Here is a 72,089-nt window from a genome sequence, read left to right as displayed (position 1 = left end):
GAGAATCCAATAAATGAATCACCAAAATGATAATTTTGGGAATAATTATTGGGGTTTTCTTGCTAAAATAGGGCAATAAATTTATTTAAAAATCCTTAAAAATTAAGAGAAAAATATTAAAACCTTGGGACATACTTACATATGCATATACATGCTATTTTGAAAGTATTTTGCATATAAAAAATATACAGGGAAAACTTGGGTATCAACAGCTGCCCATCTTTACCCAGGAAGGATGAAAGAGTTGTCGGGTAAAGATATGATGACCAATTTTTACCGAACGAAATAGTTCGAGGAGACTTAGGCCGTACTCTAGCTTCTGAACTGCCTACATATTCCTGGTTCCACAGGAATCAGGCCGTATGTAGTTCGGGATCCGTCGGCGAAATATGCCGATGGAGATTTCTCAAGAACGGACGCAATTTTCAGGTTGGGATGGATGGTTGAAATCTGATAGGGCTGCAGGAACTGGAGCGGGATCGCTCCTGTTGAGATGACCGTTGCTCGCCAGTCTACCTGCAAATAAGCAATACAAGCATATATTGTGTGTAAAAATTAAACATGATGCAAGTTTCCGTCGAACCATGAATGTTGTCTTCGGACGGTTAGGATAACGTCATGGGCCATGAAGCGCATAATAAAGGATTCGCAGGCCATGAAATGATGCTCTCGGGCTATGAGAATGATGCCTCCGGACTATGATGCCTTTGAATAATGATATGCAAAAGATAAAAGGGGTTTTCAGGCCATGGCATGGCGTTCTCGGGCTATGAAAATGGTGCCTCCGAACAATGACGCCTTTAGGATAATTTGGAAATCTTTCATCCCATGAAATGCAGTGTTTGGCGATCTTTCAGCTTATGCAAATGCAGGAGGTGGCGATCTTTCAGCCGTTCTAATGTAAATAAGGTGGCGATCTTTCAGCGGTGCAAATGTAAATAAAGCGGTGGTCTTTCAGCCATGTAAGTGGACATAAAGTGGCGATCTTTCAGCCATGCAAGTGTCAATAAAGCGGAAATCTTTTAGCCATGCAAGTGGAATTAAAGCGACGATCTTTCATCCATGCAAGTGTTAATAAAGCGGCGATCTTCCAGCCATGCAAGTGGAAACAAAGCGGCGATCTTTCAGCCATGTAAGTGGAAATAAAGAGGCGATCTTTTAGCCATGCAAGTGAAATAAAGCGACAATCTTTTAGCCATGAAAGTGTAAATGAGGTGGTGACCTTTCAGCCATGCAAGTGGAGGTAGAGCTTAACCTCGGAAGGCAGAATAGTAGCCTTATACAATGTAGAAAAATGCAGATGGAGGTAGAGTTTAACCTCGGAAGGTAGAATAGTAGCCTTATACAATGCAGAAAAATGCAGATAGAGGTAGAGCTTAACCTAGGAAGGCAGAATAGTAGCCTTATGCAATGCAAAAAAATGCAGATGGAGGTAGAGTTTAACCTCGGAAGGCAGAATAGTAGCCTTATGCAATGCAGAAAAATGCAGATAGAGGTAGAGCTTAACCTTGGAAGGTAGAAAGGTAGCCTTATGCAATGCAAGAATGCAGATGGAGACAGAGCTTAGTCTCGGAAGGCAGAAAGGTAGCCTTATGCAATGCAAGAATGCAAATGGAGATAGAGATTAGTCTCGGAAGGCAGAAAGGTAGCCTCGGAAGGCATAAAGGTAGCCTTATGCAATGCAAGAATGCAGATGGAGACAAAGCTTAGTCTTAGAAGGCAAAATGGTAGCTTTATGCAATGCAAGAATGCAAAAGGAGATAGAGCTTAGTCTCGGAAGGCAGAATGGTAGCCTTATGCAATGCAAGAATGCAGATGGATGCAGATGGAGATAGAACTTAGTCTCGGAAGGCAGAATGGTAGCCTTATGCAATGCAAGAATGCAGATGGAGACAAATCTTAGTCTCGGAAGGCAGAATAGTAGCCTTATGCAATGCAAGAATGCAAAAGGAGACAGAGCTTAATCTCGGAAGGCAGAATAGTAGCCTTATGCAAGAAGTAAAAGGGCAAAATGATAATAGAATTTTCTAAGCTGATAGCGGATTGCGATATTGCGACTGCTGGGGATACTGTATCCACTGGGGACACTGCGTGCGGATAGCAGTTGTGAGTAAGTGTAACGGTTCTGAGAGTTGTATTTCTGAGCAATGTGAGTCTCGTGAGTGTATACTACATTTGATGATTTTGCAACTCAAGTGCCTGCATCCAAAGAAAAATCATGAGTTTTGTAAAAAGGGGGGAGGTTAGTTCGTATCCCCGCTGGCTCTGCTTGACGTGCTCGGCTTTGATCTGGTGACGCTGTACGTATCATTGGGGGTAGTGTTGCTAAGCAGAGCGATTTCAAAAATAAACATGCATGATTTAGTAAAGAAAATGGAACAATAAATACATAATTAAGAATAGTTTTCTTTAGATGAACCGACGACCGCGACGTGGTCCAAGATATTGCAACCTTCCTTGTTACGGAATTTTGAGGGTCCTTCTCAAAATTTTGCCCCAGTTTTCTGGGCTGCTGCTTCTGACTGCTGCTAGTGATAATTGGCTGAAATGGACTTTGGAATTTTGAGGGTCCTCCTTAAAATTCTACCCTAGTTTCCAATCGCATGAGGAAATGAAAATTTTATTGAATTGTCACCGAACCCATATGGCTGCCTACGTATCCCCTCTTAAACGAGAATCAGTTCAGGTGTAGTTCAATTTACATCATATTAGGGAAGCATAAAGATTACATATAGTAACGTTTGACTACATCTGAATTGATCGGTTTCGGGCAGGCTTCTCCGTCCATTTCTGCAAGTATGAGGGCTCCTCCCGTTAGAACGCGGTGAACCATGTACGAACCCTGCCAGTTGGGAGAGAATTTCCCCTTGGCTTCATCTTAATGCGAAAATTTTTTCTTTAACATCAGCTGCCCCGGTGTGAACTGTCTCAGCTTGACTCTTTTGTTGAAGGCTCTAGACATTCTGCTCTGATAAAGTTGACCATGGCAAATTGCATTCATCCTCTTTTCGTCTATGAGGGCTAGATGCTCATAACAATTTTTCACCCACTTTGCATCGTCGAGCTCAACTTCCTGTATGATCCTTAGGGAGGGAATTTCTACCTCGGCGGGAATGACTGCTTCTGTACAATAAACCAACACATAGGGGTTGCCCCAGTTGATGTGCGGACTATGGTGCGGTACCCAAAAGAGAAAATGATAACTTCTCGTGCCACTATTTATGCTTCTCTATCATTTTCCTCAATATCTTCTTGATATTTTTATTGGTGGCTTCTACTGCTCCATTCATCTGGGGTCTGTAGGCTGAAGAATTCTTGTGTCTGATTCTGAAAGTGCCACACATGGCTTTCATCAAGTCACTGTTGAGTTTGGAGCTGTTGTCGGTAATGATTGACTCTGAAATCCTGAATCGACAAACAATACGGTCACGGACAAAGTCTGCGACAACCTTCTTGGTTACTGCTCTGTAAGATGTTGCTTTAACCCATTTGGTAAAATAGTCAATTGCTACCAAGATAAACATGTGCCCGTTTGATGCGGCAGGTTCGATTGGTCCAATAACAACCATTCCCCAGGCGGCAAACGACCATGGTGCGTGTATCTGATAGCGGTAGCATTTTTGGACATACTAGATGCAGTCTGTTTCCATAGCCATCCAAAAGTAACCATCGCAGAGTATCTTCTTTTCTAAGACGAAACCATTTATATGTGGACCGCAGGTCCCTGCATGAATCTCCTCTAATAGCCTGGATGTTTCTTTCGTGTCGACACACCATAGCAGTCCCAAATCAAGAGTCCTCCTATATAGGATTCCTCCGCTGTGAAAGAAATTGTTGGACAACCTTCGAAGTATACGTTTCTAAGTAGGATTTGCAAGTTCTGGGTATTCTCCTTTCGCCAAGTATTCCTTGATATCATGAAACCAAGGTTTTCCGTCTGCCTCTTCTTCAACATGAGCACAATAAGTAGGCTGATCATGGATCTTTACTGGAATGGGATCAATGAAGTTTTTGTCTAGATGTTGTATCATGGATGATAGGGTAGCCAATGCATCGACAAACTCATTCTGGACCCTGGGAACATGTTGGAATTCTGTCTTTACGAACCTCTTTCTCAATTCCTGTACATAATGCAGATACGAAAGTATCTTAGAGTTCTTGGTTGCCCATTCTTCTTGGACCTGATGTATAAGCAAGTCTGAATCTCCAATCACTAGCAACTCTTGAATGTTCATGTCAATAGCCATCTTGATCCCTAAGATGCAGGCTTCGTACTCGGCCATGTTGTTGGTACACGGGAACTTGAGTTTGGCAGACACCGAATAATGCTGACCGGTTTTTGATACCAGGACTGCTCCTATTCCAACTCATTTGAAATTTGCTGGTCCATCGAAAAACATTGTCCAACCGTCATAGGATTCTGCAATATCTTCTCCTATGAATGATACCTCCTCGTCGGGAAAATACGTTTTTAGGGGTTCGTATTCTCCGTCCACGGGGTTTTCAGCAAGGTGATCTGCTAATGCTTGTCCCTTGATTACCCTATGAGTGACGTAAACAATGTCAAATTCGCTCAATAGGATTTGCCACTTGGCTAGCTTGCCAGTGGGCATAGGCTTCTAGAAGATGTACTTTAAAGGATACATTCTTGATAAGAGATATGTAGTATAGGCACAGAAGTAGTGCCTCAACTTTTGAGCTACCCAAGTCAAAGCACAACAAGTGCGCTCTAATAGAGAATACCGGGCCTCATATGGGGTGAACTTCTTACCGAGGTAATAGATGGCCTGCTCCTTCCTCCCTGTTTCGTCATGCTGCCACAGAACGCAACCGAAAGCTCTATCCAATACTGCAAGGTAGAGTAATAGAGGTCTACCTGGCTCGGGCGGGACCAAAACTGGTGGTGTCGACAGGTATTCCTTGATTTTGTCGAAAGCTTTTTGGCATTCATCAATCCATTTGGTAGCGGCATCCTTCTTCAACATCTTAAAGATTGGCTCACAGATAACCGTAGATTATGCTATGAACCGGCTGATGTAGTTAAGTCTCCCCAAGAAACTCATCACGTCCTTCTTGTTCTTTGGCGGTGGCAATTCTTGAATAGCTTTGACCTTTGATAGATCCAGTTCTATTCCTCGGCGACTCACAATGAACCCAAGTAGTTTCCCTACAAGAACCCCGAATGCACACTTTGTGGGATTCAGTTTCAGGTTGTACCTTCTCAATCTATTGAAGAACTTCCTCAAATCTTCCATGTGATCAGTGACTTTTTTGGACTTGATGATAACATCGTCTATGTATACCTCTATCTCCTTGTGTATCATATCATGGAAAATGGTAGTCATGGCTCTTATGTAGGTGGCCCCAACATTCTTTAATCCAAACGACATCATCTTGTAACAGTACATCCCCCATGGTGTAATGAAAGCCGTTTTCTCAACATCTTTTTCACTCATCCAATTCTGATGATACCCAGCAAAACAATCTACAAATGACTACAGCTCATGCTTCGCGCAATTGTTGATCAGGATGTGTATATTCGGCAAAAGGAAGTCATCTTTCGGACTAGCCCGGTTGAGATCCCGGTAGTTGACACAGACTCTGACCTTCCCGTCCTTCTTTGGTAATGGCACGATGTTGGCTAACCATGTTGGATATTATACTACCCTAAGAACTTTAGCTTTGACCTGCTTAGTGACTTCTTCCTTGATTTTCAGACTCATATCAGGCTTGAACTTTCTGAGCTTTTGCTTTACTGGTGGACATGTTGGATCAGTTGGCAGTTTGTGAGCCATAATAGATGTACTCAGACCAGTAATGTCGTCACATGACCAGGCGAATATGTCCTCATATTCCTTTAGAAATTCTATGTACTCTTCCTTTTCTGACGGTGACAAATGGATGTTGATTCGTGTTTCTTTGACATTCTCTGCATCTCCTAGGTTAACGATCTCAGTCTCGTCCAAGTTGGACTTAGGTCTGTTCTCAAAATTTTCGATTTCTTTAATAATCTCTTCGGGTATATCCTCTTCCTCTAAATCTATATTCGTTTGTGTGTTGTCTCGTTGCATGTCACACTCATCGGTTCATCAAGATAAGTAATAGTAATGTTGTATAAGTAAAGTAATGAGAGAAAACAATAGTAATAAGTGTTGATTCATAAGAAAAATCAAAACGCTTTGATAGATTGCATAATTGTTTTAAACATTGGAGATCTTATTGCAGGAATTGAAAACATGGGAAAAATAAAAATTTTTAGTAAATTAAAATAGTGCTTGTTTTAGCCTTGCTACCCCGAGGCTCATCGGGCTCTGGTTGTCCTGATGGTCCAGTTATTGAGGCGGACCCCTCTGCTTACAGCCTGTATGGAAGGGCCTTTCTCCCTCTCCTCCTCGAGAACAACACAACAATCCATGTCATTGCCCTCTAAGAACAAGTTCCTTACAGCTACCAGTGCTTCCTCTTCTTCGGATACGTAGATAACATCGATAGGTTAGAAAGTTTGCTCCAAATGCGGTATCAGCTGCTCCAGCGGATAATAAGGATCGTGCAATGGTGGCGACCAGCTGTTGAATTCCTCCCAGGTATACTCATATCCCAGACCGAAGGTGGTGCCATGTTTCTTGAGTTTGATGGGCTTAGAGATTCCTTGGAGGTTTTTACCGATCCGTTTGCCAGGTTCGTACCCACACCAATTCAGTATACTCTCGATCTTGTTATCCCACCATTTGTATTTGTCAACAACATTCACTCTTTCGATGTGATGGTAAGTTTCTCCTCCTAGCTTCCTTCTTCCTTTGATTGACGGAATGGTCTGGCGACTGTTTATAAGATTGCTTCTATCGCCATGAATGATTACCCCTTGATGGTTCCATTCGAATTTCATCACCTGATACAGTGTTGATGTCACAGCCCCAACAACATGAATCCATGGTTGTCCCAATAGCAGATTGTAAGATGCTGGTACGTCTATCACTTGGAAGTCAACATCGAACCAAGTTGTCCCCATTTACAAACACAGGCTAATCTCCCCAATAGTGGATCTTTGGGAGCCGTCGAAGGCTTTCACGTTGATAGCTATGTCATTTATCTCGTACAATCCTTTGCCCAATTTATTGAGTGTTACTAGTGGACAAATGTTGAGGCTGGAACCCCCATCAATCAGGATCCTAGTGATAAAGTAGTCTTCGCATTGCACAGTGATATGCAGCGCTTTGTTGTAACCTAATGCTTTTGGCGGTAGCTCATCCTCATGAAAAGAAATTTTGTGACTTTCCAATACTTTTCCGACGATGTTGGCCATTTGCCCGCCAGTAATCTTACTTGTCACGTATGCTTCGCTCAGCACCTTCAATAGAGCATTCTTGTGTGCCTCAGAATTTTGTAGCAAAGCAAGTATGGAGATCTGCGTTGGTGTTTTGTTCAACTGGTCAATGACCGAGTATTCCTTAGCCTGTATCTTTCTCCAGAGATCATCTAGACCTATCTCAATGATGGGTGACCGATTGGAGGCCTGCTTGCTTGACTCAGCTAGATGTTCCGGGGTATAGACTCTACCAGTTCTTGTCATACCTTGTGCGACAACAGTTTCCTCAGTCCTACCCTTGCCTTTTCTTCTTGACTCGGCTGTATAGTCCCATGGTATAGCCTTGGTATGGAAAGGCGTCATGATGGACATCGCCACTGAGATCGGCGTGGACATCTTCACTCCGAACGAAACATGTGCTTTGGGAGGTAAAACTGCAACTTCAAATGGTGAACGTGCATTTGCTGGAGTCACGAATTCGACCTCAATTGGTTTTGGTGTCTTTACAGTTACTTCGAACTCAAGTGGCAAAGACATGTTTACCTCAGCGTCCCTAGATGGCTGAATCTGGACTATGATTGGATTAAGAGTAATTATTGGTTTCTTTGGATCATCACCTTCTGTGATCAACCCAATCGACCCCTTAGGATCCCAATCATCCTCTATTTCGATCATGTGAATGCCTCCACCCTTATTGTCTAGTAGAGGGTTATTGCAGACATTTGGAGCAGGTTCCTTTGCCATAATAATTTTGTTGTCAATCAGAGCCTGGATCTTGTCTTTCAGAGAACGACATTCATCGATGGTGTGTCCCTTCATACCGGAATGGTATGCACAGGATTTGTTTGGATTGACCCATTGAGAAGGGTTCTCAGGAGTTATGGCAGGGATATGGGTGACATAACTAGCGGTTTTGAGTGTCTCGTATAACTGGTCAATGGGTTCGGCAATGGTTGTATACTGTTTAAGAGGTCTGCAGTCAAACTTTGGTCGAGGTCTAGGGATGTTTTGGTGTATAGGGGGTGATTGATAGTGGGATGGTTGAGCATTGTAGGCTTGGTAAACAGGTGCGGGTTGGGAATATCTGGGTGAAGTAGGTTGATATGTGGGAGGCGGAGGTGATTGATAAGTGCATGATGGAGTTTGGTAAGAGGGTGAGGGTGCTTGGTAATTTGGTATAGGTTGATATGTGAGTGGAGGCATCGGATAGGTTTGGTATTTGATGGGAGATTTGGTTCTCTGTGCAACTATTACGGCCCCTACGTCCCTTTTCTTGGACGCACCACCAGACTGTAAGGCCTTGTTTGTAGCTTGCAAGGACTCAATGTTCGTAACCATACCGTTTTTGATGCCCTATTCAATCCTCTCACCTAGCTTGATGATGTCAGAAAATTTATGGCTTTCAATCAACATTAGTTGCTCGTAATACTGTGGGTCCTGAGCCTGGACGAAGAATTTGTTCATCTGTTCTTCCTCTAAGGCAGGTCTAACCTTAGCAGCTTCGGACCTCCAACGAGTATCATACTCGCGGAATGTCTCTATGGGCTTCTTCTTTAGATTCTGAATGTAGAACACATCCGGCGCATTTTCTGTGTTGAACCTAAACTTGTCCATAAAATCGGACGCCATACCTACCCAGTTTGACCATTTCTTTGGATCTTGGCTAATGTACCAGGATAGAGCATCTCCTTTCAGACTCCTCATGAACAGCTTCATGCGGATTCTCTTGTCTTTACCTACTCCAACCAGTTTATCGCAGTATGTTCTTAAATGGACCCTCGGATCACCTGTACCATCAAATATTTCGAACTTTGGAGGTTTGTACCCCTCGGGTAGTTCGATATCGAGTTGTATGCAAAGATCTTCATAGTTCAGCCCTTCAATTCCCTTACTTCCTTCAACGCCTTGAATTCGGCTAGTTAATTTTTTGAGTTCTTCAGCCAGGTTCCTGATGAGCAAATCCTTGTCATCAGACTCGGGTGTGCTTGAGATGGGTTGGGTGGAGTGTGGCGTAGTTTCCACGTAGATAGGGGTGTTATGGTGGGCATGAAAGTGGTCATTTGTGGAGTTTTGGGGTTCCGAGATGAGCAGTGGGGTATTGTTGAAAGTATGGCAGGTGTTGAAATGGTGGTGAGGAGCGGGATGGTTCTGTGGCTTCGGGATATTTTATGGAGGTGTGGGGTTCTGAGCATTTGGGAAATTGACATCGGGAGTGGTGAGGGAAAATGACAGGTTTTCCAGGTTCCGAACCTGATCAAGTTCTTCTTGGAATTTCAGCAATTTTTGTTCGAGCTGTGATGCATTTTCTTTAGGAACCAAAGTACCATGACCATGAGTGACCTCTACCCGTTCAGTTGAGTTCTCCTTTCTAGCATTTTTCAAATCTTCCATCTTCCCTTTGTTCTTGTTTTTGACAGGACTAAAATGAGGAGTGGGTGGAGGGCCCTTGGATCTCGTGGAATAAGATGATGTTGCCAGAATGCACGAACTAACCTATGGGGAGGGGAATAAATAAACAAAAAGTAAAAACAAAAAAGGTAACAAGTTAGTGAGGATTATAAGAAAATGTTGCGATATTTAAACACATAGTGCAAGAATGTAAATCGTGTCCTATTTAGGAACCTCTTTGTGCCCGAAGTAGGCCTAGCGACAAGTTGATTTGGAGAACTTGGAATACTAAATGCCTCATTTCATGGATTAAAAATAGACGAATCCCAAATCGACACTAAATAACAGGAAATAAAGTCAGTAATGGCCATTGGCCTTATTACATTCATAAAATGAAAAAGTAAATTCCTATCTACTTGATCCCAGAAGGACCTTCCCCAGACTCGGCATCTTTGGCTCCGTCGAACAACTTTCCCAACTTGCAAAGTCCCACAAATAGGTAGGCTCTAGCTAGATGTCCGTGATAATAGGCTAGATTTATATAATTTGGTGATTGTTTATGCACCAGCTTAATTATGTTTCAATGTTATAATATAGTTAAATGATGAAAAGTGGGCTCTAATTGTGAATGTCACACGTTGCAGGAGTGAGGAGCTTGTATGAGGCTTTAAAGCTGTGATTGGAGCTACATTGAAGCAAGAAAAAAACCTAGGAGCTAAGTACGCGAGAAGACGAGAAAAGGAATAGTTAAAATGAAGGCCTGGACTAGCGCGACCATTAGCGCGTCCACTTGCGCGACCGCGCTAGCCCAGATGGTCGAGGTAGAATGGTAGGGCATTAGCGTGGCTGCGCTAGACCAACTCCGGAATATTAATTTACAGGGGTAAACTTGGGAGTCTGGGGGGAAAATTCACTTAACCTATAGAAGTTCAAGCTCTCCAAAGAGGAGATTATGCAGCTTTTGATAGCTTAGTGCAAAAAAGGAGAGGCAAGGAGGAGGATTCAACATCAAGTTCTTCCTTTCTTCCTTTTGTTTTTATGATTTGTGATGAATTTGATTATTGTTGTGATGAACACTAGTATGAGTAGCTAAATATTTAGTCTAAGGTTTGATGGAACCTATTGAAGGATGAACTTCTTGATTATGTTAATATAGTTTGCCATTTTAATCTCTATTTGTTCAACTACGTGCTTGTTGTAGTTAATTGACAGGATCATCAATTAGTTGTGTTTATTTAGTGTGTATAACTCGGGAGAGAGTGTATATTTAGGTAATTGTTGAACAACACCAGTCCCTAAATATATGAGGGATCAATAATTGCGGGTTTAAAGTCGGGATTAGGGATAACAAAGCCTTGGGTGTAATCTAAAGTGAGCTGTAGCAAATAAGCCAGCTAGCGTAACTCGGGAGAGTGCATCTAGTAGATTATCGTGATTACTCGAGAGAGATTTACGATAGTAAGAGTGCTCAGGATTGATAGAGATGATTTGGTGATTCTATGTGAAGCATAACTGGAAGGGAGTCCATCAATAGGGGAAATCTTAGCCTTAGAACCTTCTCTTAATAGTTTACAACTCAATTATAGTTATTTTTTAGTTGCTTATTTACATTCATTCGTAGTTAGTAGAAATACCCTCAATTGTTATTTACGATGTTTGAGAAGTTGATTCCGTGGAATTTAGTAAGTCTAACGAGGAGTAATTGATAGGTTAATTCCTTGTGGGTTCGACTCTGGGCTAAATACTCAGATTATATTTGCAACGTCTGTATGTCCTTTATATAAGACATAGTTGGGTGTGATCAAATTTTGGCGTCATTGCTGGGGAATTTAACGGTGTTCTCAATTATAATTGAAAAAAGTACAAAAAAAATTCTTAGTGTACTCAATTTTCTGTATACCCAATCTTTACATTGAAATTTTAATGTTTGTTGACTTGGTTGCACAGGTGCATGCCTAGAAACTCATCGAGAACTGGTGAAGTATTTGAAGCATTATCAGATTCCAAGAAAGTTTTCAAGGCCTTGAACTGTGCCAACCGAAAAAACAAACAACTGAACACTTCGAGACAGAAATGGGAGATCACAAAGAGAACTCAGTTGTACCAATAGCACCAGTGGAAGCTCTCTATGACTGGGCACAACCCATAGCTGAAAATTTGGCCACCTCGATTTTAGTCCCGCAGATACATGCTGAATCATTCCAAATCACGAATAATATGCTGCACTTGTTGCAAAACAAGGGACTACTTTCGAGGTCACAAGTCGAAGATCCTCAACAACACTTGAAGAATTTCCTGTCAATCTGCAAAACCCAAAGGCAGCCCAACGTAACTCCGGAAGCAATCAAGCTGATATTGTTTCCATTCTCAGTGATAGGAGCTGCCCAGACCTGGATAAACTCACTCCCTATAAATTCCATAACAACTTGGGAGGAGTTAGTTAAGCAATTCATGAACAAGTTCCACCCACCCAACAAAACCGCTCAACAAATTGATGAAATTTTGAGTTTTAAACAGAGACCAATGGAGACACTGCATGAAACATGGGAATGATTCACGGGGATGCTGGTTATATCCGCACCATGGTATTCCAGATCTGATGTTGGGGCAGCAGTTTTACATGGGATTGTCAGATAGCGTGAAGAACATTGTTGATGCTTCAGCTGGCGGAGCATTTTTGAGCAAAACATGGAGAGAATGCCAGGGTCTGCTTGACAAGATGGCACAGAATTCAGGATGGATAACCAGGAATACACCTATCACTCCAGTGGTGCACTCAGTGCCCTTAGATCCATCCAATTTTGTGGATGAAAATATGGCCACCTTATTGACATAGATGAGCATACTCACCAAAAAGGTGGAAGAGTTAGGGCAGAAGCAATAGGTACACATTGTAGATACTACCAATGGGGGCTTGTGCACATCGTGCATTAGTCAGCCAATTGGTAACCAGTGGAATGTAGAACATGATCATCATCACTACCCTGAAGACATGAACTATGTGTCGAATTATGGAGGCCAGGGACTGGTGGTCAGAATTAGGGCCAGCAAAATCAGCAGTACAGGCCAGCCCAGCCATAGTTCAACAATGAGAACATGGGAGGTATGAGATCCCCTAACAATATGGCACCTTACCCAAGGCCACAGGGATATAATAATCAGAATCAGCAGTAGGGATATCACCTTCCTCATCAGTAGCAGCATGGTGGAAGGTAGGAAGATGGGTTTGCTAGACTTGAAGCAATAATGCAGTAGGTTATTGAGTCTAATGCAAAGATTAGTGAGAGAGTAGATGCACATGATTCAGTGATCAAGAATATTGAAATGCAGATGGGCCAAATTTCGATGTCTCTGAACAATCGTCCTCATGGGACACTACCTGCAGACGCCCAGATAAATCCAAAAGATCAAGGTCCGAAGTAGCTGATGGCAGTGAGTCTATGTAATGGCAGAGATTTGTATGTAGAGCAAGAGAGGGCTCGAGAAACTAGACAAGCGGAGACACTCATACCAGTGCCCATTGAGCTGGATGAGTCAACGAAACTGACAGAGGTAACAGTCTAGCCTGCCCAAGAAGAAAATAAAATTCAGATTGAGATCGAGAAAGAAGCTGAGACAGCCCAGGAACCAGTAGTTGAGGTGGCAGCTGATAAAGATCAATCACAAATGATTGGGAAAAAGACACCTCCTACATCCTTCCCTCAGAGGCTAGCTAAGTACCAAAAAGAGGAGCAATACAAGAAGTTCTTGGAGATGCTGAAACAAATCCAGGTAAATATTTCATTGATTGATGCTTTGAAAGAGATTCCTAGGTATGCAAAAATGATGAAGGACTTAATGTCCTGAAAATTTGATTTCCAAAACTTGGCCACAGTTACTCTTACTCAGACCTGTAGTGTAGTGGTGACTAGACCAATTGCGGAAAAGTTGTCTGACTGATGGAGCTTTACAATTACATGCACTATTGGTAATTTTGCTTTTGCTAAGGCACTGTGTGATCTAGGGGCCAACATTAATCTTATGCCCCTTGCGATTTATAAGAGACTGGGTATTGGAAGTGCTAGACCCACTTCTATGTTGTTGTAGCTGGCTAATAGGACTGTAAAGCAACCCTCAGGTATCCCGGATGATGTGTTGATTCAGGTAAGGAAATTTGTGTTCCCTGCAGATTTTGTGATCTTAGACTGCAAAGTAGATGAAGATATTCCCATAAATTTGGGAAGGCCGTTCTTGGCCACTAGGAGAGCTCTCATTGATTGTGAGACTAGGGAGCTCAAGATGAGATTGAACAACTAAGAGATAACATTCAATGTGCAGAAATCAATGAGGCGACCAAGTGAATTCGCCAATTGCTCTCTTATTGATATCGTGGATGTAATCGTAGAGACTGATGATGAGATGTTGACTATTGAGGACCCTCTTACTGCATGTCTGATGAATTTAGACGAGGTAAATAGAGAAGAACTAGCAGAATGGGTGATGGTATTAGAGGGTAGAGGGTTCTGGGATAGAACTCTTGAATCCCTTGCACTTGGAAAATAGAGAAACTCCTCTAGTCAAGCCATCCATCGAATAACCACCAAAGCTGGAGTTGAAGCCACTGCCCGCCCATCTTAGGTATGAGTTCCTTGGACCTAACTCCATATTACCTATTATTATCACATCTAGTTTGTTAGATGTGCAGGCACAACAACTCTTGCAGGTACTCAAGGAGTGTAAGACTACTATAGGGTGGACCATGGCAGACATAAAGGGGATTGGCCCAGCCTACTGTATGCATAAAATTCTGCTGGAAGAGGGACAAAAACCTTCCAGGGAACACCAAAGAAGGTTGAACTCCAACATGAAGCGAGTGGTGAAGAAAGAAGTGATAAAGTGGTTAGATGCGGGAATTATTTTCCCAATATCTGACAGCAGCTGGATTAGCCCGGTTCAATGTGTACCTAAAAAGAGGGGCATAATGGTAGTTAAAAATAATAACAATAAATTGATCTCTACGAGAACCGTCACGGGCTGGAGAATTTGCATGGATTACAGAAAGTTAAATCTAGCCACCCGGAAAGACCACTTCCCACTTCCCTTCATTGATCAGATGTTAGACAGATTGGTAGGGAGGTCACATTTCTGTTTTCTAGATGGGTACTCAGGGTACAGTCAGATCTCTATTGCACCATAGGACAGAGAGAAGACCTCCTTCACTTGCCCGTATGGCATTTATGCCTTTTGGAGGATGCCTTTTGGCCTAAGCAATGCACCAGCCATATTCCAAAGGTACATGATAGCCATATTCACTGACGATGGAGGATATAATGGAGGTATTCATGGATTATTTCTCAGTGGTGGGGAACTCATTTGATGAGTGTCTTATAAATCTGACTCGTGTGCTGAGACGGTGTATTGAGACTAACCTGGTTCTTAATTGGGAGAAGTGCCATTTCATGGTACAAGAGGGCATAGTCTTGGAGCACCGGGTGTCAAGCAAAGAAATTAAGGTAGATCGTGCTAAAGTGGATGTGATAGCAAAGCTACCCCCTCCAACTTTAGTCAAGGCAATCAGGAGCTTTCTCGGGCATGCTGGTTTCTACCGGAGATTCATAAGAGACTTCTCAAAAATTATCAACCCTCTCTATAAGTTGTTAGAAAAAGATCACCCTTTCTTGTTTACTGATGACTGCAGGGTAGCATTTGAGGAGGTGAAGAAGAGACTAGTCACAACACCTATCATTGTTGCCCCCGACTGGGAGCAACCATTCGAACTCATGTGTGATGCCAGTGACTACGCATTGGGGGCAGTGCTGGGACAGTGGAAAGATAGTTGATGCATCCAATCTACTATGCTAGTAGAACGCTGAGTGGAGCCTAGCTGAATTACATTGTGACTGAGAAGGAGATGTTGGTTGTTGTGTTTGCTTTCGACAAGTTCAGATCATACCTGATTGGCTTTAAGGTAATTATATACACTGATCATGCAGCTCTCAGGTACTTGATTGAGAAGAAGGAGTCTAAGCCGTGCCTGATTCGTTGGGTGCTGCTATTGCAAGAATTTGACCTCGAAATTCATGACTGTATAGGGCAAAGAAAATCAAGTCGCTAATCATCTATCGCGACTTGAAGGAGCTAAAAACTCAGTCAAGGTTGAAGATATTCTGGAAACCTTTCCAGACGAGCAGCTGCTCGCTACTAGTCTTGAGGAAGTTCCATGGTATGCAGATTATGCAAATTACCTGTCCAGCGGTATAGTTCCCTATGACCTTTCATCTGTACAAAAGAAAAAATTTTATCGTGATTGTCGCATGTATTATTGGGATGAGCCCTATCTGTTTAGAATATGTGTTGACAATACGATCCGGAGGTGTGTCCCCGAGATAGAACAATCTTTTATTTTGCAGGCTTGTCACACATAGGCATATGGAGGACATTTTGGAGGGGTCAGGACAGCTGCAAAAGTGCTAGAGACCGGATTCTTTTGGCCAACAATGTTTAAAGATGCGCACCAATGGGTGAAGGGCTGCAATGAATGTCAACGGACCAGGAACATTTCCCGTCGCCATGAGATGGCTATGAACTCGATTCAAGAGGTGGAAGTGTTTGATGTCTAGGGGATTGACTTCATGGGTCCTTTCGTCAAATAGGTAGAAGCTGTAGCGTTGCCCACTAATGATGCAAGAGTGGTGGTGGGATTTTTGAAGAAGAACATATTCACCCGTTTTGGGACACCAAGAGCGATCATCAGTGACGGAGGCACACACTTCTGTAATAGAGCTTTCGAGAAGTTGCTCGCAAAGTATGATGTACGCCACAAGGTGGCTACCCCATATCATCCCCAGACTAGTGGGCAGGTTGAAGTATCCAACAGAGAGATCAAGAGTGTGCTAACCAAGACTGTGAACGCCACAAGAACTGATTGGGCAAAAAAGCTAGATGATGTGCTCTGGGCGTATAGAACCGCTTTTAAAACACTAATTGGTATGTCGCCATATAAGTTGGTGTTTGGGAAGGCCTGCCACTTGCCAGTGGAACTTGAACATAAAGCTTGGTGGGCACTGAAACAGCTGAACCTTGACATTGAAGCTGCGGGCACAACGAGGATCACTGAATTGCATGAGCTCGACGAGTTCCGACATCTTGCTTTTGAGAGCACAAGGTTGTACAAGGAAAGAATAAAGTGGTTGCACGACCAGAACATTGTTGAACGATATTTCAAACCCAGGGACATGGTACTGCTCTATAATTCAAGATTACGGCTATTCCCGAGTAAGCTTAAGTCACGATGGTCTGGTCCATTTCGAGTGGTTGAAGTATTCCCTTTAGGAGCTATAGAGATCGCCTCAGAGAAAGAATCTCACACATTTAGAGTCAATGGGCAGAGATTGAAGTTATACGTAGGCATGAAGGAACCAAAGGAAGTGTCAGAGGTCCACCTAACGGAACCTCTGAGGTCGAGCGAGCCTTAAATGCGCTTGTCTGCGTCGTGCCACGACATTAACTAAGGCGCTGGTTGGGAGGCAACCCAACGATAGTAGTAGGTGATAATTGTGAGTTTTAGGAAGTGCTAACTAATGCAGGTGACAATGGGCGGGTGATAAAGCCATCGGAAGTGGTAAGAACAGGTGAAAAATGTGAAAAATTTCTGCCCAAGAGCGCGCCTACGCTACAGGATGCGCTACAGACCGAGCTATTTGGGCAAACATTCTGCCTGTCCCACACTCGCGAACACGCTAGTGGCCGCGCTAATGGGAAAACATTCTGCCTGGCCCTCGCTCGTGATCGCGCTCCTGGCCGCGCTAGTTTCGACGATTTTTTTGTGTTATATTTTTTGAGTTGTTCTAATTTTATTTTTTTGTTAGTTGTAATAGCCCCCCTCCCCCTCCTTTAATCCCCCAACCCCACGTCCCACTCCCAATCCCCACGCCCCAATTCCAAACACAAGAGAAAGAGAAACAAAACCCTCCCCAAATCCTCTTCTTCATCAAATCCCCTTCACCTTCAACTCCCCTCTTCCACAAATTTTCATCTTTTTTTTCAATTGGCCCCAAGTCTCCAACCACATTCTCCTCCACCTGTCTTCTCTGTTCCCCACCTTTTATCACTATAGGTACTATGACTCCATCTCGGAAACGTCGCGCCATAGGTGCATCTTCTAGCAACCAAGACGGCTCGTCCAGGACACGAGGAGCAGCCCTTGCACGCCTCTTTGATAGCACGAGATTTGTCTCAGCCAAGTCTCAGGACCGTTTTGTGGCGAAGGCCTCTAAAAACCCGATTCCGGAGAGGGGTATTAACATGGATCGGTCCAGTGGCACTGCCCTCACATGTACACTAAGCTTCTGAGGCGGGGGTTGCAAACCTTCATTAATGAGCCAGGTGAGGGCAATGTCATGGTTGTTAGAGAGTTTTATGCCAATGTGTCAGAGCATGACAATGGTGTAGTCACGGTGCACCGAAAGGCAGTGAATGCTTCTATTGAGGCGATACAGACGGCATACCAGTTGCCTCGTCCTGTGGTTGATTATGATGACTTTTATGAGTATGGTCATAACCCAACACACAAAAAGTGGGAGCGATTCTTTGAAACAATCTGTGTACCAGGGAAGGAGGTGGTTTGGATGAAATATGGTGAGAAGTTTCACTCCTCGGCACTAACCTTTGAAGGAAAGTGCTGGTTGTGTCTTATCAACAACCGTTTACTTCCGTCCTCCAACACTACAAAGGTAAATGGGCCCCGAGCAGCTTTGATTTGGTGCTTCGTCAATGGTCACAACTTCGATATGGCCAAAGTGATACATGAAGAGATGTTCATCCGCTGCCCAGTGAAAAGGTATAGGTTCTTTTTCCCTTCTTTAGTTACTCAGCTTTGCAGGGAAGCTCGGGTGCCCAAAAATCTAGCTGTGGATGGGCTAGTACCAAAAGACCGCAAGTTCTGGGTTGACAAAGTAACAACGGGTAAGGAGCCCGCGGCAGCTGAGGGGGACGATAGTAGTGGCTCTGATGGCTCGGACGAAGAGGAGGACGAGCAGGAGGATGTGGAGGTCGAACCATAGGCCCATGAGCATAGTGCAGCACCACCTAGGACTTCAACATCTTCACAGCCACATCGTAGTACCCACATGACTGCTTTGGAGCAGGATATGGCTGGGTTGCGTACCTCTGTCATTGATTTAGGTGCCCACGTTGACGCGGTGGCTGAGCGGAAGGTGAAGTCGGAAAAGAAATTCTTAGGCTGGCTGAGAGCTCTAGGTCGCGCATGCAATGTGAACCCAGACACCGTCTCTGATCAGGAGTGATCCTTCAGGGAAGTTCCTTTACCTCACTATTCTTTAAATTTTGATGCCATGAGGACATGTCTACATTTTAAGTGTGGGGTGGGGGATACTTTAATGTATATATGTAATTGTACAATTTGACTGTTTGATGTTCTTTGTTTTGCGTTGATTGTTTTTGGTGTTTGAGTAATAGTTTCATTAGGTTAGTTTAAAGTAGGTAAGTGGATTGTCCCGGCGACGGATCTTTTTTGGAGGGATTCTTGAGGGACTAAGTCGATCGGAAAAAAAAAGAAGGAAATATGGAGACTCTTCCTGATGACGGAGCCTTTAGACAATTTTCTTGAGGGAAGTAAGTCTAGAGCAAAGACCAAAAAGATTTTTTTAGGTAGTGTAGTAACCCCCTCCCCCCTTGGTTTTTCTTTGGGCCACGGTTCTTTTCCAAGGGTTTAGCTTGAACCGGTTATAGGTAGTTTTTGTTCATTTTGTTTTCTTTTTAGTAGATTAGAATTAATGGGCTACGAGCTAAAATCGAAAGTTAAGCCTCTAGCATTGATACACCTGAACATAATAGACATTAGAGTGTAACGCATAGTCTCGATAGTTGATTCTTGCTAAAGTGCCTTAAAAATTGTATGTTTGTTACTGATTTGAATACTCAGAAGAGAGTGTCTTGATAAGCCAATCTGGAATGAGTCATACGCCATGTGTATGTGAGCTTTACTGTATTCCATGATTCACATTTGATGCCTAGAACTTGCCCTGTGTGTTTGCAAAGCGAAATAGTAGTTTCATTCAGTTCTAGAAGTGATATAGCCATTTCTTTGTTGAGCCAAACATATAAAGTAAACCCACCTAACTGTATTACATCTTAGTTAACCCCGTTGAGCCTATAAGCCTGTTTCTTTGGAAACCACATTGTGAACCTTACCTAATTGTTTAAATAGCCTGTTGTTTGAACCCTTTTACCTCCCATAAGTACTTGAATGGTATGGAAATTATGCAAAGGCAAAAGTGTGGGGTGGTGGTTTGGTTTTTTAGTAGAACTGTTGAAATAGAGAAAAGGTTGGTTATAATTTCATCTAATGGATGGGGTTGAAATAAAGAATAAGCACCACTGAAAAAATGAGTAAATGCAGTAATCGATAAGTGGTGGTTGGTTATAAATTCATCTAATGGATGGGGTTGTTGTAAATAAAAGAAAAAGTGGTGAGATGTATGGTTGACATAAGTATGGCTTTAAATGTTAATGTAATTGTACTAAAAAGTGCCTAAGGAGGCTAGTCACTATATCTAAATATATCCTACCCGTCCCTTAGCCTACATTACAACCAAGTGAAGTCCTATTGCTCTTAGACTGAGTGGGCTCGATTAGTAGGGTAGTATACTACGGGCAAGCCTATGGTGCATCTTTGTGGCATGTGAATGTTCTTTTTGAGAGAGCTAGTTTTGTCTATCTAAGTTCCTAATTGTTCTAAACATCATTATATGTGGAACTACTCTTTTGTGTAAATGTGAAGGCATGTGATTCATGAAGAAAGGGCAAGTATTGACTCTTTTGAAGCTAAGATTGTTCACTACTAGGCGTAACTCATGTGATTTGTTCTTGGTGTGATGCGTTAGGGACGAATGCTTAGTGAAGGAACCTCTATGGAGTGTAGTGGATTGCTCGAGAACTAGCAATGATTTAAGTGGGGTGTTGATAATAGGCTAGATTTATGTAATTTGGCGATTGTTTATGCCCAGCTTAATTATGTTTCAATGTTATAATATAGTTAAATGATGAAAAATGGTCTCTAATTGTGAATGTCACACGTTGCAGGAGTGAGGAGCTTGTATGAGGCCTTAAAGTTGTGATTGGAGCTACACTGAAACAAGAAAAAAAAAACCAAGGAGCTGAGTACGCGAGAAGACGAGAAAAAGAATAGTTAAAATGAAGGCCTGGACTAGCGCGCATCGAGGCAGAATGGTAGGGCATTAGCGCGCCCACTAGCACGGCCGTGCTAGCCCAGATGGTCGAGGCAGAATGGTAGGGCATTAGCGCGCCCACTAGCGCGGCTGCGCTAGCCTAGTTCCGGAATATTAATTTTCAGAGGTAAACTTGGGAGTTTGGGGGAAAAATTCACTTAACCTATAGAAGGTCAAGCTCGTCCAAAAGGGGATTATGCAGTTTTTGATAGCTTAGTGCAAGAAAAGGAGAGGTAAGAGGCAATGAGGAGGATTCAACATCAAGTTCTTCCTTTCTTCCTTTTGTTTTTATGATTTGTGATGAATTTGATTATTGTTGTGATGAACACTAGTATGAGTAGCTAAATATTTAGTCTAAGGTTTGATGGAACCTATTGAAGGATGAACTTCTTGATTATGTTAATATAGTTTGCCATTTTAATCTATATTTGTTCAACTACGTGCTTGTTGTAGTTAATTGACAGGATCCTCAATTAGTTGTGCCTATTTAGTGTGCATAACTCGGGATAGAGTGTATATTTAAGTAATTGTTGAATAACACCACTCCCAAAATATATGAGGGATCATTAATTGTGGGTTTAAAGGCGGGATTAGGGATAACGAAGCATTGGGTGCAATCTAAAGTGAGATGTAGTAAATAAGCCAGCTAGCGTAACTCGGGAGAGCGCGTCTAGTAGATTATCATGATTACTCAGGAGAGATTTACGGTAGTAAGAGTGGTCAGGATTGATAGAGATGATTTGGTGATTCTATCTGAAGCATAACCGGAAGGGAGTTCATCAATAAGGGAAATCATAGTCGTAGAACCTTCTCTTAATAGTTTACAACTCAATTATAGTTATTTTTCAGTTGCTTATTTACATTCATTCGTAATTAGCAGAAATACCCTCAATTGTTATTTACAACGTTTGAGAAGTTGATTCCATGGAATTTAGTAAGTCTAACGAGAAGTAATTTATAGGTTAATTCCTTGTGGGTTCGACTCTGGGCTAAATACTCAGATTATATTTGTAACGTCTACGTGTCCTTCATATAAGGCATAGTTGGGTGTGATCAGTCCGCCCTCATTTCCCTCAACATTCTGGAAATCCTCGATTCTTTTGAGAAATTTCCTTTCCAGCTCTACTATGCCCCGCTCTGAGTACCACAGTCGCTTGTTGGCATTGACAACCATGTCTTTCCACTCCTCGATCAGCTTTTGGTTGGCTTCTTGTATCTCATGGTGCTCGCTCTCACATTCCCGGATCCTCTTGCGTAGTTGATTGTATTTGACTTGTGCCTCGGCCCTCTCATCTATGATCCTGTGGCCCCTAGTAGGTCCTGGCTGACCCAGACCATCGTGATTAGATTCTAACCAGCCAGAATAGTAGGGAGCGCAACCAGCGTGGTATCTGTCTGGCTCGATAGTATCTCTTCCCATATTGATCTTGCAATGCCACATATGCTGAGCTTGGCACTTATAAGGACTGTCATCGGCTTGGTAGTCAGCCCGGAAGTGACTCATCTTGTTGACCCTTGGTATAACCTGCTTCCTACCAGCCTGTCTCATAACTCGGAGAGGGACATAAGGGTAGGTTCCTCTCAAACTAATCAGTGTCAGAAATGGTGCATCCCTATATCGGGCGATAAACTCCTTGGTAGGGAACCATTCCAACATCCATTGTATTTGATACTCAGTTAGGTTTTCAAATAGCTTTAACCATCCCTTGGCGTCTTCTGGCTGGGCAAACATGTTGGGCATGTAATTCATCCGCCTTGGATGATGGAAAGCTATATGATCATCCCAGTCCCTTCACTGAATCTCTTGCTGGTACTCACCCCTTTGGAGATGTTCTATGAGCCAAAGCTGGAGTAGCAAATTGCAGTCCTCGAAGTGTTTGGCTCCTCGTTGACACTTCTCCAAGGCTCGGTATATCTCCGCAATAATCATGGGCACAATGTTGAAAGGTTTCCCACCAATGCCCTCCATCAGAGTTTTAGTTACCATAGCCAGCCTGCTATGGATCCTTGCTTTCTTCATTGGAAATACTATCAACCCCAGGAAACAAAACATAAATACAAAGACCCTTCGGTGAATATGCCCTAATGATATTATGGCAAATTCGTTAGGATAGGTACGGTAGAACTTGCTGTGACTGTACCTCTCATACAAATAGTCGAAGGGGATATGAGATTCCTTCAGACATGTCAGTTCTGGATTCTTCTTCAGACCCATCATTTTGAGGAAACACTTGCCCTTGTAGTTCTCAAGCATTAACAGACCCGGAGTTTCCCATGGTATACCAGTCAATCCTTCTATTTATTCTAGCAAGGGTGTCATTTCAATTTCCCCGAAGCGGAACACGGACCTATCACAATTCCTAGAACAGAGTAGTAGCTTCTATGATCTTGTTGTTGGATTGGATTTCTAGGAGGGAAGGTAGGTTTCCTAGATATTTCCGAACAAGAGTCTGATCACTAGAGTGAAGATCCTCCCACCAGCTTAGCAATTTTGGATGGATGCTGGTGACCATGCCGAATCTGGGGACTTCATGCCTCATATTTCTGCAAGATAAAAGGGTTAGGCTCTTACCCCCACTGGACTTGACTATTTAAATATCAATAATTGGAATAAAAGCATTTAGTTCTCCAAATAAATGCGCAGAATGTGATAGTGTCCGTTTGGGTTTTAGGGAAACCCAGTGGACTTTGGACAAGGCTATCTTAAAGAGTCATTATGCGGACAACATAACTGACTCGGCTAGGTTTGACCATGATACATGCACAATTAAACAGAGTAAGGTTTCTATGGGGTTTTAGACTGGTACCCTTGAACGTACAACTCAAGGGGGAAAGGCACAGAACTGTCGACTACATTGTTGAACGACTGGTTTTACCGCAAATACGCTTTTTCGGATTTAGGGGTGATAATATCGGAAGAGTGCAACCATTCATTATAAGCATTGCTATGGTATTTTGTTTGGCACGAGTGGAGTATGATGTTGAGCATGATTATGCAACAATTAAAGCAGGTCGTCACATATTTGCACGTTAAGAAAGCAATAAATACAACAATTCCATAATTTAAAGCGGTAATTAAGGAAAGCAGTAAAGAAAAAGAAACAAAAAGACAAGTCAGTTTTGCAATCAAAAAGAAAATTGAATGCTTAAAAGAAATAAACAAATAATTGCGCATAAAGAAGCATAAATTCACAATAATAGTCTGAAATGATAAAAGCCTAAAATCCCTAGCAGAGTCGCCATGCTGTTGCGCCCCTTTTTCTAGAGCGAAATCGGGTTTATGACATTTGGAAGGACAACTCGTTCCTTTTGGGAACTGGGTTTGAATTTGAAGAGTCGCCACCTAATGATTAGGGTGCATTAGGACACCAAAAAAGTTTGATTTTGAACAACCAGAGATAGGGTAAGGGCTTGAAATTATTCTAAGGGGAAGGTGTTAGGCACCCCTCAGAATCCACTAGTGTGGTTCCCGGGCAGACAATTATTGTGAATTTGGGTTCAATTAACATATAAGCAAATAAGGCTCAAATAAGAGGGGATTTCAACACAGAATGGATTTGAAAGTAAACCAGTTTTGAAAGAACAATTAGAAAAGATGATTTTTTTTTTAAAAATAAGGAGTAAAAATGGTAAAGAATAAAGGAAAAAGGGTCCTAGGTTTATGAAAAATTTGGATCACCCCACACAATATCCGGTAATCACTCCTCAATGAGGGGCTACACGTGACATTATCGCGGGGTCATCATATCCATATCTACCCTTTCCACTCCGTTAAGGTATTAAAGTGCGGATTGGTATCGATTACTTATTGCATGCTATTACCCGTCCCATTCCTATCATTCCCGGAGGCACTTAGGACTACTAATCCTAAAAGGGAGGGATGTTGGGATTATTTGGAGTTTCAAAGGTAAAAATTCTAAAGCGACATACAAAACACATATGCATGTTTGGGGAAACATATAAACAAACAGAGGCTCATGTATACCTCCTCAAAACAAAACACATAAAATAGCATGTCTTGCACGTACTGTTTAGGTCTGATTTAAAAGCATTAAAGACGAGAGAGATGAGGTTGTTGAGGCAGTTTTAGTTTATTGCATAACTCAGATAAGAAGTCTGAATCAGGCCTGCCTATTGGTTGTAATAATTAACAGAAGTAGATTCGGTTTTCAATTATTGCTCTAAGGATTTCCTAAGTGTTGGAAAAAGATCCTATAGGCATGGTATCTACTGGATTCAGAAGATGAAACAAGAAGGTTCAAAGCAAACTATTTGCATGCATACTTATTAAACTGCTAAGCGATAGAATCAGATTATTAAAAGAGAGACATGACTTAGACAAGTTGGTTACAGATTCTGCAACTAACAATATTCATTACTACTGTTTTTAATGTCTAACACCGAGTGAGGCGAATCAGATCATAGGCATGCTTTCTATACGTTGCTGATTTCAAAACCTTATAAACGGTGTGTAAAAATGCAGAAGCCTTACAGACATAGTATCTAAATGCAGAAGACTGGTTTTAAACCTATAAACATGGTATCTAGATACATAATGGAATAATCCTATAGGCATAATGTCTATATGAGTTTGAATATGCAGAATTCAGAATGGACCTATAGACATGATTTCTATATGCATAATTCAGAATACCTATAGACATGGTTTCTATATGCAGAAGCCTTATAGATATAGTATCTATATGTGATTGAATATGCAGAATTAGAATAGCCCTATAGGCATGGTTTCTATATATAGTTGAATATGCAGAATTAGAACAGTCCTATAGGCATGATTTCTACCTTTTGCATGCATAGTCACCCTCTCGTTTTCACTAGCCAACCCCAAGTGTTTATTACAACTTATTACGAACCAGAATAAATGAAACTACATCATAAAAAGTAAAAAAATACAACTAGAGGAAGCCTGATTCTGACTTCCTCTTTGAGTTACATGATAAACCCGACTTCAGGGCCATCGATCCAAAGCCTTTCTCCAATTTGAGTGTGTCAAAGTTCCCTAAGAGCCTCAATAGGACTCCGGGCAATGCTTACACCCAAATTGCATTATCAGGATAAGGGCAAGTGCAATGTGAAAGTACCAGCCCTCAAGTGTCCAAGGTTAGAGGGAACTCAATGGGTCCCAAGGCGAGGCTCACAAGAGGGGGGCAGAACTTAAAGTCTAAGAGAAAGTGCAAGTGAAGAGCAGAGTTCTGGGGAATAAAGGAGAGAGAAACAACTACAAACAGGTGCACAAAAGGGGTTCAGGGGAATAGAAAAATTGTAAAGAGCCTATTGCTTAGGCATGGGCAAGCTTTAGGCATACCCAGCAATGGAGGATGCTGGCATACCTATAAGCCTGCCAGAAACACACACTATTAGAGGCTAGGATCCCAGGGGGATCAAGTTTGAGTTATGGACAATAATTTATAGTATTGTCATGCCTCAAACAAACCATAGCACGAACACATAGGGGTAGTGGTTTGGGATTCATAATAGAACAGGTAGAAAGAAATTTCAGCATGCTAGAGTAAGTTTTGAACTATACAGAAGCAGTAGGCAGACATGCATACAAAGGTAGTAAATAAACACATTGTTGTGGTGCTGAAAACCTTAAATAGGACATACCAATTTCAAAGAAGCATATAGAATAAAAGCATGTAGCAGGACTTGAAATAAAACAGGCCACAGTACAAGTAACAAGAGAAAATACCTTCGAGTATGGGTATAGGTTCAGAAAGACTATGAGTGTCCGTGTCTTTATGTCAATGAAAGAGAAGATATTTATAGTGTGAAAACGGTAAGAAACAATCATGTACCAATTAAGATCAATCAGTAGAAGACTTCCTTTAATTAAGGAGTTCAAACTTAAACGGTAATGAGCAAAAAATTATTTAAGGAAAGGGATCAAGTAAGCATCTTGTGTAAAGTAGGCAATTAAGGGTAAATACATAAGAATTCAATTAAGGGAAGAAATTTTGAAATACACGGTTACACAGATAAGGTAAGAATCAATCAGTAGAAGTAAATCAAGGAGTCAGAGATTTGAAATTACTTGTTCATGAATAAACCAAGTCAGAAAGGCTAAGGAAAGTTTTCAACTCAAACAAGTAACAGGGAAATTAGCAAAAAAAGGAAAGAAATCAATCAGACTTACACAAAAGGAAGTCTGAAATCAAGCAAAAAATTGAAAGTCATTTTAGAGGGAAGTTCAACACATATAAAGAGTACACAAGTATTAGGCATGCGAGGCTGAATTTAGGACAAAGAAAGGTGTCATGCAATTGCAAAATCAGTGAACTATATGAGCATGGTAGTCACATAGTAACTCAGCAAGAGAGAGAGTATCAAATAAAATGCAGAGGGTCCAGTAGAAAGACCTTAGAAGAGTTTAGCAGGGAACCAGAATCATATAAAGAAACAAAGGTCGAAACAAAGATTTCGAAGCTCAAACGAGCAGTAGATGAAACAACTTCAGAAACTCGACTAGGTCTAAAGAAGTTTAGGGTTTTGAAATCGAACAAGTTCAGAGATCAAAAACAAGCAAATCACACAGCAAATGGTCTCAAAACTCGAATGAATCCCTAAATTTTAGGGTTTTACCATCAATCGAGCGTAGAGATGAAAGGATGAGTAAATCAGGAAGCAATACTAATGAAATAAGTTCAGAAATTCCAAAAAGGGAACTAAGACTCTTAGTATGCGTATTCTAGTAGAAGAACATAAGAAACACAGTAGAGAAGCAACATAAGAAACATGGTAGAAGAATCAACATAGGAAACACAATATAAGAAACATAGTAGAAAAACCAACATAAGAAACACAGTAGAACATGCTAAAGATCAGAGAAACTTCTAAATAACTCAACAAAACCCTAGATCGGAAAAGATAAAAGTTTTGAAAGCAGAGTTTTGAAAGAAACTTTGAGAAAACGTTTGAAAGCTTAGGGTAAGCACAGATCTACAACGGATCTAAAAGAATCAGAAAAACCTCGAAGGTTAGGGTTTCAGAAGAAACCCAGAGGGTGAGAAAGGCTTGTAAATCATCGATCTAAGCAGGAGAAGTCGAGATCAAGCTCGAATAACCATAGCTGGCTGGAACAAGGTCGAAAATGGCCGGAGATAGCCATAACACTGAAAACATCTGAGGTCTGGACCAAGCTTCTTAATGGTCAGGCCTTGAAACTATAGTGACCAGGCGTGTAGGAGTTATAGGAGGCCAGTATAGGGCTTCAATGGCCTTGGAAGTTATGGATTCCGGCGATTTTAGGGTGGAAGTATATGGAGGCGGCTAGGGTTTGAGAGGGGAATTGAGAGAGAACTGAGAGAGGAGGGAGTTTGAAGGCGGCTACAGGTGCAAATGACGGGTTTGGGGGTAGGTCGGGATTAATTTAGGAAATTAAAATACAAATGGGCAATCATTAAATAGTCATTTTCCCTTATTTATTTTATAAAAAATAGTAAAATGATTTCCAGAAATAATTAAAAGCACTAAAATAATTAATAATACATAATTATCAAATTAAAAAATATTGAAGTTAATTTTATAAATATAAATATAAATACAATTAAATCTTAAAAGAGGCCAATATTGCAATTATATTCAATTTAGCTTTAAAAATGCCAAATAAATTTGTAAAAAATATGAAAAAAATTATGTTAGCTATATTTTAGTATAAATATGAGAATCCAATAAATGAATCACCAAAATGATAATTTTGGGAATAATTATTGGATTTGTCTTGCTAAAATAGGGCAATAAATTGATTTAAAAATCCTTAAAAATTAAGAGAAAAATATTAAAACCTTGGGACATACTTACCTATGCATATACATGTTATTTTGAAAGTATTTTGCATATAAAAAATATACATGGAAAAATTAGGTATCAACACCTATCAGCAGCGAAAAACGATAAAATCGCAGGTACTCGTTGACTTCGTCCGACTTCAGTGCCAAAATATTTCCCGAGGTCGAGCGAGAAGAGCTTTTCACCTCCCCTGGGCAACCCGATCTTTGGGTCCTCTACACCAACGGTGCATCTAATGCGTCGGGATATGGACTGGGACTAGTACTTGAAGTCCTACAGGTGAAGTAATTCGTCAGTCCATACGTTGCCTCGATATGACTAACAATGATGAGTATGAGACCATAATTGCAGGATTGAAACTGGCCCTCAAATATGGCACGCGACGAGTCGTCTTCAGGTGCGACTCACAACTCGTCGTTAATCAAGTTACTGGGACTTTCCAAATCAAGGAACAAAGGCTACAAAAATACCGCACAGAAATCCATAAGCTACTACCAGAATTCGATGAATGTCGACTCAATCAGATACCGCAGGCACAAAATATCGAAGCAGATGGCCTCGCCAAACTAGCAGCAACAACCAAAAACATCACCAAGGAGAGCGTGGTCACCCTCCTCCACCCGTCAATAGACCAAGTAGAGGTACTATAAGCACGTGAATTTAGCAATTGGGACTGGTGCCCGATGTCCTTTTCTGAACTTGCTCTGATTGTTTTTGCATAATTGAAAGGACGAAGGCTTTCATTCCCGCTACCCAAACACTCAAATCCTTTGCTATAACCCTTTGAGCCGTTTACCTTTCTTTCATTACCCTCTTTGGAACCCGGAAGTGCTAGTAAAAAAAAACAAAGTTTCCTGAACTACGTTTGACTTGATTCCGAAAGGATACGTAGGCAGCCTCTCTATAGGGTTTAGTCACACCAAAACCAAAATCTAATTTTCCCCAAAAGTTAAACTGGGGCAGACATTATAATAATTCGGCATAACCCGAGGACTTTTTCCCTTTCCGGCATAACCCGATGACTTACCCGGCATAACCCGAGGACCTCTTTCCCTTTTCCGGCATAACCCGATGAATCTTTCTGGCATAACCCGATGATTTCCCCGGCATAACCCGAGGACTCTTTCCCTTTCCCGGCATAACCCGTGGACCTCCCTGGCATAACCCAGGGACCTCTTTCCCTTTCCGGCATAACCCGAGGACTCTCTCCCTTTTCCGGCATAACCCGATGACTTCCTCGGCATAACTTGAGGACTCTTTCCCTTTCCCGACATAACCCGTGGACCTCCCTGGCATAACCTAGGGACCTCTTTCCCTTTCCCGGCATAACCCGTGGACCTCCCTGGCATAACCCAGGGACCTCTTTTCCTTTTCCGGCATGACCCGATGACTTCCCCGGCATAACCCGAGGACCCTTTCCCTTTCCCGACATAACCCGTGGACCTCCCTGGCATAACCCAGGGACCTCTTTCCCTTTTCTCGGTATAACCCGTGGACCTCCCTGGCATAACCCAGGGACATCTTTCCCTTCTCCCAGCATATGGTGTCCGATGTGCCTATCATTCTGGAGTGGAAGGGCATGACACTGAGAGCTGTTGGACTTTGAAAAGGGTTGTTGAAAACCTCATATAACAAAAGCGGATAGTGTTAAAGGACGAAGACATTCCTAATGTGACCAACAATCCGTTACCGGCTCACAACAATGGACCGATTATTGGGATGATCTGCGAAGTTAAAGAGTTTGATCCTGTATTGAAAGCCATCATTGCAATCGCCGACATTGAGAAAAAGCCCAAGACCTATGCAAAGCAAGAAAATGTGGACAAGAAGAGTAAAAAAACCCCTCAAAACACAGAAAAAGCAGTGGAAACCAAAACTGAGGTAGTACCCTCGAAAGATGTCGTCCTTTATGTCCCCCGAGGTTTGAAGAAAGGACAAGTGACATTGAGCCCTCCAAGAAGGTTTGAGCTGAACAAAGGATCTAAAATGTATGTGCCCAAAGGGACCTATGCGGAACGGGGGCCAATAATTTCACCAAGGCTGAATGAGCCCGTGATTATTGGACGCGCGTCGCAGAGGCCCATGACAGATCCTACTACCGTCCCGTGGAATTATAACAAGGCGGTAGTAACCTACAAAGGAAAAGAAATCCTGGGAGTAGTGAATGAAACTAACTCAACTGAGAAATACCTCAACCTGGAAGAGTTGAATGATTCTACAAAGAAGCGTTTCCCACTCAAGAAACCAGTTAGTGTTGAGGAAGCGGAAGAGTTTTTCAGGAAAGTGAAAACTGCGGACTACGAGATAATTGGTCAACTCCGAAAGTCTCCCGCTCAGGTCTCGTTGTTGTCTCTATTAATGAATTCAACTGAGCATCAGAAAGTGTTGGTCAAGACCCTCAACGAAGCTTACGTCCCAATTGAAACTACCGTGGAACAGCTAGAGAGGATGGCAGAAAGATTCTTCATGATCAATCAGATTTCCTTCAGCAAAAATGATCTGCCCCCGGAAGGGGCCGCTCATAACAAGGCCCTCCACCTAACAGTTAAATGTGAAGGGTACTATGTGAAGAGGGTCATGCTGGATGGCGGGTCCGGAGTAGATATCTGTCCCTTTCGACTCTGCAAAGAATGGAGATCGAGACAGGGAGAATCAGGCCTAACAGCGTATGTGTTCGTGCCTTTGACGGCATCAAAAGGGACACCCTAGGCGAGATCGATTTGATTTTGACCATTGGACCTGTGGATTTTGAGGTGACCTTTCAGGTCCTAGATATGGATACTTCTTACAATTTCCTTCTAGTAAGGCCTTGGATTCATGCGACGGAAGCCATACCTTCTACTCTCCACCAGATGGTAAAATTTGTATATGAAAATCAAGAGATTATAGTCCACGGATAGGATGAGCATTCAATTTATCGAGACCCGTCGATTCCATGCCTCGAAGCTAAGAAGGGTAGTGAACACATAGTCTATCAAGTTTTCGAGGTTGTGGTCGCAGACCAATGCGAAGAAGGAAGCCCTTACCCTCAACCTTTTCTCTCAAAAGTGTCAGTTATGGTTGCCAAGGAAATGATCAGGCATGGTTATAAACTGGGAAAGGGACTCGGGGCATCGTTGCAAGGTATCACCGAACCTATCACCTTACTTGCCGCCGAAAAGTTCTTCGGTGTTGGTTTTTACGCCGAAGAAGCTGACGTAATGTGGGCAAACTAACGGAAGAGCAATGGTTGGGTTTTATCTCATCCAATTCCGCATCTTTACAGAACATTCGTCAGACCCAAGTACAATGAAGAAAGAGAGGATGAGACCTTCACGACCGAGGAAATCGAAGAAATTTGTGGGGTTATGAGGCAAATGCTGTACGAAACCCATATGGTTCAGCCGGGAGAAAGCTCGAGCACCGCTGAGGTGCTTTACATGGGGCCTGGTGCCAAATTGCAAAACTGGAAGGCTACTCTGTTTCCAATCAAGCGGGAATCCTGGTAGACCAGTCTTGCCACCTTTTCTGCATCACGAGTTATTTTGGGGTGTAACTCGAATGATTTCCTTTTAGTTTCCTGTCCTTAAATTCTGATGTAAACCCTATTATCTTCAAAATTCAATGAAATGAAATTAATATTTCATCTTTCATCTTATTTATTCTCTCTGATTTTTTTTATTTTTTTTTTTTTGTTTTATTTCTTTTAGTTCTAATAATGCGGTTTTAAATAACATGACATGCTTGCGGACTTCATGCCCGGATCCAAACATGCAGTCTAGCTGCGAAATAATGAACCAAGAAATGGAATACGATGAAGAAGAGGCTTTTAAGGAAATAAATCGAGAATTGGAACACTTTGAGAACAAACCTAAGCCGAATCTGAATGACACCGAACCGGTTAATTTGGGAACTCCTGAGGAAATCCGAGAGACCAAAATAAGCATTCACACGGACGAGAGAACGCGAGACGCGATAGTTCAACTCCTTTTTGAATTTAAAGATGTGTTTGCTTGGTCATACGATGACATGCCAGGATTAAGCGTTGATCTAGTGGTGCATAAATTGCCAATTCACCCTGATTGTCCTCCAGTTCAACAAAAGCAAAGAAAGTTCAAAACTGATGTCAGTGACAAGATTAAAGAAGAAATCACCAAGCAGCTGAAAACGGGAGTAATTCGGGTAGTCCAGTACACCACGTGGTTGGCGAATGTAGTTCCAGTGCCGAAAAAAGATGGGAAGACTCGGGTATGTGTGGATTATCGAGATTTGAACAGAGCGAGTCCCAAAGACAATTTCCCATTGCCCAACATCCACATCCTTGTTGATAATTGCGCCAAACATGAGATCCAGTCTTTCGTAGATTGTTACGCTGGATATCATCAGGTATTGATGGATGAAGAAGACGCCGAGAAGACTGCCTTCACTACACCATGGGGCACTTACTGTTACCGAGTTATGCCATTCGGTCTGAAGAATGCTGGGGCAACTTACATGAGAGTCATGACTGCCATTTTTCATGACATGATGCATCAAGAAATAGAGGTGTATGTGGACGACGTGATAATCAAGTCCAGGACTCGGGACAATCATATCCAAGACTTGAGGAAATTCTTCGAGAGACTGAGAAAGTACGACTTGAAGCTGAACCCGGCCAAATGCGCCTTCGGAGTCCCATCAGGCAAGCTTTTGGGTTTCATAGTAAGCAGGAGAGGTATAGAGTTAGATCCAACAAAGATAAAATCTATCAGAGATCTACCTCCCCCAAGAACGAAGAAAGACGTGATGAGTCTGCTAGGCAGGTTAAACTATATCAGTCGATTCATTGCCCAGCTGACTAGCACGTGTGAGCCCATATTTAAGCTATTAAGGAAGGATGTAGCGATCAAATAGATGGCTGAGTGTCAAGAAGCCTTTGACAAGATCAAAGAATATCTTTTAAATCCCCCAGTTTTGGTCCCGCCAGAGCCAGAGAGACCCATGTTCTTGTATCTGACAGTCTTGGAAAATTCTTTCGGTTGCGTCCTCGGGCAACATGACATAAAAGGAAAGAAGGAGCATGCGATCTACTACTTGAGCAAGAAATTCACCGGCTACGAGGCCAAGTACACTCTGCTGGAAAGAACGTGTTGTGCTTTGACGTGGGTTGCTCAAAAATTGAGACATTATCTCCAAGCTCACACTACTTACCTCATAAGCAGGCTGGATCCTTTGAAGTATATATTTCAGAAACCAATGCCTACTGGAAGACTGGCCAAGTGGCAAATCTTGCTTACTGAATTTGACATAGTCTATGTCACCCGCACGGCAATGAAAATCCGGTTGATGAGGAATACCAGCCATTGAGTACTTATTTTCCAGATGAAGAAATAAATACCATAGAAGTGGTCTCGGAAAACACTCACGTTTGGAAGATGTTCTTTGATGGGGCCGTAAACGCCAAAGGTGTAGGAATAGGGGCAATCTTGATCTCACCTGCTGGTCAACATTATCCGGCTACAGCTAGGCTTCGTTTCTTTTGCACGAACAATACAGCTGAATATGAAGCCTGCATCATGGGCATGAATATGGCGATCGATCAAGATGTTGGGGATTTGTTGATTATGGGGGATTCTGATTTGATTATCCGGCAAGCCCAGGGTGAATGGGAAACTCGAGATGTCAAGCTTATTCCTTACCGGCAGCACGTAGAGGATCTCAGCAAGCGGTTCAGATCAGTAGAGTTCAGGTATATCCCCCGATGTCACAACAAACTAGCGGATGCACTTGCTACCTTGGCTTCAATGTTTCCTTATCCAGGCAACGCCTACATCGATCCCTTGGAAATCCAAATCAGGGAAAGACATGGTTACTGCAATGCCATCGAGGCAGGATCAAGTATCCAGCCATGGTACCAGGATGTTAAGAGGTTCTTGAAAACACAAGAATACCCCGAACATGCTACTGGAGATCAGAAGAGAACTATTAGGCGGCAGGCAAGTGGATTCTTTTTGAGCGGTGAGATATTGTATAAAAGAACCCCTGATCTCAACTTATTAAGATGTGTTGACGCCGAAGAAGCAGGCAGAATCATGCATGAAGTACACGCAGGAGTGTGTGGACCTCATATGAACGGGTACGTTTTGGCAAAGAAAATCCTTCGGGCTGGGTATTACTGGATGACCATGGAAAAGGACTGTTTCAGCTTCGTTCGAAAGTGTCATCAGTGTCAGGTGCATGGAGATCTAATTCACGCACCTCCCACAGAACTGCATCCCATGTCTGCACCTTGGCCATTTGTTGCATGGGGTATGGATGTCATTGGTCCGATTGAGCCCAAAGCTTCAAATGGACACAGATTCATATTGGTCGCTATCGACTACTTCACAAAATGGGTCGAGGCTATCACTCTCAAATCAGTCACTAAGAAAGTCGTGGTGGATTTCATACATTCAAATCTTATCTGTCGTTTCGGTATTCCTGCAACTATAATCACAGATAATGCAGCAAACCTGAATAGTCATTTGATGGAGGATGTGTGTGAACAGTTCAAAATAACGCATAGGAATTCCACTCCTTATCGGCCCAAGGCCAACGGCGCTGTTGAAGCGGCAAACAAAAACATCAAAAAGATTTTGAGGAAGACAACCCAGAGTTCCAGACAATGGCATAAGCAGTTACCTTTCACCCTGCTGGGATATCGCACTACAGTACGCACATCAGTAGGGGCAACCCCATACTTGTTGGTTTACGGGACTGAGGCTGTAATACCGGCAGAGGTAGAAATCCCTTCTCTCTGGATCATTGTTGAAGCTGAAATTGAAGACAGTGAGTGGGTCAAAACCCGTTTGGAACAGTTAACGCTGATCAATGAAAAGCGAATGGTTGCGGTCTGTCACGAGCAGTTGTACCAAAAAAGAATGGCTCGTGCTTATAACAAGAAAGTGCGACCCAGGAATTTTGAAGTAGGTCAACTGGTGTTAAGGCGCATTCTTCCACATCACCAGGAAGCGAAAGGAAAATTTGCTCCTAATTGGAAAGGTCCATACATTATCAGGAAAGTATTGCCCAGGGGAGCATTATATCTAGGTGATATTGAAGGAAAAGATCCCGACACAGCCGTGAATGCGGATGCAGTAAAAAGATACTATGTCTGAACTTGCTCTGATTGTTTTTGCATAATTGAGAGGACGAAGGCTTTCATTCCCGCTACCCAAACACTCAAATCCTTTGCTAACCCTTTGAGTCGTTTACCTTTCTTTCATTACCCTCTTTGGAACCCGGAAGTGCAAGTAAAAAAAAACAAAGTTTCCTGAACTACGTTTGACTTGATTCCGAAAGGATACGTAGGCAGCCTCTCTATGGGGTTCAGTCACACCAAAACCAAAATCTAATTTTCCCCAAAAGTTAAACTGGGGCAGACATTATAATAATTCGGCATAACCCGAGGACTTTTCCCTTTCCGGCATAACCCGATGACTTCCCCGGCATAACCCGAGGACCTCTTTCCCTTTTTCCGGCATAACCCGATAAATCTTTCTGGCATAACCCGATGACTTCCCCGGAATAACCCGATGACTCTTTCCCTTTCCCGGCATAACCCGTGGACCTCCCTGACATAACCCAGGGACCTCTTTCCCTTTCCGGCATAACCCGAGGACTCTCTCCCTTTTCCGGCATAACCCGATGATTTCCCCGGCATAACCCGAGGACTCTTTCCCTTTCCCGGCATAACCCGTGGACCTCCCTGGCATAACCTAGGGACCTCTTTCCCTTTCCTGGCATAACCCGTGGACCTTCCTGGCATAACCCAGGGACCTCTTTCCCTTTTCCGGCATGACCCAATGACTTCCCCGGCATAACCCGAAGACCCTTTCCCTTTCCCGGCATAACCCGTGGACCTCCCTGGCATAACCCAGGGACCTCTCTCCCTTTTCCGGCATAACCCGAGGACTTTTTCCCTTTCCGGCATAACCCGATGACTTCCCCGGCATAACCCGAGGACCTCTTTCCCTTTTCCAGCATAACCCGATGAATCTTTCCGGCATAACCCGATGACTTCCCCGGCATAACCCGAGGACTCTTTCCCTTTCCCGACATAACCCGTGGACCTCCCTGGCATTACCCAGGGACCTCTTTCCCTTTCCGGCATAACCCGACGACTCTCTCCCTTTTCCGACATAACCCGATGACTTCCCCGGCATAACCCGAGGACTCTTTCCCTTTCCCGGCATAACCCGTGGACCTCCCTTACATAACCTAGGGACCTCTTTCCCTTTCCCGGCATAACCCGTGGACCTCTCTGGCATAACCCAGGGACCTCTTTCCCTTTTCCGGCATGACCCGATGACTTCCCCGGCATAACCCGAGGACCCTTTCCCTTTCCTGGCATAACCCAGAGACCTCTTTCCCTTTTCCCGGCATAACCCGTGGACCTCCCTGGCATAACCCAGAGACCTCTTTCCCTTTTCCCGGCATAGGTGTGGAGAACATACCCGGCCTCAGTGATGCATCACTATAACTGGTGCCCGATGTGCTTCCCCGGCACAAAAATGCGACATATTTTTGTATTTTTTATTAATTTAACAAATAAACATGCAAGGAAAAATACAAATAATCATCCAAAAATGTCACAAAAATACTCAAAATTGCACACCAAGGAAAATCATTTTATTTTGAATTTTTTGGGAGTAATTCTCATATAGGGCAAAAATCACGTGCTTACAGGTACATTCTATAAATTTAACTTGAGACTGGAGCAATCGTATCATGACATATTTGCAGGAAGGAACACTCCTGCAAGACAAAAAAGAAGCCAAAAGGCTTCGAATACAGGCAGCCAGGTCCAACCTCATAAACAACGACCTTTACAAAAGGACGTTCAATGGCCCTTTAGCAAAATGCCTAGGACCAAATCAAACAAGGCGTGTCCTCGAAGAAGTACACAAAGTTCACTATGGTGCCCACACAAGAAACCGGGCCCTTATCATATGCCTTATTCAGGAAGGATACTACTGGCCCACTTTGAAAAAGGAAGCAGCGGATTACATCAAGAAGTGTGAGCAATGCCAAAAGTATGAACCAATGATACACCAAGCGGGCGAACTCCTACACTCCATCACTTCGCCATGGCTGTACATCAAATGGGGAATAGATATCATCGGACCCCTCACTACGGGTCGAGGTAAGACACACTTCCTTTTAATTTTAACTGACTACTTTTCCAAATGGGTGGAGGCAGGTACCTTCGCCCAAATACGCGAACAGGAAGTCATCACCTTCATATGGGAAAATATCATATGACATTTCGCTATCCCCAATGGACCACAGTTCGTCGGAAAAAAGACGACAGAGTTCTTCGTCAAATGGCGCATCAAACGAATACTCTCCACACCATATCATCCAGCTAGCAACGGTCAGGCAGAATCCTCCAACAAAATAATATTGAATATACTAAAGAAGAACTCGAGAAAGCCAAAGGGCTGTGGCCGGAACTATTACCGGAGGTATTATGGGCCTACCGTACCACGCCAAAGACCAGCACAGGCGAAACGCCATATTCATTAGTCTACGGGACTAACGCCGTTATACCCGTTGAAGTTGGAGAACCTAGCCTAAGATACTCCAATGAAAGTGAACCAAGCAACGATGAAAACAGAATACAGGACCTCAACGAAGTAGAGGAACGGAGAGATATGGCTCATGTAATAATGGTAGCCCAAAAACAACAAGCAAAAAGGTACTACAACAAGAAATCCAAAATATGTTCGCTCAAAGTTGGAGATTACGTCCTCAAGGCCCAAAACACAAGCGGCCAAATACCCAAAAGAAGGAAAATTGGGAACCAACTGGGACGGACCATATAAAATTATAGCGGCGGCAAGCAAAAGGGGCATTCCAACTAGAAACAATGGAGGGAAAACTGCTACAGAACAACTGGAATGTCGCCCACCTCAAATACTTCCACTTCTGAAAAAGGACACCGCCCGAGTCGTACTCTTTTTTCCTTACCCGGGTTTTGTCCCAATTGGGTTTTCCTGGAGAGGTTTTTAACGAGGCGACGTCTCAAAGTTCAAAGTTTAATTCATCGCCCCGCCTGTAGATGATATCTCATGGCCGAACAATGAAGGGACTAGATACAAGGAAACTTCTCTAATATGTAAGAAACTGACATGTACAATACTCCAATAAATGAAATAAAGCAGCATTTCACTCAACATTTCACTCTGTCGATCTCCATTCAAAAAAAAGAGTTCGACACTGCTCGAACCACGACGGGTTAACATTTCGACATTAACTCGAAATAACACCCCTACGGCAAAGGCCGTCGCCAAAGAAAAGTGTTCAAAACCACTCGAACAACGACAGCTTAACATTTCGACATTAACTCAAAATAACACCCTTGCGACTAAGGTTGTCGCCAAAGAAAAGATTTCGACATCGCTCGAACCACACCGGGTTAACATTTCGACATTAACTCGAAATAACACCCCTACGGCTAAGGTTGTTACCGAAGAAAAGAGTTCGACACCGCTCAAAACACGACGGTTTAACATTTCAACATTAACTCGAAATAACACCCTTACGGCTAAGGTCGTCGTCAAAGAAAAGAATTCGACACTGCTCGAACCAAGACGGGTTAACATTTCGACATTAACTCTAAATAATATCCTTACGGCAAAGGCCGTCACCAAAGGCAAGAGCTCGACCTTGCTCAAATATTTTAATAATCAACGTCGCATAGATTACTTGACATCCGACGTTGCCCAGATTACGATAAAATATCACACAAGGCTGCGTAGCCTAGCCCCCCTCCCCCGCAAGAAAAAATGCACAACAAGAAAATAGTTTAGAGGTACACAACAACAAAAAAGTAACTGCTCCATTACAACTGATATATTACAAAAAAAATTACAAAGGGCTCAAGGACGCCCCCACAAAAATAGCAAAACAAAAATACAACCAAGTCTTACGTCGCATCATCCCCCGTGGCATACTGCTTATTGTACCAAGAATCGGAGGCGAGCTTGTCCGCATTGTCATAGTCAGCGTCATCCCCGCCAGGCATTCCGGGGTTGTAACCACACGCCTCACGAGCGATACGTGCTTTAATACGCACCTCTTGAAGTTCTGCCTCAGATACTTTCTCGTCGGCACGAAGAGACTTATACATGTCAAGTTGAGCTTCGGCATGAACCCACATCTCATATAAATCTCGTGGCAAAATAGAGTCAGCAGAAGCATGAGAGGTAGAGGGTTGCAACTACCGTCGCACACCCTCCGCTTTCAAAGCAACAACTTGATCATTTCACACAGACAACTCCGCCTCCAGATCTCGGATACGTCCCTCAAACCTCGTTGTCTCAAGCACAGACGCCTCTGCCTCCTTGTCTCGCTCCGATCTGCAAACACGAAGGGCGTCTTCTAAAGCCACTACCTCTGATATGGAAGCTGCCTTATCCCTTTCAGCATGGGCCAATCCATCAGCCTTAGCGCTCAACTCGCCCCTAAGGTCGACGACCTCTGCCACCCTCTTGTCAAGTTCCGCCATTAAGGCGACATTCTGCACTTGAAGGTCGGCGTTCTCAGCCATCACCCCCTTACTCATCTTGAGTTCATCTTCTTTGGACTTAAGAGCCACCTCGAGTTCACTGCATCGGGCAATGGCCTTCATCAGGTCTTCATCCCGCTCCTACATCTCTTCGATTTTCTGCGCCTACTATTTCTCCTTCTGCTTGAGTCCGTCACGGAAAAGCGAAAAATCATTGTCCTAAGTGAAGAGGTCATCCAACGCACGATGTTTGGTACGGTATTCCTTATATTTTGAGGCCACTCTCTCAAAAATAGTTGTCCTCCGCTGATCCCTCCGATCGCACTCAGTCTCTATGATGAGCATCTAGTATGCAAAGCAAATACAAAACAAGGAAGGGATTAAGTATGGAAAAGGAACCCAAAAACAAAGAGAAGAGAAAAGCGCTTACCCGCAGAGCCATGCCGGAAATGCTCCGTGACAGGTCTACATCACGCATTGCCTTAAGCACCCCGCTCTCGGAAGCAGCGTATGAAGGAGCGAACACCAGTGCCGTCTGTTCACAATTCGCCAACAGATCATAGTCCACAGGGATGACTATGTGTCGATCAGGACCTTCCGTCCTCACCTTTACATGAGTGTGCCGCTCCAAGTAAGCTCGCACTTGTTCAGCTTCGCCTCCTCCTACGTCAAACTATGCGCCACCCTTGGCGGATCGTACAGATTGCCCCTTTGATTTATTCATTCGGTCATGGGAGACCTCCCTACCAAAATGGCGTCTGCCATAAGAATGCCACATGTGCCTGACCTAGGCAAAGATGTCGCCCCTGCAGCTTCAGTTCTGTCCTTTCTAGTATTGGAGGTGACGGCTTTCCCAAGCTCTACCCTCATCCTCTTCCTCGATAGTGATTCATTCCCGCTAGAGGGCTCATCCATGAGGTGGTAGGCGGGTCGAGAAGAGATCTCATCCTGTATGACGACGTCACGAGAGGAGTCTCTAGCCAGTACGGATTAAGCACGGCCTCCTCGGACGGACTCAGCTAGGGAAAATTGCATCCTTGCCGATGCGACAGCCTGGTGAAATGCCGGGACTAGAGTCTTCTTCTTGGAAGCCCGATGACCTATAATCACAAATACGTTGTATCAATAAACAACAGCAAATAGCCAAAGGCCAAAATAAAGGGGACACTTACCAGATGGAACCTTCGGCCTAAATCGTTTGAGGAAAGCGAGCCAATCTCGAGTCCCCGCCACGTAAGGTAGTACACGGGCTACCCAGTCCTCGATGCCGATAATGGGATAAGGTGTACTCCTCACAACTACACAGAAAAGTTACAGATAAGTACAAAATTGGAAAGAACGAAAGTAAACAACGAGTACCAACACTTACGGTTATGATTCTACCACTCTGGGAATCCAGGGGGTCCGACACCAGGTGCTCGGTTCTAATAAAGAAGTATTTGTGCCAAAATTTGCGGCTTGCCCGGTCGTCCATCCCGACCACCAGCCCCCGGTCCCACGATGCCTCAAGTGTATCATAGTGCCCCTATGAAACTCGGGGAAAACAAATGTAAGAGGTGATAAAGGCTAACTTCAAACCTCGCCAACTCCGCATACTTTGTCACTACTAGAAAAATCATATACGTATACGAAGATAGCTGCGTCGGGCAGACCTCGTAGAACCGACAGAGTTCCTCCATCAACGGAAGAAGAGGGAGGATGTGGCCGATCATAAAGGAATATACATAAAAAGTAGAATATCCCGGTCTATGGACCTCCACGAAGTCCCTCCCAGCCGGAACCATCTCGACCTGGGGAGGAATGTTGTACATAGACCGAAGGTCATATATATGAGCTTGCTCAGTCTCAGAAACCACCGGAACGGGGGAAGAGGCAGGTTCTTTGTGAAAATCATTATGGGATATAGGGTTTCTCGGAAGTATCTCCTCTACGGTGGGAAAGTTGTCCCCCTCCTCTGCTGCCATGTCCTCACCACCAGAAGGAGGTGCCATGGATAACAGGGTGGCGTCAGAAATATTTTCATGTGACCGATGCATTCTGGGCATCTTGATGGCAGAAGATATGTGGGTAAAACGTAAAACAAAGAACGATGAACGGAAAAGATGAGAAGATAAATCACGAAAGCAGATTTGAAGACCCAAGAAGAGATGATCGAAGAAGACAATACATACACAAGAGAAGAAATGTCTAAAAGTTCTTGAAAAAACAAAACCTTCACCTATTTATACGGTTGGGTGGCGCTAGAATCGAAGCGAGAGGCTGCCCATGGCACCAAAACCAAAGTGACAAGCAAATAGTCTCTGTCTCGGGAAGACGCACAATGATGATGCATGTGGGAGTGACATCATTTTCCGATAAGTTGCACCATCCAAGATATCGTGGAACGCGCCACTCTTCCTTTACTGGTCAAACCAGTATAATTCAATAGCCAAATTCCTCTACGGGTATAGGCGACGTCCGCTTATCAAGGACGTACAGGGTCACGACCTTAACAAGAGGAGAAACTAACTGTATGGGTCCAAATTTGGCAACAATGACAGCTGCCGAGTAGGACAAGGAGTGAGGTTACCACGACAGAACGTCTGATGGTCATTGTGATGAAGAACGACGACCAAGAGCGGTCAGGCGAGCTGAGATGTCAACGGTAGTGTAAATCTAGTAGGAGACAGTAAGAATATGCTTTTCGAATATTCTTTATATTGTACTTTTTAAGGTTTTCTAGGAAATTGTCCCTTATAAACAGGAAGAGTTAGTAAAGAAAGAGGGGATCCAGGCAAAAGACAAAAGAACACTTTGTAAAAGATTCATCTGAGAGTAAATACAAGAACAACCTTGTTCATTGATTACTCAACCAAAACATATGTTATTATACGATACTGATAAGATCCAAAGATTTCACAATCATCTCATACTTATTCCCCTTCTACCCCGACATCATTTATTTAGATTGATTACGCATTTAGTTTGTCGCATCTACGTGCATTTGATTGATTCCAGCACATAAGCTAACATCATACATCTCGCTTACTTCCTTTATCACTTGATCTAGGTTTTATTATTGTTAACTGAGATTCACCTTTCTTCTAATCATAAGATTGGTTTAATCAAAGGGTTTAGCATCTTTTGGTCAAACATATACCGTATAATTTTTCGACGAATGCGGTTCGGATGAACCCCTCCCGCAACTAAATCCGCCCTTGGGTGAGGGGCTTAAATGGGAGAAGATGACGATGAGAGAGGAATGGGAGTTTCTCTAAAAAAAAAAGATGATCTTTTCATTTTTCAACCAAAGGAAAAACTACATCCAAACAACACAAAAAAAATTTCCTCTAAGAAGTTCATTGAAAAAACCTTTTCCAATAATTTGCAAACGGCTCAAAATTAGCATCTTCGAAAATAAAGGAACGTGGAAAAAAGTCGTAGTCACGTTGAAGAAACCGCCAAGGCAACCAAGGCCAATCTCCGGGGTGTTCAAAATCGAATCGAAACCGAAAATTAAATCGCAAAAATGGTTTAATGGCTTATTGGTATCCGTTATTAGTTTAATAGACAGGGAACGGGTTGAAATTTTTTTGTTAACGACTTATCGATTTGGGGGCGGATTATTCAATTTTCTTAACGAATAATCCGTTAAGAATATATATAATATTTTTTATCCATATGTATATTAAATAATAAAAATCCCTTCCACACTTTCACTTCCAGTAATGACTAATGACGTCAGGACCAGTATAGTATTATTCTATTAAACTTTAGAAATCCTAACACTCAGAAGTCAGACCTCAATTCTCACGAGCAACAAGAAGTCACAACTTACAACCTAGCCGCCAGCCCTCTCGACCTCGAGGCTTGCCTGAGCCTCTCCCTCTCTTTATAGCCAGAGCAGGCAGCAACAGATGGTAAGTTTAGTATTATATTCAAGCTTAAAAGCAATGAAAATCTGCACATCTTTAGACTTTCGCAGATTAGAATAGTTAGAAAGATTAACTAGACCTTATGAATAACCTAAACAAAAAGAAGGTTAGAATGAAGGTTTTTTTTAAAAAAAATAAGTAAAATAAATAAAGAATGGTGCAATCTGAAATGAATGCAAGTCTTAGGAATTACTGGAAGCTCACTCCTCCAACTCCCAGTTTACATTTTAAAGTATAATAAGTAGTACTTACTATATTCTTAACTTGTCATCCCTTAACAGATGTAATTATCATGTTTGGAAGTGTTGAAGCATTGTTGGCTTTTTGATGGTATGTACTAATTATTAGTAACACTGTAACAATGCAACATGAAGGACCAAAATAGTCCTTTCTAATATAGATTGAAATAGGGCGATAAATCGCTCGATAATAGCTAAACTGACACCAATCCGCCTAATATTTTATTGGGTGGCTAGCGAATTAATATATTTAAAAGTGGATAACCGATAAGTCAAATCGTTAAGAATAAATAACCGTCCGATCCGCCAGATAAGGAGCCCTAAGCTCTCCACATTCCAAATCCAATCTCTATTTTGTGGACAAACTCTACTAAATATTCTTTAGAGTTTAAGTTAATTTGTAATAATGTGTATTGTCCTTTTCAATTCGGTGACACTACCATTTGGAAACGAGTCGGCCCGTGGAATTAACTCCCATTTTGACCATTGACTCCTTCAACTAGTTGTCATTTTAAAATCATTTACAATTGAATTAAAAAAAAATACTTGTGGCTTAGTGTAACATGGCATCATGTTGCATGATCAATGTGTATCTAAATCTCTGCCTCTCCAACGACTTCTACTATTTTAATTTCTTTTGCTAATCCAAAAACGTCATCAATGAGGTTTAGCAGTAATGTCACAATTGACGCATCCTGGGCCTCTTCAGGTATCAGGTTCAGTTTCTTCAGGCGGCGAATCCAGAATTTTCATAGGTGGTTTAACATGTGAAGAAGTAAATATACAAAAAAGTCAACAAAATATTTTTTATTAAAGAATTAAAATACATTATTGAAACATTACTTTTTTTAATATAATTTTCAGATTTTAGATTATGTAAAAAAATAATTAAAATGGTGAAGTTTTCTTTTACTATGTTATATATAGAGAGAGAAATGTAAGTTATACTAATCCAAAAAAGTGAAAAGAAACATTTTTGTGTCCTAATATACAGCAAAAAAAAAAATGCACATATGCAGCTGCTCTCCGGATTAAAGCTCGGGTGAGTTTGCCAACCTTGAACCCACTTTACCTTTGCACAAAGAGGGATCAATATATATTTTGTATTAATATGTTCTCGAAAAAAGCTAAAATAAACCTATATATACAATATGAACCCTCTTGATCTCACGTGGGTCCGCCCTAGTTTTTTCACATGATATCACAGTTAAATTAACTTGTTCTTAAATGTTGACGTATTTCAATATTAGACGCTAATGTTATATATTATGCATGCTCCAGTATCCACCCTTGAATGTACAAGTGTTAAAATATCGCACACTAGTTGATAGAATGAGTTATCTACTTACATGTTATTGAAAAATCATCACGTCATAAATGAGCTTTTTAAGTTGAAGTGGATTCAATGGCAATTTCGTTCGCATGATACTATTATTTCGTTGATTTTCTCCCTTTATGTCGTTAAATATATTAAAGAAAATATCCAGTACTGCATCTAACAAATATAATTGATTACAAGAAGTTGAGGGAATATTATCAAAGGTGTCATTTAGCTTTATCGAGTCATCCAATTACCAAATTACGTAAATTAAAATGAAAACCACATGCTTATGGTCGGTCCAAAGAAAGACCACTTGTCACCTTAATAACATTGGACTTGTACGTACATTTCACATATTCAGACATAATTACCCATCTAAATCATAATAATCCAGTCATTGTTTCTTTATTCATAATATAAGGGAAAAAATGTCCTTTTCTTTAAGTTCTAGTTAGGGGGTTCAAATTGAATCGGAAAATCGCACCAAACCGATTAAAAATTCCGACTATGTTTGGTTTGGTATTGAGTAAAAAAACCCGAACCACATATAAATATATAAATTTTATTTATATTTTTAAGTCTTTATAGTGAATTTTCTTTAGAAAATGTAGAAATATTTGGGATTCTCTCATGTATTAACCTTGAAAACGTAAATTAACGAAAAATTATTGTTAGACAACTAAGAAATAACTATCATGTGTTACTAAAAAAATTCTCCCATTAGAATATTTTAATAGATCATACGTTTGTCAATTTTTTTCCATATTTACTAAACATACATTCACTTATCAAAACTTTATCTATAATTTTAACAAAGTAAGATTGAAATAATATTCATGTAACAAAAAAACCCGAAAAACCCGACAAAACCAAATCAATCCAAACCGATATAGTTGGTTGATTTGATTTTGATAAATACCGAACCAACCCGGTACATGTAAGCCCTAGTTCTAGTCATGGTTTACGTGTGAATTACGAAGAAACTTTGATTTCACATGTCAAGTGTCTTATTCATCAATTGAGATACTAATGGAAACTTCCTTAGTTCCCTGGAATTTTCTTGCCATTTGAGTATATTTTGCTCAAATTTCAATCTGGAATTTGAGATTGACGTCTTATTTGTGTTTATTATTAAAGAAATTTCAAGAGAGAGATGGATAGATATTGAAATAAAAATAAATAAAAAGTAAAATAAGGCACCCATGTAACGACCTAATGGGACTTTAAAATAGACCCCATGAAAATGAAAGTTGTTTGCCTATTCCCCCCCGGATAGATTTAGCCTTCACCGTCTAATAAGATCGCACTTATTCCTTTTAATTTAGACTATATACCTGTATAAAAAATGTTAAAATAAATAAAATTTAAAAATTTATTAATAACTTTTTTTTCTTTTGTTTGATTTTTTTTAAATGTGTTTGTCCATGAAATTTTGTAAGTTTTTTGAAAAAAAATCGAAAATAGTTTTTTAAAAATCCACTTTTTCAAAATTTTTGAATTTTTTTCCCCACTCACGAAAATGCAACATTTTTTTAACTAAAATGCCCGTCCAAATATAATCACAAATATCATTTTTCTACTTAACTCCAAACACTAGTTTTTAAAAAAAAAAAAATTATAATTTTTATGTCCAAACATATACTATACTTGCTCGGAGTCATGTTAATATTTTACCTTACCTCTACAAACTAGGCACTCTTTTGTGGCCAACCATATTATCTTGAGTGAGTCGAATTAATTTATGTAGTTTACTTCCAAAATATCATGTTCCCTTTTGTTGGTTTCTCATCTAAGAGCCTTTGGATTGGATTAGTAACACAAAACTCTAGAAACCGTTAAAAGGAAGAAAAAAAAAGAAAAAGAAAATTCTTGATTTCATGTGATGATAAAAGTATGAGTTGACGCCACCACTAGTTTGACCATGGAAACCCAATTTAGACTTTTTAGGTTTCAGAAAATGTGCTTTCTTTGAAAGTCTTGAGCACTTCAAAATTTCAACCCAACTATTTCACTTCAAAGCATTTGAGCGCGCAGACATTTGGTGCTCTTTTCCGTTTTATTATAGTTATAGTTAAAACTCAATACTCTATAATCATATTATTCGTGACAATACACTTAAATTAAAATAATGTTATAAAACTTTGACTACTCAACTTTGGTACAAACAATGAAACCAACTAAAGGCAAAATATTAAATTAATTCTCTCTAAGAAGGATGATGGCTATTTGCCATTTGGTTTCAACATTTCCTACAAGAAAACGAGGGAAGAGATGAAAATTATTGGAAGAATAATTAATCTAAGTCATACTAGTTCATTTATTAATGGGGGGAAAAACTCCAGTTCTTTATACTTATGATTTATTTTTTCACGAAGATAGGCGTGGGCTTTTGTTTACCCTAAAATACGAATAACAATTAAATTTATATTGTGGTTTTAAGGATATGTGATTTAATACAATACCAATTGATAAACAAGGAATTAAATAGATAAATTAGAAAATAAAATAAATCAAACTAGTATGCAAGTCAAATCTCAACCTCGACCTATGGTAATCTCGAGGTATGATAATAGGAATAGCAAATGATAAAGCAACTCTCATGAACAGCAAGTGGAATAGCAAGAAAGTAATGAACGTGTATTTTCTTATCAGTGAACAATGATCGTTACAAATGGATGGGATCCCCCTTTATATAATAGAGGAGTCCTAAATAAGGTACACTTCTAATTATAGTAGGAAATCATATTTGACAACTGATTAACCGCCGAGGACCAATCCATTCCAAAATTCACGCCATGATCTTCGGTCTGTTGCGGGTATCTCGCTCTTTCCGTTACTGAATTATACCGGTATCATCTCGAAGTATGCCCTTTTCTGACCTCGGTAAGTGATATCGACCTCGATCTTGGAAAGGAACTTTGATCCCGATCTCAACACCATGGCCTTCCGATGTGGTATCACTTTTTCCATCAAAGGACGAAATCGGGTAGCCCCCATTTCTACCGTATACAGATAGTCCCCTCATTTTTTAGAATAAAATGATAAAAAAATAACTTGAGCCTCGATTTTATGGAGACCCCGAGAATGACGCCATCCTCGTGATGTAAGCGGTCAAGGTGACCGAAACGTCCCGTCGGTATAGTTCCCAAACCATTAATGCTTGCTAGTGATGGTCGGCCACTAGCACCACCGAATCGTCATCGTGAGCCTATAAATACTGGCTTCCTGGTTGAATCAAAAACTTTACTTCCACCTTCACCAAGCTTTCTAAGTCTCTTCTTTTCTCCATCCTTCTCTTTCACCACCCGTTTGAGTCAATTCTATTAGTACAAAACATCAATTTTCATCTCTGTTTGCCTCCTTCTACCTAAATCAATGGCGAAAACCTCTAAGATCGTCCCACAAAAGGAGAAAACTTCTTCTTCTAATTCTTCTCGGTCGGACGGTGATAAAATGTCGGTGGAACCGCTCTCTCACAAGTATGTTCCCAGCCCTTGCGTTCTAAAGTCCGACTTCAAAGTCGAGAACCCTCACATCCTCTTGACAATATAATCACTCCTCTTGACTCATGAGTTCAAACTAGACTAAAATCAAGTAACTCACTCGCTGAAATGAGGTCGGCCTCTCATGAGGGAAGAGATCGAGTCCCCGGCCCCGAAGTCGGGGAAAGATAATAAGAGGAAGAGGGTCTCGGAGTCCGAGGATCCCCAACCTACAAGGTCTACAGTTCGAAGACGCATGAGAAATATCATCCTTGTGACTACAGAGTCGGCCTGCCAGCTGGGAGAAGAAGAAGATGAATATGAGGGAGACGACTCGACGCTGGTGGTTCGAGCAAGGAAGCTGGCCGAAGCCTTCCAAGTCGGAGGCGGTTGTCGAGACCCTGCCTCGTGATGAGGAGGCTTCGAAGAAAGATTCGGGCAAAGCCCCCGAATCACCCGAGGTTGAGATTATCCCTCAAGCATCAACAAGTATGCCAGAGGGGGCCGGTTTTGTGACCCCAGGGCTGATCAAAATGCCCCGAGCAATTAGCTCAGGGCCATGGCAATAGGTCACTCTCCCTCTCTACCGGACTTTTCTGAGGAGGTCATAAAGGATGCTCGGGCTCTGCAAATCCCTGACATAGGCGGAGTCCCCAGTAAAGAGGATCTCTTTCGGGATTGATTTATCGGGGTTGATGATACCGCCAACTTCAACGATGCATCCACGCTTTTTGAAGAGTCTCAACGCCTTTTATCTCGAGTAAGTACTAATTTCCATTGTTGCAATTTTCTTTTCCTTCTTCTCCCTTTATCCTAACTTATATCTTTCTTTTTGCGTAGGCTTCTACCAAGTTTAGGGCCTACTTGAGCCAATGTGAGGTCGAGCTCCAGAAGACATCGGAGGAGAGGAATGCTTTGAAGCTCCTTTGCAGTCAAAAAGGAGGAGGAGCTCAGGGACCGTCAAGCAGACTTGGACCAGTATCGTAAGGAAGAGGCCGAGCTAGACGAGCAGGTAACTATCATTCTGAAAGAGTACGGTCTCGACCCAACTGTGGAGGTTAATACTTCAATATCCCAGTTGCAGCAAAAGCTGGAAAAGATTGAGTTGTTCCGAGAGGAAGTCGATCAAATCAAAGCTGACTGTGATCGATGGAAGGAGAACATGGACCACCTTGCTGCGGAGAAAGAGGTTGCCTTGGACAAACTGTCATCGGCTGAGGTCCAACTTCGGGGCATTATAGAGAAAAACTCAGCCCAGGCCAAAAGGGTCGAGGAACTTGAACCCGCGCTTGCTGAGGCCAAGGCGGAGGCTGAGGAGACGAAGATCGCGACTGACAAGTCCATCACCGTGTACCTGGCCGATGTCGAGGCTGCTCAGACGCAGCTGAGGGAGGCTTCCGATCGAGAGCGACGGAGCAATGACATGGCGAAGTGGAAATCCCGGAGGGAGACTCTCGAGGAAATCCACACTCGAGGTTTTGACCTCTCCAAAGAGATAACTCAAGCTAATGCGCTTGAAGCTGATGTCAGGTTTCTTGTCTCCTCTGATGATGACGATGATGATGAAGGCAACTAGAGCGGGTCCGATAACGACGAGGGGCCTGAAGGAGAAACCGCCCTTGAGGGAGAAACCAGCCCCGGGCATAGTTAGGATATTTTTCTTTTCTTTTTTGTAAGACCCTTGTCGATCCCTTGTACATATATTTGTCTATATATATATAAAGAAATTTTCCCTTTAGAATGCCTTCTCGACTTTTATCTTTTTGTGCCTTGTAAAACTTTAGCACGGTCTCGTGCTTTGAACGATGCGTTCGAGATTTTGGTTTTGGGTGACTTCTTCGAATTCACTACAATCGAGTTTGAATAAGGTTCGAACTTGAGGCATAGACCCTTTAGGGTTTGTGTCGGATAATGATGAGTCATCGAGCCATAGTCAAGTCATTTTTTATTTGGGCTCGGAATAGTCGAACCTTTGGGTTCGGGTGGAGTGAGAACAAGATCTCGAAGTCTAAGTGTATTGGCCCTTAGGCTCTTTAGATTGGGCCAATATGGACTTTAAAAGATAGCTATTATTCCTCTCTTTCGGTTTAAAATACTTAGTAAAAATTTCTTTATGCCTTAGCATGTATTTTTTACCCATTGGATTTTTTGAGGGTTCGATGTCGATTAAAACCCCTCTGTTTTTTGTGCTTTAGCATGTTTGTTTTAAGATAATTTGATACCTCTTAAGTTTTTTCGAGGGCTAATTTTATCGAAGCCCTTTTCATTATTTGCCGAGGGTAGCCTTTTTTTAATCAGTTTTTCAAAAATTTGAAGCCTATTGTGATTGCGGGATTCGGACGTCTCCAAGCCGCATTAATTTGACTGTACCATTTGGATATGCCTCTTGGGCTTATTTCCCAATAACACTTCGAACTTGTTTGAAGTGTTAGTCCCCGAGAATGACACAACCTATAGATCGAGGGGTGCCTCTTTGAGGTCTTATGAATTCAAGTTTAGATAACTTGAATACGTCGATCATCGATGACAGTCTCCGAGTGTTCGAGGTATATTTGCGCTTGGCCCTTGAGTCATTTCTCACAAAATCATAAGTATGGAGCTCGTATAGTAGAAAGTTTTCTTTGAGACACAAGATGTTTGATATAGAAAGAATGCTTCTTGAAATAATTAATATATGCGTACATGTTTTGCCATCGGGGCTCGACTAATCTATATGGACACGGTTCATTCGACCGTTTGGCCCATTACAAAGTTTCCCTGTCGAGACCCTTTTTTGACATGAAGTACTTTCCTCGAAAATGTAAAATAAGAGGGTGGTGCCCCCAAGTATTCGAGGTTGATTGCAAAGAAGCCTTGGATATTGTTGAATTTTTAGTAATCCTGATATTGAAATGTTAAAAACTGAAAAAGAAAAAGGTGAAGCGCAAAATAATTCCTTATGAGATTATTCATTAATCTAAAACAGATATTCAATTATTTTCGATAGAGATGCTTTTCTTGAGCCGAATGTCTTCTGAAAAATGAGAACATCCTCTCTATCTCCACAAGGTGTAAGATAGAGGCGGATTCAAAATTTAAACTTTATGAATTTAACTTTTAAGATTTTTAGCATTGAACCAATTATAGTTTTAAAGTTTGAGTTCATATTCGCTATTTTTGAAACTTTAACGAATTTTACGTATAAATTGTTACTCAACGTCGAAAGTTATGAGGTTGGTTGAACCCGTCAGTAGTACACTACATTCGCCCCTAGGATAAAGTTAAATTGTATTCACACTACCCTCTCCGGATCGCATTCTATAGGAATACATTGGGTATTATTGTTATTTTCAGGGGCAGATCCAATATAGCAGTGTCGGATTTAATTGAACCCAGCACTTTCAAAACGGAACATAAATATATACGTAAAAATTATTTAAAATATGAACAAATAGTAGATTTGAACCCATAACTTTAATAATATAATCGTTCAATACTAAAAATTTTAAAGGTTGAATTCATATAATTCAAATCATGGATCCGCCTCTAGTTATTATTGTTGTTGTACTCCATTATTTCCGATGAAGCTCAATAAACATTCCAAGATGTCATGCAAACCCTTATGTTATCTCTTATTTTCAAAAAGAGAAGTTAAAACAGATAGATAAATAATTTAAAATAGTATCATTCTGCTGGCCTGCTTTATTTGAACTTTCAAGTTTTGTAGATTCCTTTACATTGGGTGCCAGATAGATTGGACTTCTTTTTGAAATGCCACTTAATTTATTTTCATTAACTGGGCAAAGTTTAAAATCATTTTTTGGCTTTTTTTGAGCGGGGCACAACGTTTCATCAATTTGTGCCCAAAAGAATAGTAAAAAAATTGCAGAAATGCAGAGACAGACATGCCAAAAAGTGGAAGATTATGCGATAACGTAGTGGCCCCAGAATTAAAGCTTTAATCTTATCAGTTAAAACGGTTTTTAAAGTTAATTAATGATAATGATCCCACGTGGACCCCAATTCGTCTCAGCATTTCTGAGTTGTCTCGTGCCTGGCTTCTAGGCTGTTTGTTCCCTTCTCTCTACATTATATGGATACATTCAAATAATTTTTGAAATTGAAAAAAGAAAACCCACTTATTCTGGAATAACGACGGTATTCAACCAGTTTGGCAACTCAACTAATTTGCAAATATTTGTTATATAGTCAATTTCTTTCTATAACAATTTCTTTTATTTCAATATTTTTGGACTGATATGATAAAATATTATTATAGAGAATATTATAATATAATATGAATAATTTGTTTCAAATAAAAGTTGATCGTTATAGTAAAATATTGTTATAAAAAAAGATTGTTATAAACATGTTTGACTCTATTTCCTAAGCACAAATATCATGTACCAATAACATGTGAAAATAATTTATTATAATTTAAATAAAAGATAATGATTCAATTTGTGTTTTATTTTCAGATTTGTTAATTATAGTGGATAACAAAATCAATTGACTACCACCTAAGCTTATTTGTCAAAACAAACAACATTTTTAGCTAAAAATATTTTCAATATTAAATATCTTAATGGCCTATTTTAATGTGTAATTTATAAATTAAACACTAATCTAGTACAGATCATATATTTGAATTTCTAATTGAATAATATTAAAAAAAATAGAAAAAAGAAAAGGCGAAAACGACGAAGAAAAGATAAAATTGTTCAGTTCTGATCTGTTAGAAAATTTGAGTCTTCTCTCTCGGCCGTCGGGCCGTGAGCCTCGCGACTCCGAATTCCGCCAAAACCATTACAAACAAATTACTTTTATTTTATTTTGTTTTTGTTTTTATTTTTATTTTTGCTAAGAACACTTTTCCTACTTTAATTATTGCTTATTCCCCTCGAATTTAACGTTTTATTATATTTTATCTGAACAAAAGGAAACAAGTTGGTCAATCATCCTTTCCATGTGCAATGTTTATAAAGCGTTAATAAGGATTTATTCTATTTTTTTAGTTACAAAGATTTGAGGAGATCATGCTTGTACTAAAATTAATTAACTAGCACGTTAGGACTAAATATATCACCATTAACTTGCTAATTTCAATGAGTAATGATCTAAACTTGCTGGCTTTTTTTATAATGCGAAAGCTAACAAAGTAAACTTTGACGACGATAAATCAGATAATAAAAAGAAATTAGACTGAAAGAAACATAATATACTACTATAATATAGTTGATCAATTGATCTACATCAATTACTATTATAAAAGAGAAAAGTATATTATCCGAGAGAATAAATTTTCCCCCAAATAAAAATCTCTTGAGGACTATATTGTGAATGCTATTATGTTATTTTGTGAATCAGAAATTCTCAATTTATAGAGGTCCACAATCTTTTCTTCCAAGAAAATGAACTATCAAATAGAAGATCAGATGTCTATATTTTCGTTAAGGAAAAGTAAAATCGATCATAGTAAATATTTTATCATTCCTTTAAGTAACATGTAAAATTCAATTATGAAAAGAAAATTAGGGCAACTCTAACAATTCTTCCCTTTGGTTTGAATTTTCTTTGCGAAATTTGATCCACTTTCTTCACATAATCTTCATCAATATTGCTTGCCAAAATTAAAAGTGGATGTGTCGAAAATAGCATGTGCATTAAAAGAGAGCACGGGTTAAAAATTAGAGCCCTACATTAAAAGCGAGCAGGATTAAAAGTGGAGTCATGCGTAAAAGTGAGCAGAGCTAAAAATGAAAGTCCATACAGTAGAAACAAGCATGAGTTGAAAATAGGAGCTCATGCTTAAAAATAGCATGAGTTAAAAATGATTTTTTGTTTTTAAAAAGATGTAGTAACAAGAATGTTAAAAATATGGTTTAAAAGTTTATCTCCACATGTAGCACTTTAGACTTTTCTTTTTTGAAAAAAAAATTCATTATCGTCAAATTAGACATTACTTGATCCGAACCCGCTTTTGTAATGATTCGGTCAGTTATTTTGAGTATTTTAGCCCTGTATCCCTATTTATTGCCTCCTCTATGTTATATTGTGGTTATTTGATGACTTTGTCGGAGTTGGTGATTTGGTTTCGGGTGAGTTTCAGAGTGAAATGAGATACTTAGTCCCAAATTTGAAAGTTTAAGTTGAAAGAGTTTACCGGAGTTTCACTTTATGTAGACGACTCCGGAATGGAGTTTTGACAGTTATGATAGCTTCGTATGGTGATTTTGGACTTGGAAGCGTGTTTGGATATTGATTTGGAGATCCGTAGGCCGTTTTGCCTTGAATTGGCGAAAATTTTAAAAAGCTGAAGATTTGTAAGGTTGAGAAGTTTGATCGAAAGTTGACTTTATTGATATCGGGGTCGGATTCCAATTTTGGAAGTTGAAATGGGTCTGTTGTGTTATTTGTTACTTGTGTGCAAAATTTGAGATCAATCGGAGTTGGTTTGGTATGAGTCGGCATTAGTTTTGGGAGTTGGATGTTTATGGTTTCAATAGGTTTGGATTGGATTGCGATTCGTAGAATCTGTAAGGCCCCGGAAAATTTTGCGAAACAATATAGGATTTCGGGGTGCGCTATAAATATGATGTAAGTGAATTGGATTGGTAAAAAAGTGTATGAGTCATATAATAAGTAAGGTGGGATCCAATGAGAGGCCTACGTGTAGGCCAAATGGGAAAATTTCATAATAGGCGAAGATTCCAAAGGTACTTGCACTAGTCTAATTTTAAACGAGCATATCTAAATATATACAAGGTATTATGTGATTAATAACCTATCAAATGAAAGATCTTTGAGTCTAGTTTCCAACGCTTCAAACCGTTTGTCATTCGGACACTCCCACCAGAAGTTATGACCAAATTACCAAAGCAGCACAGAATTTTAAACTACCGCGGCGCCCCATGCGGCGCGCCTGTGAGGAGGTACAGAGAGCATTCAAAAGCGTTTTATGAACATATTTTTCACAATTGCGGCGCCCCATGAGGCGTCCCACGCGGCGCAACTGTACAAATATCGGGCTTTTGTTATAACCCGACCCTATTTTAATATATAGTCTTTGGGGGCTTCATTTGGGGTCATTTTCTACTGATTTTAGAGAGAGTTGAGAGCATATAGAAAGAGAAAGAGAGAGAAGGAGCCTAACTTCATAATCACCCATCTCTTGCTCAAGTCTTCATCTTTTTACCCCAATAATCAATTGGTGGGGCCTTCTATTTCTTTATTTCTTTATGCTTTATCCTTTCCTTTGTCATTTTTCTTTACACATGTTCTTCATCTAAGAGATGTTCTATACATTAGACTTTAATTTCGAGTTTGGGGTTTAAGATGGGTTATTGAGGTAAGATTCTTGGGTGTAATAGTATTATATATACATGCATGTACAAATTAGGTTTGTGGGAAGATTTTTGAATATAAATAAGTAAAGATTGGGTTGGGGAATGAAGAAAACCTTATAAAAGAGATTTGAAATCAAGATGCTCAACTAGTATTTGATAAAATGCTCAAATGAGCTGAAACCATGAATACCTTCCTAATTTGTGTTCAATTTTGTTATGTCTCAAAGTAGATTGGGATTGCTAGAATTTCCGGAACGTCGTAGTAACTTAAGGAAAGCTTAAACAAGGTATGTATGGCTAAAACCTCCTCTTTTTAAAAATTGAGCTCTGTTGGTGTTTGTATAAATGCGGTAAGATTAAAGTTGGGTTGATGTATTAATTGTTAATTCCACATGAATTGGTGTTGCAACTTTATATACGTAAAATGTGTGTCTCAATATGATCAATGTGCTATTCTTGATGATTTAAAAAGGTGCGGAGAATATGAATCATGTATTGAAATGCCTAGACCTTAAATCAAGATTGAAATTGAGATTGTTATGCCAAACTATGTGAAATCCTTTATGTATAAAGATGTTTGAAATAAATCAAATGACTTTGGGAAATAGAGTGTGGCCAACGTGCCAAGGGCTTGAGTTATAATTGTGCCTGGTGATACCTATGACATGAGAAAATATGAAATAGATTATGAAATGAGCTTGACTTCACTTTCCGTAATTGACTTCAACAACAAAGTGGCCTAAAGGTTTTGTGCTCAATTTATGCCCATATGTGGCTGTTCGAGATAATGATTTGCCTTATAAGTACCTCCAATGTGATCCGAGTTGTTACATATACCGATGTTTAAATTGTATATTGTCATGATTGAAAAGGAGTAATTCAAGAATAATTGGTGTAGTTACTTGTTTATGACTTGATGTGTGTTTTTAATTTGGTTTGGTGTGTCCCCTCCTTTTTGGAAGAACCCTTTCTGTTTGAAGTTCCATTGATAATGAACTTGAGGTGTATTATTTTTGAAATATTCTATATGATCATGATTCATGTTTTCTCTCATGTGTACTTGACCTCTTGAATTGAATGGCTTGTTGTTGAGATTGATATTGATGTGAAATATGTGAAAAGAACTTGAATTATGAAATACGGCCAAGTGCCAAGTATGATGTATTGATTGTGCCCCCAAGTGCCGATGAATTGACACGTGAAATAAATATTGAAATGAGATGATTGATGGAAAAAGGGAAAACGTCTTGGTAAGACGGCCTAGCCGATGGGGCCGTGATCGGACGCCATGCCGCACACATGGTGGTATTATGCTGATATTGAGATTGGAAAGTGACAATAAAATTGTGATTGAGGTACACGTCTCAAATAAGATGGCCTAGCCGATCGGGCCGAGATCGGACTCCGTACTAAGATTCACGGTGGAATATGTGTGTGTGTGTGTCTCTCTCTCTCTCTCTCTCTATATATATATATATATATATATATATATATATATATATATATATATATATATATTGACACAGAAATTGTGATTGAAATTGGGAGTTGGTTATGATGTGCATATTGTGAACAATGGTATTATGAATAGTGGCATTGTGAATTATTGTGAACGATGATGCAAAGATTTGAAATGTCCCAACCTAGAGGTATGGAAATTATGTGAAAGCTATGTGATCCCTTTTATTTGATGATGTGGTGATTGTTTAAAGCTTTTGTTGAATCATTATGATTTCTTTGTTCCTGTATGATAGTTCTTTCTATTGAGATGATGTTTAGTTATACATACTAGTGCCATTCAACGGCAATAACGTCCCTTTTGCCGTGGACGCTATATCTTTAAATGGATGTAGGTGGTACCATAGCAGGCAGTGTTGGTCGCAGCTAGTGATGCATCTTCCTTTCAGCTGACTTGGTGAGCCCCACTTCATTTCGGGGTCCTGTACCGTTGTTTATCATGTACTTTGTATTTTGAGGTATAGCCAGAGCCTTGTTGCCAGCATTTCCATATTACTCATCGGTTGTATTTAGAGGCTCAGTAGACAGGTTGTGGGTGGTGTTTGGTATCGGGAATTAAAATAGAAATATTGGTATTTGGCAAATATGTCTTCCTTCATATCTATAAAAATTGTCATATTTTGGATACTATGGTTGAAATGGCTAATGAAATCAAAATGGAAGTTGTTAATGAAATATTTATAAAGTATGATTAATGGAGTCCATCTCCTCCTTATTCATGAATTAGTTTGGGTAGAATGAAATCTAACATGCTTGCTCAATGGGGTTTACTCGGTTGAGCACGGTCGCGCTTCTCGATTTTGGGGCGTGACAGAATCGATATTGTTTGATGTGATTTTATGCCTTGAATATGTTTGTCATTTGATTTGGAACTTGATGCTATATTCAGACGAAATCCCGGTGGCCTCGGGTGTGAATCGAATTGAAATCAGATCATTTTTAGACTTAGTTGATTGCTGAAACTGCTGAAGTTCAGGTGCCATCGCACCTGCGGTGGGATTGGCCGTAGGTGCGAAAGGGCCATCGCAGAAGCGACTTTGAGTGGCTTGGGAGAGGACCGTTGGTCCGATCAATACTCCGCAGAAACGGGCTCGTAGAAGCGAGATTTGGTCCGTAAAATCGAAACCGCAGGAGCGGATTTTGTCCGCAGGAGCGGAGGTATCCAGGCCTTAGTGGTGGACGCACCTGCGATGACTTTTCTTAGGTGCGGAGTCGCAGATGCAATAGTTTAGCCGCAAAAGAGGTAATCGCTGGGCATAAATAGAGAAATCAAGAGTTTTATTTCATTATCTATATTTTGAATAAGAGAGTTCGGTTTTGAGCGATTTTGAGAGTGATTTTCAAGGAGTTGATTGGAGTAAGTAATTCTAACTCGGATTTGACTATTATACATGAATCCATCATTGTTTTTATCATTTAATTAGTGTTTTGAGTTGGAAAATTTACGAAAATTTGTGAAAAATTCATAAGCTATATTTTGAGGGTTTGAAGGTCGATTTGAGGTCGGAATTGAATAATTTTAGTATGGTTGGACTCGTTATTTAATGTGTGTTCGAATTTTATAAGTTTGGTTGGGTTCCGAAACGCGGGCCTGGGGGTTGACCTTTTGAGTTAACTTTTTGGTTTTCTTTAAAGATTGTAACTTTATTGCCCGAAATAGTTTTCTATGGTTTATATTTATGCTATAAAGTTATTTTGGCTAGATTCGGGTCATTCAGAGTTTGATATTCGCATAAAAGGTTTACTAATGGATTGAGTTAGCGTATTTGAGGTAAGTATCTTGCCTAACTTTGTGTGAGAGAATTAATCATTAGGATTGGTGTTGTTTTGTGGTAATTATGGTACGCGAAAGCTGTGTACGTAAGGTGACGAGTGGGTACACGGGTTATATATGGTAATTGACCGATTTAGGTTTAGCTTCTTTTCATGCCTTTAATCGTATAACATGTTATATCTTTCATCACTAATTTATCCTTACATTCTTTATTTGACATTGTTAAATGCTTGTCCCCTCTCTTACTTGTTATTTATCCTTACATGCTTAGTTGAAATTACTATTTCCTTATTGCCTTATTAAATATTTAATTGCTGAGTTACCTTACTTGAAGTTGTTATTCTTGGAATATCTTATTGTTGAGTTTTGGTGTTAATGTTGTAAAAACAGTGATCACATTGAGGAAAAATTGTTAATTATTGAAATGCCATTCTTGTTGAGCTATTCACTTTCAATTGCTATTGTTGAGACTCTTGTACACATTGTGGTTGAGCCATGAGGTATTTATTATGAAAATATTGCTATAATTGATTCGTCTGGCAAGTTGTGGTGTTGCGCACTTGAGGTGCGAGTTGTGATATGTTGTAAAATTGACACGCATACAGTGGTATAAGGATAAGGGCTGATATACATGTGATGAGATAAGGTGGGTTTGATACGCGCGTTGCTAGTAGGGAAACTACTTGAAGCCACATAGTGAGATAAGGTGGGCTAAAACGTGGGTAGCTATTTTGAAAAAAATTGATTTTAAAACTAAATGCAAGGCTCCCACGGTAATATAAAGAAAGATTGCGATTGTGATTGTGAAATGAGATCTGAGGCGGTACTTCGGACGTGATTCTTGATGTTATCTTTCATTTACATTATTTGTGCGTGTCTGCATTATTTTCTTGGTGTTCTTATTATGTATTCCTCCCTTTATGCCTTTATTGCCTTAATTTCAGTGTAGCTTATCTTATTGTATTTCTTCATTGTAACATTTCCTTGGTTCCATTATTATATTGCACCATACCAGTTCAATTTCTTTATTTATTCCAGTAGGTGTCTTGACCTGACCTAGTCACTACTCTACCGATGTTAGGCTTGATACTTACTAGGTACCGTTGTAGTGTGCTCATACTACGCTTCTGCACATTTTTTTGTACAGATCCAGGCACCTCATACCAGGCTAGGCACCAGTGAGTTGAGCTTTCGGATCGAAGACTTCAAGGCATACTTGCTGGCGTTCGCAGGCCCCAAAGCCACCCTCTGTCCTTGTTTTTCTCTTGCATACTCTTTATGTAGATAGTGATATATTAGGGATGTTCAATATACTCATATAAAGCTTATGACTCGATCTCGCCAGATTTTGGGTATTATTGTCAGTTGTATTGTAGAATTCTTTTATGATTGCTGGTTGGTTTACTTTGAAGTTTTATTATTATTCTCATTATTTCTTCATGTATGTTAGGCTTGCCTAGTCTTAGAGACTAGGTGCCATCACGACACCCTACGGTGGGACATTGGGGTCGTGACAGCCTTGAATCTATCTTCAAGCTCGTTTTGAACCATTAGCTCTGATACCACTTGTTGGGATCAAAAGTAACAAGGCGTCATGCGCAACCTAACAAAGCAAAAACTTGGCAACGATAAATCAGACGACAACAAAAATTATACTAAAAGAGACATAATATACTACTATAATATAGTTTTGATCAATTGATCTACATTAATCTACTAATATAAAAGAGAGAAAAAGCTTATTCGAGAGAATAAATTTTTCCTCTATATAAAACTCTCTTAAAAACTATATTGTGGATACTATTGTGTTATTTAATGAATGAGTGATTCTCAATTTATAGAAGTCCAGAATCTTCTCTTCTAAGAAAATGATCTATCAAATATGGAATAATAATAATAACAACCACAAATTCTATATAATCCTACGAGTGAGGGTCTGTGAGGGTACTTTGTACGCAGACCTTACCCCTACCTTAAAAGTAGAGAGTTTGTTTCCGATAGACCCTCGACCTATCAAATATGGAAGAGATCTATATTTTTCTTTAGGAAAAAGTAAAATTGATTATGACAAATATTTTATTATTCCTTAAAGCAATATGTAAAATTCAAAATGAAAAAATAAATAAAAATCAAGGCAACCCTATAGGGGAGGAGATTATTACAAGGTACAAAATGAACCTTGCCAATAATTAAAAGTTCAGAGTAGCCAACATATTGAGCTACCAAGATTCCTCTATTTGCTTGTTATTCGAATATATTCAAGTTTTTTTAATTGTGTACTTTTAACTTTTAAAATCAGAGTGTTAAATGATCCTATCTTTTCTAATAATCATTTGGCGTTTCGGAAACCATGGCTAGTCCAAGTGCTTCCTACGTTTTCTTCTACTCTCTGCCTTTGGGCTCAAACCGAAGAACCTTAGTGAAGAATAGAAGAATCCTATCAATTTCACCACAATCTTTAGTGGTTAGTTATGCACATTATAGATGACACACGTGAAATATTAATTTCTAGTTTATGTACATAAAAGAAAGAAATGTATATACTTTTTTTGAATTTTATTCAAAATATTCAATTGTCACAATTCAGAATTTAGTGTATAAGTTCAAATCCCACAAATTGCTGCTCCATCAGATATTTGTTATTTTCTGTTAATTACATGATTATTATTTATTTTTCGTTTTTTTGAACAAATAATATAGAATTATTTGGAAGGTCTTAATCAGTCTCCAATTTCCTTCCCTTTTCGCGAAGGGCGAATTTTCTTTATTTCTCTTCTTTTGAAAGAAGGGGCAAAAGGCTTTATATATATTTCTTTCAATCTCTCTTCTCTCTTCTCAACTGTCCTCCGTGTTCAACTCGCGTTTTAGCAGACACTGGAGAAAATCAAACAGGAGAGAGAAGGTAGTTTCTAGAGAGAGAAGGTAGTTTCTAGAGAGAGAAACTAAACAACACATCACCAGTTTCTAGAGAGAGAAAAAAAGTAAACCGGACTATTCTCGAAGAAAATTTTCCGGCGACTGTGTAAATTATTTTCCAGTGAAGTTTCCATATTTGTATACTCATTGTCAATTGATTGCGTTGCCGTGTTCAGATTCTCCATTACCGATTTGGTAATTAGGTTTCGAGATCGGTTGTTTATCATTCTTCTATTCGTTAATTCGGGTTAACAGGAATTTTTTGATTTCGATTCGATAATCGGGTTCAAGTATTTCAGAAAGAGAAACAAAAAGGAAAAAGGAGGTCTAAAATTTGTTTCAAAGTGAAGGGGGTTTAGGTTGAAAGATGTTGACCACCACGGTTGGTTTGTGATATAATATGGCACGGGTTGTTACAGATAAAGATATGTCGTTTTACATTGGTCGCGAGGCTTCAAAGGTTCGTTTTTTATTTGTTCTCTCTTTTTGCTTCTGGAAGTTTCTTAATTTGGATTTCTGGAGATCCTTTTTTTTTCCTGATTGTGTTGTTGTTATGGAGAGCAGTTGTGGAAGAGATTTTGTGCGGAGATAACAACAGAAATCAATCTTCTTGCTGAGAATTGGAAGTATATTCTTGGCGGTTTGATTTGTCAGGTTTTTACATATTCTTCCTTTCCATCAATTTCAGTTTCTTTTTCGTACTTTTTAATGGTTATTTGAGCGTGCCTAATTTCATGTACTTTACAGTGTGCTGCTACAAAATCCTTCATTTGTAGTCAATCAGCTTTTAAAATTTGGATCACTAAATCTTATTCGTCTTTGCTTTTGGCAAAATGCATAGTTTTTCTGCTTTGGACTCGCAGGTCTAGCAAGTACTATAAGCTTAAGTTGAAATATAACTGCTTTCGATTTGTAAGAGTAGCTTGGTGGTATAAGTTATGTTGAAATTCAATGCTTTTACACAAGGCTCGAGTGTTTCTTTTAGCAAATATGTTATGTTTCCTCTGTCTAGGCAGGGAGGGAGGTTGAGCAGGGAGACAGGAGGTTGGGAGCTACCAAATTTGTCTTGCCAACCTCTTACTGAATCATAGCGTTTGTTATTAGTTTTTTGTTACATTTTCTATGGTTGTTGAATATGATTTTTGGCGAATAAATGATGATTTTATGTTACTCTGCTTGATCATTGTTTTTTATCCTGTTCTTATTGCTTTTTGGGTACCTGTGTTGTGAAATCTCTATATTCATTTCTTCAGTACATCCATGGACTTGCTGCTAGAGGTGTGCATTACTTTCATCGGCCTGGACCAATTCTTCAGGACGTCGGCTTCTATCTTCTTCCGGTTGGTTTTCTTGCTTTTTGTTTTTTCTTCTCCCCCACTATTACGGTAGATGCAAGCTGACCTTTTCTCTTTGATTGAAATTCCAGGAGCTTGGACAAGATAGAGCTTACATAAGTGAAACTGTATTTACCACCATCTTTCTAACTTTTGTCTTGGTGAGTTTGTTTCTCTATAATTTTTCTCATCTTTTGTCTCTTGTCTTTGGCAAGATTGAGCTTACATAAGTGAAACTGGATTCTTTATCTATCATTACTGTTTCTATTCCCTTGACATTTAAGTGTATACAAGCACACATGCACTACTTTGAGGCAAACCGTGAGGCCAAGCTGCTTCAGGCTTTAGATTCAGGAAATCCTGGATATTAGTTTAAGTTATGTTGATGTGGTGGTCAAACCAGAGTTTCCTTTACCCTTGAATGGATGTTGGAAATGTGGTGGTTGGTCTTACTCTTTTTTACTTGCTGCAGAGTTAATTTACTGTCTTTTATTCTAATGGTTTTTCTCATGCTTTCCTGCAGTGGACCTTCCACCCTTTTATTTTCAAGACCAAAAAGATCTATACAGTTCTGATATGGTGCAGGGTCCTGGCATTCTTAGTCGTAAGTGCCCCTTTTCTTGACCAGGATTACTTTCCCTTGTACTCCTTCACTTACTATTCATTCTTATCTACAAATAACAAACATTTGGAGAGAAATCCTAGATATCCATTACATTTTTTAAGTTGGTTAATTGTTTGCCACAGGGTTGTCAATTCCTTCGGATCATAACATTCTATTCTACACAGCTTCCTGGTCCAAATTATCACTGTCGTGAGGTAAAAGTTTTTCTCATTTAATTGATGCTCTTTTTGTTTTAGCTTGTTGTTTTGCTGTCTATGAGTTGTGGCTCAGCTTGCTTCATCCTCTTTTTTGTCGAAGCCTCAACTCATTTTATTCTGCAAATTACCAGGGTTCAAAGCTTGCCACGCTTCCTCCTCCTGACAATATTTTAGAAGTGCTATTGATTGGTAAGTTGCATTCTCCTTTACTAAATGCTCCTTGTGGTTCCAAAGTGACATTCTTTAATTTAGACACTTACATGACATTTATGAATGTGCAGTTCCTCGGGGCGTGCTTTATGGTTGTGGTGATCTGATATTTTCATCTCATATGATATTCTCTCTAGTCTTTGTGCGGACATACCAGAAATATGGAACACGAAGGTACTTCGTTAGTGCTGATTAAATGACTTATGATATCTGTGGGAATTGGGCTGATAATCATTCTAGTCTTAGTTCTGCTGACAATGAAACTAGGCAAATCATCCATTACTTGGTGGGGAAGGGAGTTCAGTGTGAGGGGTAATGGAAGTACCCAACCAAGTTAATGAATGGTGCTTCAACTCCCTCTCTTTCCTTTTGCTTTGTTTTCTCCTTTTATTTTAATCATCTGCCTAGAAGATAAGTTTTCCGAGGGTTCTGTAAGTTCACTTTGGGAAGGGTTTCTTTTGAACGTTTTTCTATTCTAGTGTTACAATAATTAGTAATTCTTTTGTAGGGTATAGAAATTTTATGTGTTAACTGAGTGACTGGAACTTTCTCCTTACCTTGCTTATGCTGCATTTCTATATTTTCTTAAGTGTTTTGGCACAACTTGCATTTGTCACTGATTGCTAGATTTTATTCTGCAGGTTTATAAAACAGTGTGCTTGGTTAGCTGTTATTGCACAAAGCTTATTGATTCTTGCATCGCGCAAGCATTACACTGTTGATGTAGTTGTGGCATGGTGAGTTGGTGTTTTTGCTTGCTGTGCTCTTTGGTACATTCTTTGTTCACAACCAAACATGTGACTTAATTGAGCCTTTTTTTATTTTAACTGAGAAATGGGTAATCGTGACTTAATTGAGCCATATTAATTTGGTACAGGTACACAGTCAACCTTGTAGTGTTCTTCATTGATAAAACGTTACCAGGTTAGTTTTTGGTTTACAGATGAATTATTTTATCTGATTTTCATCCTCCACTCTCTTCCTCTTGTCATTACACAAAAGAAATGTTAAAAAAGCTAAAGTGCTGAGGGTGCATCTTGCAGAACTGCCTGATCGCACTAGTGCCTTGTTGCTTCCAGTGACCAAGGATAGCAAGTCTAAAGAAGAGAATCACAAACTGCTGAATGGGAATTCTGGAGATCCTGCAGAATGGGTATAGAGATTTACACATTTGCATATTAGGGATCATAGCTTTTGTCACTACTGAGATTAGTTTTGACACTGTTTTCTGCATTATGTGCAGAGGCCTCGAAACGGGAAGATCGTGGAAGATGGGAAAGCAGTGCACGTTGAAGCAGTAATTAATGGTGCATAGACGACCCACTAACTGATGCTTGCAACCTTGGTACAGAGATTGGTAACAATGCCATTACAAGTTGTGTTAATATAAATCATTCCTGGTGCTCTTCCAAGTTCAATAGTTTTGGTTTTAGCGTAGGATACGAAATCAAGTCAAGGATTGAAATGCTATGGATGTCTCCACGGTCCCCTGTGGTTAAATTTAATGTTATCAAATGTATCATGGAATTCATTTTATTTTTTGGTTAAAAGCAATTATTTTCTTATTTCCAAAAGAGTGTATGTGTTGTTCCTTTATGCGGCAGTAGCATGGGCGTGAGTGAGCTGGTGTTGTAGTAGATCCAACTGAATACTTTCTGTCTGTCCCTAGGACCACGCATTCCCTTTGTCCATTGTCGAATTCTTTATGTATCTCGCCCATTACCTGTTTGTACATTTATTTTAAAGGAGACTGCACCACAGCACGTTGCTGCCCTTTCCTCTGGGACACAACTACCGTTGCCTAGTTGTCTTTTATAATGACACTAGAAGCTTCTCTCTCTTCCAACAACGTTTTGGTTGTTGCCATGTTACGCTGATCCAACTTAATAACTAGTACTAAGTTTTACTTTATTTTGGTCAGTATGTTTTGCGTGGTATTAATTAATAGATATACATTTTTTTTTTTAAAAAAGCTAAGTTCAAATCACACCACTCCATAAAGGTAATGACTAATGACAGTAAAAAAAATTCTTTTAAAATTACACTCCATACACTTTTTCTATGAGATGCAAGTATTCCTTGTACCACATAGCATTTAAATTTCGAGGAAGAGTATAAATAAGTCAAAAGGAGTTGGTATAAAGTAGATAGTATATATTTTTAAAATGTTTAAACAAATATTGGGTTCATATATTACATCTGCACCTGTCTTGCCTCTATACTTGCTTGCACGGCTATCATAGCGTTACCTTATTGATGAACAATCACAAACTAGCCCATGTGCCACTGGTTCCTGTGAGTTGAAGCTTAAAAAATGTTTACGCTTTGGGTTTATTGGGTTTGACTTTACTCAAGAAAACAGTAATTTTCTAAATACTGCCGCAATTTAAGTCGGATCCAAGATTTATACTTTACATGTTTGAAATCGGAATTTTACCACATGTCACTTGTTTGAATTTGTGCAAGTATAATTCTTTAATACAATACACATACAAGATATGAGTCGTAATTATTGGCTTCGGGTGAACCCAAAAAAACACATGCACTATATTTGGCCCTGACGTAAGTACATAGTACATGCTTCCGTTGAGAATTGGCAAGGGTCTCGGTACAAGGAGGATTTTGTTCGTTAACTACAAAACCACTAGAAACAATGTGCTGAATTCAAGAATCAGAACGAAACTGAAAATAAGAATTTATAGAATGAGACAATTCATAGAGTAAATCATCTTATTAGCGGCATGTTAATCCTATTTTTTTCTTCACTAATTATATGAAGGCATCTCACACATACCATAGGGTTTGAACATTACATGTGAAAGTCTAATTTTTGGTAAAAAAAGATATGAAACATTTCTTGAAAGAACGAATCGGATTTTCAAATAACCTCTTTTTCCTCCCTTTGCGTCAAATTAATATGATCTCTATAAGGATCCTCCTCTGAATGAAATTCAACGGGATCCAGAGAGACCATGTCTTGATCCATAGGATCCTAAGTACCCAAATGGTGAGATTCATGAAAAGTTCAACTTTATCTGAACTACTCATTTTTTTATGAGATATATATGTTGTTCACAAATATATATTTTTTCCAAAAAAATTTTAGTATAATTTAATCCATATCAATTTTCGCATTGAACCCAATTTTCTGCTATAGATGGCCAAGAGGAACAAGGTTCCTGCCACAATATGCGAATTTAATGACAGTACGTTTGAATTTTTTCCATATTCTTAGTACTTCGCGGAAAATCGGATTATCGAAACTTTAAAAAAACTAGAATCTTAGGGAATTCAGTTCAAAAGGACACGCACATTCAAGGGTTTGATCTAAGGGTCAATAAAATTGATTAAAATAGTAAAATACCAAAGTTAATTTTTTTTAAAAAAACAAAAAAGGACATTAGATGATTTCTTTATATCTGTACGCACAAATTGATCAGACATCATAGCAAAACAGTTTAAAAAAAATAGTTAACAACCCATATTATCCATTAAAAAATGAATTATATAATAAACTTTTTAAAAACGGGTCAAATATGAATAAAAACCATATTATCCATTCAGAAAATGAATAATCAATGGTGTAACTTTTACATTTGTAAAGCCTCAAATTAGGGGTTCCTCAAGTTAGGGAGAGTAAGAATTCTCCCAAAAGTGATCATATGCAAGAAGTCATGGATAATATGGTTACCCATATTATCCGCCGATTAACCCGTTTTTTTAATCCGTATTAAATATGGGTCGGGTCGGATAATTTATTGGTTTTTCATTAACCGTTTTTTACCTGAACTATATCCGATCTGACCCGCCCGTTTGACACTCCTAGATATCACTATGATAAAGTCATTAGAATGAATAACTCTTTTGAGACTGCACATCACATCAATTAGAGGAATTTAAATGATTTTGCGCTATATTTATTCTCTGTCTTGTTTGGTAATCATCTTTCACGATATGCAATAGCCTGTTCACAGCTTAGTTTTGCTTGATTATAGTAAAAGTCATATTTCTGTCAATTAGTATATAGTCTTTCTTGACAGCCAATTCGGTCCCATTCTTTTGTTCATTAAAATATTTACTCCTATTAAACAAGTCATATAGCATAAGATCTGGACCACCAATATTTAAAATAAAATAAAATAAAAAGAGAAGAAAAAGCCCATGTTGGCGCAATTTAAGCTGTAAAAGTCAGCCAAAAAAGAAAGAGATCCTCAAAAATCCGAGTCTGTAGACATGTTAGTGTCTGATATGAGTAAATAATTTGCATTATCATCATTAGTGTATGTGAGTATAACGACCACTTTTCTTTATCTTTTGCATGCTTATTTTTGGGGTCCTCTTTGACACCTTTGTATGGTACAAATTATTAGAAGCACACACAAATTGGCCTACTTATTACTTTGCAATGTGGAAAGAGTGGTGATAACCATCATTGATTTGGGCAGGTTTTTTTCTCCAAATTTAGAGGGATTAACCTTTTTTTTTCTTTAATGCATTCGGTTTTCAGAATTTTTTTATTTGATGTATTCAAACAAATTAGCAGAAAAAAAGAAGAACAAGTAGTGTAGAGTTGTCAAAATGTCAAGGTCCAAGATCTCCTCACCTGGATAATTATACTACAGAGTAGAGACAGACCTATATTGTAAAGAAAGGGGCCATCTTCGGCAAAAATTCTACCTATACCTATATATATATATATATATATTTAAAAAAATAATGATATATTTATAGTGTCACCTTATGTATAAAGCAAATTTTGGTTGAATGCAAAAGTGCATCCACGACGTTCAAGTCCTAGGTCCGCCTCTGCTGCAAAGTACTTTATATGTCCAAAATATCCCCTTATGGACAATTAAACTAAATGAACTTTGGCTAACGTATTAAGTGAGCAAACTTGAAACTTATAGAATTATATACATTTTGCATAGTTTCTGTATGTCTAATTTTTGTAAAAGAAAAAAAGAAAAGAATGAGAGGCTACAAAAGAAGAAAAGAGAAAAAAATAAGCCAAAATATTTATCTTAAACGGTTGAGAAGGTTTACGTCAGGGAAGACTGAGAGAATCTGGTATTTGAAGCAGTCCAAGATTCAGTATTGTAAAATCTCAAATTCTAGTTTACTAATTTGGAATTATTCAGCTCCATTCTCATCTATATATGTTCTTGAATGAGTCAATTTCCCCATTATTTGACCCCATTTTTCCGAGCTCGAAACTAATATGTGATTCTTTTGGACACAAAGAATCGAAATATGTAGAAAAAAAATTTGGTGACCATTTGATATATAACGCCCTTTTAAAGGGCGCTATACCTTAACGGCCATTTGGCTAGTTAAGTATAGTGTCTTTTTAAAAGGCGCTATACGTGAACCTATATTTGAACGGGAATGTATAGCGCTCTTTATTAAGACGCTATAGTATAGTATATCGTCTTAATAAAGGGCGGTATACTTATATAAAAGGTCGTCCCTTTCCCTTTCCCCACATAACAACAAACGATCTCCCCACCCCACCCCCAACCCCCCAAAACAAAACCAGTGGTCCCCAACCCCTCCCCCCACCCGTACCATTGTTCATGAAAAAAGCTCCAGTGGAGCCCACCGGTCTCATAAAAACATAGATTCTCGGTCCCACGTCCTAGCTAAGGCGTTATCTCGGAGTGGGTTGCTCGTTTCGGCTCAAATCACCAAATCTTCAACATTCAAAAAACTTTAAATCGAGGTATTCCGACTTAGTTTTTGTTAAAACAAGTATAAAAATTGCATATTAGTTGTTTTTAATGCGCTATATGTTATTTTGTAATTATTTTGTGATTTAACTAATTTGTTATTTTTTATCGAGATTATAGTATTAGTGTGCTAAAAGAATTAGTAAAATAGAGAAATTGTTATTAGTTGCTAAAAAATGTTAATTAGTTACTTTTTACTGTAGTATATGTATTTTCATGATTAAATTTATTTGTTGTTTTAATCCGATTTAGATTATTTATTTGCTAAAAGACTTGTAAAATAGATAATTGTTACTTTAGCTCCCTGTAGTGGTATCTTGTGGCCTAATGTAGTGCTTGTATTCGCAATGTAGTGCCCTTTTAGCGCAGTAAAATATAGTGCCCTTTTGCGTAGTATCCTTGTAGTTATAGAAATTAATCATTTAAGTATCTCTTATACCCAAAAATACGTCAAAAAACTGATAGTTCAAACACAAACTATCTCCAACTCTAGTCAACAAACGTAAGTAACATGAGAAAACAACAATATTTGTCAAACTAAGTATTGCTATATGAATATTTGATAATGAAATCCTGTATAGTTATGAAAATTAATTATTTAATTTTATTATAGTAAAAAATAAGTGAGTAACAAACAAACATATAAAATAATAACACTAACATATAAAATAATAACACTAACATATAAAATAATAAAACTAACATATTAAAGTAACATATAAAATATAAAATTATAATATTGAAAATGTATCAACCTAATTAACAATATAGTAAAAATATCGAATAAAATTAAATATTAAAGGTATTGCAACATATTTAAACAATGAAAACGAAAAATACATTAATTAATATTGTTCAATTTACAGTAGTCGTCATGGAGGTTTCGTCTTTGCATCCTAGACCTGTCTCGCTAGAGCTACTGTTGCTACAGGCTGAGCATAAGTCTTCATACATATGAGAGGGGCAGTTATTGACCCAGACGTTCCGTGCTAAAATAGTAGATGATATGTGGGACTTTCTTAATGCCCGCCATCTCCATCCCCGTATAGTCAGACGGCTTCAGGAAAATCGGTTGGTTGCAGCTGGATTGGTCGTTTGATAGAGCGGTGGCGACCGGAGATGCACACATTCCATTTGTCTATTGGCTAAGCCACTATCATACTTCAGGACATGAAGGTTCTGTATGGGCTGCCGGTTGATGGACATCTCGTTGCTTTGCCACATGCCATGAGAGAGTATATAGGAGATCAGTACCTGGAGATGTTGCA

General features: G+C 39.9%; 3 protein-coding genes across 3 annotated transcripts; all 3 read left to right on the top strand.

Moving 5' to 3' along the window:
- The first annotated feature begins 30,450 nt into the window (after window positions 1–30,450).
- LOC138873887 (uncharacterized) lies at window positions 30,451–35,846 on the top strand. Its single transcript, XM_070152373.1, has 3 exons — window positions 30,451–30,612; window positions 34,510–34,618; window positions 35,503–35,846. Exons 1-3 carry the CDS (start codon window positions 30,451–30,453, stop codon window positions 35,844–35,846), a joined length of 615 nt encoding a protein of 204 aa, XP_070008474.1.
- A 13,670-nt stretch (window positions 35,847–49,516) lies between these two features.
- Window positions 49,517–50,772, top strand: LOC138873886 (uncharacterized). The gene is made up of 2 exons (XM_070152372.1): window positions 49,517–49,685; window positions 50,129–50,772. The coding sequence occupies exons 1-2, from the start codon at window positions 49,517–49,519 to the stop codon at window positions 50,770–50,772; spliced, it is 813 nt and encodes a 270-aa protein (XP_070008473.1).
- Window positions 50,773–62,535: 11,763 nt separating this feature from the next.
- On the top strand, window positions 62,536–66,669 carry LOC104220339 (phosphatidylinositol:ceramide inositolphosphotransferase 2-like). The gene is made up of 12 exons (XM_009771182.2): window positions 62,536–63,189; window positions 63,294–63,383; window positions 63,983–64,069; window positions 64,156–64,224; window positions 64,587–64,667; window positions 64,811–64,882; window positions 65,017–65,074; window positions 65,167–65,269; window positions 65,737–65,832; window positions 65,973–66,019; window positions 66,139–66,248; window positions 66,339–66,669. Exons 1-12 carry the CDS (start codon window positions 63,130–63,132, stop codon window positions 66,408–66,410), a joined length of 945 nt encoding a protein of 314 aa, XP_009769484.1. The 5' UTR covers window positions 62,536–63,129; the 3' UTR covers window positions 66,411–66,669.
- Window positions 66,670–72,089: the final 5,420 nt, after the last annotated feature.

The sequence above is a fragment of the Nicotiana sylvestris genome, chromosome 7 (genome assembly GCF_000393655.2).
Source record: "Nicotiana sylvestris chromosome 7, ASM39365v2, whole genome shotgun sequence".
NCBI lineage: Eukaryota > Viridiplantae > Streptophyta > Magnoliopsida > Solanales > Solanaceae > Nicotiana > Nicotiana sylvestris.
This window is presented reverse-complemented; position numbering and strand designations above follow the sequence as displayed.

What these genes read in the sequence shown, in the direction of transcription:
- LOC138873887 (XM_070152373.1), top strand. Translation starts at nt 30,451, where the DNA reads ATGATCTGCGAAGTTAAAGAGTTTGATCCTGTATTGAAAGCCATCATT. An exon ending in CAGTGGAAACCAAAACTGAG is followed by an intron (nt 30,613 to 34,509) that starts GTAGTACCCTCG and finishes TTCCTTATCCAG; the next exon opens with GCAACGCCTACATCGATCCC. An exon ending in TGGTACCAGGATGTTAAGAG is followed by an intron (nt 34,619 to 35,502) that starts GTTCTTGAAAAC and finishes TCATTGTTGAAG; the next exon opens with CTGAAATTGAAGACAGTGAG.
- LOC138873886 (XM_070152372.1), top strand. Translation starts at nt 49,517, where the DNA reads ATGAGGGAGACGACTCGACGCTGGTGGTTCGAGCAAGGAAGCTGGCCG. An exon ending in TATCCCTCAAGCATCAACAA is followed by an intron (nt 49,686 to 50,128) that starts GTATGCCAGAGG and finishes GCTCCTTTGCAG; the next exon opens with TCAAAAAGGAGGAGGAGCTC.
- LOC104220339 (XM_009771182.2), top strand. Translation starts at nt 63,130, where the DNA reads ATGGCACGGGTTGTTACAGATAAAGATATGTCGTTTTACATTGGTCGC. An exon ending in TTGGTCGCGAGGCTTCAAAG is followed by an intron (nt 63,190 to 63,293) that starts GTTCGTTTTTTA and finishes TATGGAGAGCAG; the next exon opens with TTGTGGAAGAGATTTTGTGC. An exon ending in GGGTCCTGGCATTCTTAGTC is followed by an intron (nt 64,668 to 64,810) that starts GTAAGTGCCCCT and finishes TGTTTGCCACAG; the next exon opens with GGTTGTCAATTCCTTCGGAT.